This window comes from Musa acuminata, chromosome BXJ2-8, assembly GCF_036884655.1.
Source record: "Musa acuminata AAA Group cultivar baxijiao chromosome BXJ2-8, Cavendish_Baxijiao_AAA, whole genome shotgun sequence".
In the NCBI taxonomy this organism is placed as follows: domain Eukaryota; kingdom Viridiplantae; phylum Streptophyta; class Magnoliopsida; order Zingiberales; family Musaceae; genus Musa; species Musa acuminata.
The window spans coordinates 31,608,319-31,680,407 of NC_088345.1; the positions used below are offsets into that span (position 1 = coordinate 31,608,319).

Here is a 72,089-nt window from a genome sequence, read left to right on the forward strand (position 1 = left end):
CTATCAGACCCATACGGTTTCTACTCAAGTCTCGCTCTAATCGGATTCTCCCGGAGAACTCTTTCTCTCTCAACCCGAATGACCCTAGCCAGGGATTTGTCTGAGCAAGAACACATGGGATATTCCTCTCATGACGCCGAGATTGGATGATCCTCTATCGACACTCAATAGCCCTTGTAAGGTTGACTACCACTCCCAATGACCAACTGTACTAGATCTAGGACAGCCAAACCTATAAGTCTGGTATCAAAGAGTGGAGCACTCATACAGGACATCCTTGGTGTCTCAAGTCTAAGGACCAGATACACCACTAGGACTACGGAATCGCTGTCTGACAATAAGGCATCATCAACCATCTAGCATTCCGTAAGCGGATCAATCAGTGAACTCATTCTCCAATGAGCACCTGTACTGTATCCCTAGTGTCCCTACACGAGCAGCTATGAGACCAGCTGCATCCATCATATGGACGGGTATACAGCACACCAGTCTATCCGGTTATCACGATGTCCCTCTCGAGTAACCTATGACCGGGATTATTTAGGATATGTGTTTAAAGGTGAATCGATCTCATTATCGTGATCTCATCACGATCCGATTCCCATTGCACAAATCCAAGGACATCACAATATATATATATATATATATATATGCATTTATGCAATAGTTATAAAGTGATATACGCCAAAATATAATAAGCAAAAAGATTCTGTATCAAGTCACACGTGCCATCACTCACGTGATTGGCTTGCTGGGCACCTATGACTAGCAACCATCTCCTAAGCGGTGCCACCGCCGACCCTGGCGGTGCCTCCGCCTAGCAGGAATTCTAGTCCGAATGGGTTGATCCATTCGGCCCAATTTGAGTCTATCAAGGGCCCAATTGCTCCCAGATTAAGTTAATGGGATCACCTCCCATTCTTAACTTAATTTACATGCTAACTATGATATTTCTTAAGACATTTACTATAACTTGCTCCGGTGAGTCAATCGCTTCTTCCAACGAGCTTCCGGTGAACTTCCGGCGAACATCTGATGAACCTTCAGCGATGCTCCGATAGACTTCCAGAAAACTTCTGGACTTGCGATGGGCTTCTTTGGCAAGCTCCTGGACTTCTCAGATTTGTTCCCGCAGAACCTCCGACGACCGTCTGGACTTCCGTCGAACTCTCGAACCCCCAATATGATCATATTCTTGACTCTAGCGCAACTCCTACTGCATGTCTTACTTCCATCGTAGTTAATCCTGTACATATAAAACAAAACTTCGATCAAGACAATTAATCCTAAGCAATTAACCAAGTTGTTTGACATGTCATCGGTCCCTCGACGCTTCGTCCGATTCTTCGACGCTTCGTCCGATTCTTCGACGCATCGTCCTCTCCTACGGCCTATTACCTAATCGGCTAGTTGACTCCGCAACTCTGATATCCTTGGCACAATGCCCGAGTCCATGACCCGAAGCCTTCTGTCGATACGTCGACCGATCCACCGGCCCGATGTCCAATCTTCTGACATGTTCCTCTGGTACAACATGATTTTTCCTACTTTAATTGTCTCATCCTGATCGAAGCATCCCGCGTCACTCAAAACGTAGATTAAATCATAAACATATATCAAATGATTTCATCATTAAATACGAGATTCAAAACAGGCTAGTAATAGCAAGTTTTACATTAAGCAAGTTAACAAATTTTGCACCATGCAAGCTAGCAAATTTCACATAATTTTAGAACATGCATAGCTAGTTCTTTCTCCCCCTTTATCATTGTCAAAAAGATGGGAATAAATTAATTTTATAATTCTTTTTTCCTTTACAATAATTTTCAAATCATGACAAAGATAAAGTATCAATCTTATTTCAATAAATTAGTATCATAACTTCTCTCCCTTTGTCATCAACAAAAAGGAGAAGTGCATTTACCGAGTTTCAAATCATTGCATTACAAATATAATCTCAAGTTTTATCATCATGCAAGCAAGTAATTTTCTTTCTTCTCTTTTGAGAAGTGCAATGTTTTATATCATTTTATATGCAAGCTAGCAATAATTTTGAGTTTTGCAAGTTTATAAATTTTGCTAGATTAGCATATTTCGCTTCTTGAGATATGCAAGATAGCAATTTTTGGTGACGTTCAAGATAGCAAATTCTTTTTTTCTCTTTTGAGAAGTAAAAATTTTTTGCTTCCTTTGCAACGCACAAGCTAGCAATTTGGTAAGTGTTACTTCTCTTTGAAGTATGAAGGCTAGCAAGTTTTTTAAAAAGAATACAAGATAGCAAGATAGCAATGCATCATTTTAGAAAATGTAAACTAACAATATTTGAGATGTTCAAGAAAGCAGCTTTGGCTTCTTGAAATATGCAAGCCAGCTAACAACTTTATCTCCCTCTTTGTCATTGTCAAAAAGAAGAGAAAAATATAATTTTATAATTCTTTTTTCCTGTACAATAATTTTCAAAGCATGACAAAGATAAATAACAAATTTACATCAATATTCCAATCATTATTTCAATCATTAAAAATAAAAAATCAAGTCATGATTTTTGACATATCTCTTCTTTTGTATATAGAAGGAATGATAGGGAAATAATCTTGATTCAAAAAGAAGATTCAAGTCTAAAATTTGAGAAATCAAGATTATGATTTGAAAAATGTATAGGAAGAATTTATGCATTTGAGAGCTTTAACATGTCTAAGTTTATCATTCAAGCTAGCAAATTTGGTTCTTTTGAGATGCTAGCTATTTTCTTTCCCCCTTTTGTCATTGTAAACAAGAAAGAAGAAGGGAAGAACATAATGGTGTGAATGTTCAAGTCATCACAAAAATACAAAGGTATCATATGAAAATCATTATATGAAAGATATTAATATCAAATCATAAATGCCACAAGACATGATTTATTTCAACAAATCTCTTCTGTTATAAATAGCACAAAGAAACATAGGAGATCAAATAATATAATATCTTAATTCATGCATAAGAAATCTCAAGTTATAAATCTTGAAAGATCAAGATAAAGCTCAATCAAATTTAAATCATCAAATTATCAAAATCATTTTCATAGTCCAAGAGATTCATAAAAATGATACAAATAGATTTATCAATCTCCCCTTTTGAAAACTTGATAAGGTAGGGATTTAGAAATTTTAAAGAAAAATATATTTTCCTTTTTTTATTTCACACAAGCATGCCTTTGTCATTTATGCCAAATCAAAATGTGCATCATCACTTAAAACCAAAAGATAGACAAGATTAATCACAAAAATCTTCATGACAAAAAATATAAAACATTAAACATAAGGCTTCTTTAAATAAAATATTTGATTTATTATTTTAATTCCAATGACAATATATTTTCTTTGTTATGTGTTTCATGTGATTGATTTCATATAAGTATACTCAAGTTTTTCATATGAAAACCATACATCATGTTTAAAATCGAAAAGCAACTTTCATTACGATAAAGATCAATCATCATGCATAATTTCAAAATATAAAATCATCATTACATGAATGATCATCATACATAATTTCAAATCATCATTTTTTTATTACATCATTAAATCATCAAGCATGGTTTCATTGAACATAAAGCATCTTGAATTAAAATCAAAAGGCAATACGGAAATCATCAAGATACACATAATTTCTTCTTAAAAACATATATAGGATTATCATTAGATTTAAATCTAATATTTTGTTCCTTTATCATAAAACATGTAATTTTTAAGATCATTTTTAAAATAAAAAAGAAGGATGATATATTTTTTATATTTTATATTTTTTTATTTTTTACTAACTAATTTAAAAATAAATCATGAAAAAGTATCAAGTAATTTCAAAATAAAGTAAAAGAGTTTTGTTTGAATTGTTTACTTTATTATCGAGAGTCACCAAAGCGAAGTTCACCACTTCGTATTCATCGGTTTGCTCCTCGTCTTCGAAGGTACTCGATTTGTCCCAAGTCGTCTTCTTCTTCTTTGAAAACATTTTTTTTTTAAGTTCATTTTTATTCTTTAATTCTTGTTTCATGAACTTTCTATATTTTATAGTGAGAAGTTCAAAGTCATCATCATCACCACTTAAATTATCACTCAAGCAGTATTCTAGTGTTCGAAGTATCAAATCCTTTCTGTTCTTTAGAAGATTGTTCTTATGTTCGTTTTGTTCATCATGTTCATCATGTGCATTGTACGTCATTTCATATGTTATCAATGAACTAAAAAGTTCTTCAAGTGGAAAATTAATGAGATCTTTTGCCTCTTGTATTGTAGTTACTTTTGGATCCCAACTCTTTGGAGGGATCTTAATATATTGTTAACAAATTCAAAATTTAAAAAATATTTACCAAGAGCTTTTAAACTATTGACGACATCCGTAAAGCAGATGTACATGTCAACAATAGTTTCACTCGACTTCATTCGAAACAACTCGAAATCATGCATCAAAAGATTAATCTTCGAATCTTTTACTTTATTAGTTCCTTCGTGTGTGGTTTCAAGAGTGTGACAAATATCGAAAGCCATTTCGTAAATAGAAACTCAATTAAATTTATTTTTACTCAAGGCACAAAATATAGCGTTCATAGCTCTAGCATTCAAAGAAAAAGTTTTCTTCTCCAAATCATTCCATTCGTTCATTAGAGTAGAAGATTTTTAAAAATTATTTTCAATAATATTCCATAAATCTAAATCAATAGAAAGCAAGAAAACTCTCATTTAAGTTTTTCAATAAGTACAGTCCGTCCCATTGAACATAGGAGGACAAACGATAGAAAAGCCCTCTTGAAAGCCGAAAAGAGCCATTTCTCTTGGGTGTTAAACCAAATGAGAAATAATGTGGCTCTGATACTAACTGTTAGGAATGAGTCGGCACTAAGAGGGGGGGTGTGAATTAGTGTAGTAATAAAAACATTAATTCTAAAATCTATCATTTTGATTAAACTCGTTTCGGAAAGATATTAACTTGAAAAAAAAAGGGAGCATAGTGAAAGCAATAAGAATGTAAAGCAGTTTCCAATAAAGGTAAATTGCTCAAAAGAAAATGCAAACTTATTTTATAGTGGTTCGATCATCGTGACCTACATCCACTCCTGATTCCTCTTCACTCGAGACCACAGACTTACACTACTGATCTTCTTTCAATAGGCAAAGATCAACTACCCTTTTATACCCCTCTTCTCCTTTTCACAGGTTTAGGAGATGACCTTTTACAAGCACTCACTCCTCTCTAAACATAATTCTAAATTTAAAATTAGAGGAGGAGATCTCTCAAGTGTGTACTATAGTATTTTCCCACTTTTAAATTCTATGTACTTGTGTATATTAACTAGGGATGAGAGGGATATTTATAGGCCTCAAGTGGATTTAAACTTGGAGCCTAAAAGGGTCTTATCCCTGATTTTCGGGGTCCTAGCGGTACCACCGCCTATATTGGGCAGTACCACCACCTGCAACATTGACATTGGGTAGTACCATCGCCCAGTCTGGTGATACCACCACCTAACACAGTCTCGGAGACTATGCCACAATGGTGCCCCCTGTTGGGTCACTGTTTAGACCTTCCACTTGACCCAACACAGCCCAAACTTGGGCTCAATTGGCTCCTAATTGAGTTAGCACAATTCTAACCTAATTATGTACTAACTATGAATTTTAAGACATTTACTAAGCTGAATAAGTCTGTAAGTCTAGGTTTCTTCCAGTGAGCTTCCAGCAAACTTCCGACAATCTCTCGGCAATATTCTAACAGAATCCCAGCAAGCTCTTGGACTTCATGACAATCTTCTTGATGAGTTCCGATAAGCTTCTTTGACAAGCTCCTGGACTTCTTGGTCAATTCTAGCAGAACTTCTAACGAACGTCCGACGAACTCTTGAACTCCCAACGAAATCTAATTCTTGACTCTAGGACTTTATTTTGCTTTATGTCTTACTATCGTAGTTAATCCTGCACACTTAAAACCTACTTCAATCTAGATAATTATTACAAAGCTTGAATCAAGTGTTGTCCGACATGTCATTAGTTTATTAATGCTTCATTTGATTATTTGGCACATCATCCTCTCTTGCGGCCTATTGCCCAATCAGTCAGTTGACCTCCATAACTCTGATTTCCTTAGTGCAATCTTTACTCTTCTTTGCCCGATGCTCGAACCCATGGCCCGAAGCCTTCTATCGATACGTCGATCGATCCTTCGACTCGACGTCCAATCTTCTGACATGTTTTTCTCCGGCCCAACATGATTCTTCCTGCTTTAGGGGTTGGCTGGCACTGAGAGTTGTCCAGCATGGCCCTTCCAATACTTAAGTTTGTGAAGGGGAAAAGATAGTAATATAAGTTGTATGACTGAGTTAGTGTGTAGAGTGCCCCCCAGCGTGAGCTGATGAGTTTCTTTTTATACTTGATTCTTATGCTTTCTTATTAGCTGGTTTAGGATTAGCCACTTGATCATTCTGATCTCTGATCTAGGTAAGGGTGATTATGCCAATTATTGATGTGGGGCACATTGGGACACACTGCGACACCATTTTGAGGCTGATAACTTGGAGCCCTACTTAGGTGTTGACCTTTGTGGCAGATGAACTAGCATGGGATAAAATCATCCCTATCAGTCATTAAGATATATAAACCACAAGTCTATGAAGCATATAGGGATTAATACTGTACTGTATATAGGTCATATAATTATGCATAGTACAGTGAAATGTTCAATTATGTAGTAAAACATTTTTACATTATGACAGTATGAAGATATAAAGATCTGATTTCATATTATTGTAGGAGAAGCCATCAATTCTGTAGAAAAACAAAGCAGAGTTTTTTCATCTTCAATTTTAGATTGAACAAGAGTTGAGTCGTCAGGGAGCCATGATCAAAGATTATCGACTCAGCTCAAGTCCACTCGGCTAATACAAAGTCCAAGTTGAAGTCCAAGATGGGGTGAATTCAAATTCAATTCCAAGATCGATCGAATTTAACTACAAGTCGAAGTCCATTTGAGTTAAACTCAAATTCAGAAGACTTGATTTGGTTACGAGTCTGGGAGCCGGTAGTCATAGAAACCATAAAAGAGTCGGTAGTCCTAGAAAGCAAAGAAGAGAGAGAGAGAGAGAGAGAGAGAAAGAGAGAGGGGGGGGGGGGGGGGGGGGGGGGCGGGCAGCAATAGCCTAAAGAGAGAGGCGACAACCCTACAGAGAAGAGACGGGAGGTAATGGCTAGAGGGAAGCCTTATAAAGTATGAGCTATTGCTCAAAAAGTCTTTTTACAATTGCATGACTATATTTTTTTTTTTAAATAATAATCTTGATAGAGAAAATGATAATAATGCCAACTCACCTCATCACTTAGGCTGTGGAAGCCGCTTAAGCACAGGCATAGGTGACTTACACTAATCCTCTGTAGCTGTTGGCCCTGCCTATCTTGATATCTAAGAAAAGGTAAAAAGGGTCCATTGACATCTTTAACTGTAGTTAGGTGAAGGCTTGTACACATGTATTAAAACCAGACGGTATGGCACAACTTCCCCAGCTCTATCTTTCATATGAACGGTACAGAGGTTCATCCCCTGCTTGTCCTAGGCCAAGAGCCTTAGCAAAGCAAATCATCATGGTCGTCCTATTCTAACATTATCCTTCGGAGGATGAACTCATCAGCTACTACCATCAATGATACTCAAGTAGGGTAAGAGATACCTTAACCCATCAATGGCCTCACACCACTAATTGTTCATTTATAAATCCTAAGCCCCCGGGTTAAATAGAGGCAAGCGAGCTCTATCTAAACTTTTCTGAGCTCTATTAAACCTCCTCCACCTACTCTACTAATTAAGCATCGGAAGGGTCGGGTTGGGACATCCCCCGATACTGACTACTTGTGCAAGACCCCGATGCATCTAGGGAGCACCTCAGGGCGATGCTAAGCACTTCCAAGCAAGACCAAGGTGCACCTCGGGACAACCTCGAGCTTCCTTTAATAAACAAACTGCTCCTCGAGATGATCGCAAGTCAGTCGCTAAGAGCCTATAACACTTTGGGAGTCCACTTGCTATCTCAGTTGTCTACTCGAGTCGCACTCCCACCTTGGCATGAGTCCCTAGGATGGATCTACACTTTCGGGATCGGATTAGACCATGTTGATTCTCCAATCAATGGTACTAAGGCAACAATATTTTGACACTAGAAGAAGGGCCCAAATGTCGTAAGAACGTCCATCCATGACTCCTCCCAACGAGCGCTCCAGTGAGGAGGCACCCCCTCTTGGCACCCAACTCATTTGAGCAAGAAGGACAACTCCCACCTTCTAAAAGGTAGACGCCTCCACCTCAATGTAAAGCCTCGGGACTTTATTGGTGTCTACTCAACGACCCTGGTCTTTCCCCTTCGGGGCTAAACGCGGGGCATCTACTTGTCCCATCCAACACCTTTTTGTCTCACCCATCAAGTGTAGACACTCATCAGCATGATGTAGGTGATCGCCCCTCTCCTGCACTAGCTGGCGCAATAGGTAGCTCTGGCACTACGACCAACAATCCAACACTCGCTCGCCCTGTGTCCTCCAAGATCACCCCCTGCGAGCTCCCTGTCGATGCCCCAAGAATACCCTCGACAAGCTAAGATGGCTCCCGAAGGACCAATACCCCTTATAGTGGAGTTCAGCATCCCGCCGTGCCACGAGGCAACCATACTCAAGTCGAAGACATAGTCCGCTGACGGATTCACTCAAAGTACAACTCCAAACTATAAATGTGCCCGGACACCTTGAAGTCTCTCGAAAGCACTTGAACCCAAAAAAAAAAAACTGTTGCTTTCGGATCAAGCAACAGTTTCTGGATCAATTAGTACTGTTACCTTCCGGGATTAAGCAAAACTCCAACTTTTAGAAACCCATGGACTTTTTGTATGTTTGCTGGATTCCTTTTTAATCTTTATTCATGAATGAATGTGCTTGTTCTTCGCTTTTTCATCTTCTGTTCGGAGGAAATAAAGGGAAAATTGAGTGCTGATTGTTCTTCACTTCTAGTGATTTTGATGGAATCAAAAATTTAAAAAATGTTGTTCCTTGTTAGATTTGTTTTCTTATTATATTATATGCCTTATGAGTCATTGGGTGTCCGTTGAGATCTAACTTGTTTCTTCCATCAGTCTACACGGCCAAAATCAAAGACGGAGTCCAAAGGGAATCCTGCCTATCAAGATCTTGTCGTATCACTCTGGCCGCCCCTGTCGTACCGTCTCCTCGCACCTTGAGAGAGGTGTGAGCTGGGGTCCTCCCTCCTCACTCCACGCTCCTCTTTGTTTGGCTTCTTCGTTGTATGGTAAAAGGATACCAGATCGACAATGGCTGACCACCGAATCTATTGTAAGAGACATCTACTAGGCATAGTTCTCTAGTCCTTTGCTTACTAGGATTTGTTAGCTACACAATATTGTTTGGGAATCTACAGAGGAAGATCTTGTGTTGTTTGCGAATTTATTGACGCCCCAGAGGATGGTTCGGTTCAGTTGCGAAGAAGAAATCTGAAGTCAGTGCTGGATTTTTGTTGTAAACCATAAGTCTATGAAGCATATAGGGATTGCAAAATCATACTGTATATAGATCATATAATTATGCATAGTACAGTGAAATGTTCAATTCTATTGTAAAACATTTTTACATTAGAAAGTACGAAGAAATAAAGATCTGATTTCATATTATTGTAGGAGAAAATTATTTCATGATAGTTTATATTTATAAAATATAATGATTTATAATTAATGCATGATTTAAAAAACCATAAGTCTGAAGACAGTGCTGGATTTTTGTTGTAAACCATAAGTCTATGAAGCATATAGGGATTGCAAAATCGTACTGTATATAGATCATATAATTATGCATAGTACAGTGAAATGTTCAATTCTGTTGTAAAACATTTTTACATTAGGACAGTACGAAGAAATAAAGATCTGATTTCATATTATTGTAGGAGAAAATTATTTCATGATAGTTTATATTTATAAAATATAATGATTTATAATTAATGCATGATTTAAAAAACCATAAGTCTGAAGTCAGTGCTGGATTTTTGTTGTAAACCATAAGTCTATGAAGCATATAGGGATTGCAAAATCGTACTGTATATAGATCATATAATTATGCATAGTACAGTGAAATGTTCAATTCTATTGTAAAACATTTTTACATTAGGACAGTACGAAGAAATAAAGATCTGATTTGATATTATTGTAGGAGAAAATTATTTCATGATAGTTTATATTTATAAAATACAATGATTTATAATTAATGCATGATTTAAAAAACTATGGGGTGAGAGAGGCTCGAACTCTCGACCTCAGGATCACTCTTTTCTGCTATGAGACCTACGCGCTAACCAACTGCGCCACCACCCCCGTCGTTTTATGGGTGTCAGGATGAAAATAATTATATGAATAAAATCTACTATATTTGTTATACGTCAAATGCACTAATGAATTCTTATGTAAACGTTATGAAACTGACAACACAAATGACGACATGTTGTTCATACCTAAAAATAATGTAAAATAGTACTACAGCTCCAGCCTGTCTTTTGTGTTCATCTGAGATTGACAGCTTTAGTGTGCAAAGCCAAGGCGGCCACGGGAAGAAGATAGAGCACAAAGCCTAAAGAAATGGCTGCCTTCACGGAGATTAGACCCCACGCGGTGGTCGTCCCGTTCCCGGCGCAAGGCCACATCAATCCGCACCTGAAGGTGGCCAAGCTACTCCACGCCAGGGGCTTCCACATCACCTTCGTCAACACCGAGTACAACCACCGCCGCCTCACCCTGTCCCGAGGCCCCGACTGGGCCACCTCAGGCCTCGACGGCTTCCGCTTCGAGACCATCCCCGACGGCCTGCCGCCGCCGTCGGACGAGAACAACACGCAGGATATTCCGGCGCTGTGCGCTTCCACCAGGGCCACCTGCCTGGCCCCATTCAGAGACCTCATGGCGAGGCTGAGCCGCGCGGCCGACGTGCCCCCCGTCACATGCATCGTGTCCGATGGGTCTATGTGCTTCACCGTGGATGAGGACTTCGGGGTTCCTGTCTTGCTCTTCTTCACACATAGTGCATGTGGCTGTTGGAGCTACTTTCACTTTGGTGAGCTCGTCAGGAGAGGCTACACGCCTCTCAAAGGTAAGATTTCGAGCCAAATGATCGATCTGCATCACCCAAAGAATCATATTTGATGATATGCCTTCACGCAGATGAAAGCTTCTTGACGAACGGGTATCTCGATACTCCGATCGACTGGATCGTCGGCCTCGAGAACATCCGCTTCCGGGACCTGCCGTCCTTCGTCCGGACCACCAACCCCGACGACGTAATGCTGAGCATTATGGCGAGGCGTGCCGCGCATGACGCTCCCCAAGCCGCCGGTATCATCCTCAACACCTTCGACGACCTCGAGGGCCCCGTGCTGTCCGGGATCCGCTCCAAGTTCCCCAACCTCTACTCCGTCGGCCCCGTCTCGTCCATCGCCACCACCGCCTTCACCTCGATCTCCGGTAACCTGTGGAAGGAAGATACCGAGTGCATCAAATGGCTGGACGACCAGGCTGATGGCTCCGTCCTGTACGTCAACTTCGGGAGCATCACGGTAGTGACGGCGGAGCAGCTGCTCGAGTTCGCGTGGGGCTTGGCGCGCAGCGGGTACCCGTTCCTGTGGGTGGTGAGGCCCGACATGGTGCGAGGCGAGGCGGCGGTGCTGCCGGAGGAGTTTGCCACGGAAGTAGAAGGGAGGGGGCTGTTGGTGGGGTGGTGCAACCAAGAGGAGGTCTTACGCCACCCCGCGACGGCTGTCTTCCTGTCGCACTGCGGGTGGAACTCGACGCTGGAGAGCATCAGCGAGGGCGTGCCGATGATATGCTGGCCATTCTTCGCCGAGCAGCAAACCAACTGCAGGTACTTGTGCACCAAATGGGGGATGGGTACGGAGATCGGCAGCAACGCGAGGAGGGGGGAGGTGGAGGGGTGCATAAGGGAGGTGATGACAGGGGACAAAGGGAGAGAGATGACAAAGAGAGCATTGGAATGGAAAGAGAGGGCAAGAAAAGCCATTGGCCCGGGGGGCTCTTCCTCGGTCAACCTTGAAAGGCTGGTGGAGGAGTTGATAAGGAGACAGTGAGACAAGCTCCTGTTTGATATGTTGTTCCTATAGCATGATGATTCACTCACTGCTCTGCAAAGTGTAGTTGTCTGGCAAATTGCGATACATAACAACATTGTAGCTGACACTAATATGTACAAGATAACTCAACCCAAACACAAATCCAATCAAACCATAGGCAAACAAGAGTTGCTAATCGGGTCCAACAAAGCCGGCACCAAATACTTCCTCCCCTTCTCTCCTTCCACGTTATAGCTCGCCTTCGTCTTCACGTCCACCCTCAGTTTCCCAGCATAGCCAGGGTATGCGCCCTCGCCATAGACGCTTGGGCACCCAGCAGCCACCTCCACCGGCGCGTCCCGATCGCCCTGAAAGTATCTGCCGCCGTACTGTCACGGACAAACTTCTAAACAAGATGTTTGATATAATGTTTATGTATGTCCGTGTCTTTTGGCATGTTCATGCCTTATACAGCATGTAGAGGGGTGGTCGAAGGATTAATAGTCTCATTTTAGTTGGGTTGGTGGCCTCTTTAGGCTTGTAAATAAAGGTTGTATCATGTGGACACGTGTGAGAGATTTTTGATCTATAATGGACCATTTTACCCTTTTGTTGTGCAACTGTTCAGAGCTTGTAAAGTCTGTTTGTAATTTGCATTGTCTATGAAGTGTTTTTCGGAGATGTTTGCTTGTGGATCCGAATTGAGGCGTTCTCTCTAACCCGTTCTCTCTTTTGTTGGTCCTAAGGGACAATGGGAGGCTGACCATTGCGGACGGATACGCAAGGGTGTGCCGCACGACTTAGGCAAAACCAGCTAAGTCCATGACAGATGGTATCAGAGCGGGACAAGCACTCATAGAAACACTTAGCATGCAAACGTGGGGGACCTAGCGGGGCTGCGTTGAGGGCAGTCAACATGCGCGCGACCGTTTGGGGGAAAACGGGCATGGAGATGTAGGGGAAAAGGAGTCGCTCGGAGAAGCGGGCATCTAACATTGGCATTCAGAGGAATGGCCAACCCTTCGCGCAAGAGGCACCACGAGAACAGGCAAGCTTGGAAGAATGCGGAGCGCACAAAGGTTGGGGTGGTTGAGTTTGAGCTATGGCTCAACGTTGACAACTATACTTGATGGTGCTCAAAGCAAGCGAGACGCTTGGTAAAGGATGAGACCATGCAAGGTGGAATGAGTTGCTCAGCGATCGAAAGAGTTGTGCAAAGCTCACAGAGGTGAGGGGAATTGCTAACTCAAAGAATTTGGTACTCATGCATGGGCTTGTATGCGGACGATGGAATGTTCACGGCCATCCCAAGGCGACCGAAACTCGGCGCCATGGAGCATTGAAACTTTCTCTTCGGCATGTGAAGGATACGATTGTAGGAGGCTGAAGTGTGCAACGAGTTCAGCATGTTGCTAGGCCTTGAGTGGTGCAGCGGGGGCTGTATTGACGTGGAATCGTAATCTAGCAAATGCGTTTGCAGGAGGCAGAACAATGCATAGTTTGTTCAGCAGATTAGAGTAGTCCAAGGGGATGGTGGTCTCCGAAACGAAGAGAGATGTTGCTCCAATGGGACAGTTATCCAAGAGGGATAAGTCCTGACTCTCTAGAGAGAGAATCATGTGAGACGGACCTCACACGTTGAGGAGGAGTACCTCAACAAACAACGACTCCACGAAGCTCAATGGACTGAGCAAGCAGCGAGGAGTCGTCGCATGATCTCGCTTGAGAGAATGCATTGGTGGATGCATTGCGAGATCAAGTGGGGGAGCGACCCAAAGCAACTTAAATGAAGGCACACTTGAAGTCGATGTGGAGATCGGACTCAAGGGAGGGCTGACCCGTGGAATGGTGGGCGCGAGGGCCACCATCAACTCAATGCAAAAATGAGGAGCGGAGCAACTTGGGTGCAACTTGGCGAAGTACCCAAGCCACATGAAGGGAGCCAGCATAGAAGTTGGAACATGGAGCGGAGGCACAGTGCTTTCCTTAGACAGAAGTCAAGGACATGAACTCTTGTAGAGGCAAGAGTAGAATCATGTTGTTCCATGGGTTCTTCATTCTGACGGAGCGAACTCATCTTGCATGGTGCTAAAGACGAAAGGAGCTTCTGGGCACATGCATCTTATCTCGGAGAAGCATTTGATGAAGGAACTAAGGCGACTCAATTTGCGGAGGCGAAATTGGGTTCAGAAGGCCTTAGCACGGGGCAAGAGGACTCAAAGGTGGGTACTCTTAAAGAATATGCCACAGTGTTGCCATTCAAGTTGCCATGAAGGAAGCGGTGCGCAGCGGAGATTGTGCTGGTAGGGGCAGAGGCCTAGGATCCAGACAATGGTGCACAAATTACAGTGAAGTCGGTGGACTTTGGGAGCTACTAGGCGATAGACTATCCTAGAGTGGTGCTTCATCTACGTGTGACCCAAGAGTGGGTGGATGAAGGTCGATTGCCAAAGGAGCGAACAAAATCGAAGGTGGAAGAGACCCTACGATGTATTGGCAAAGGCCACACATGGAGGGTTCACAATTCGAGTTTATTCCACAAGGATCGGAATGCAATGGAGATGTCACCAGGAGGCGACATGGTGCAGCGGATCGTGGTAGAACAGTTCGTGGCAATGCGATACACACGACATAGTCCCGTGAGGGACTAGATCATACAGAGGTATGATCGGGAGCTACTGGAAGCTCTAGTTCGGTGAACAACATGACGGCAAGAAGGGCTATGGATTCAAGGAGTGAAGGCCATGGTACCGTAGAGGCGGGTCTTCCGTGCGTGCATCGAATTTTACATCGGATGAAAGCCTTGGTCATCAGCATATGGGGGCTATATTCCACCAAGGGAAAAGTTCGAATGCAAGTACCAATGAGTTCCATGGGAGGGACTTGATCTTGCAGAGGTATGATCGAAGCAGCTGGAGAGTTGGGCTGCTCCAGAGCTCATATTCGCTTAAGGGAGCCCGGTAAGTCAGAGGACAAGGACGAGTAAGCGAACATTGCTACCAAGGAAACTAAGGAGAACAGAATCGGTGCAAACCCTACAACGTGATGGCAGAGGCCATGCATGGGAGTTGCAGTCTGTCTTTCCATCGACCAAACGGACTGCTTGGAGAACATAGAGGTGTTGAAGTAGGGGGTCGAAAGGGGCGAGGAAGCGACGATGAGTCTAGAGGGACTTAGCTACCCAAAATTAAGCAATCAGTTAGAATGGAGGTCGACTTGGAGGAGTGTCACGGAGGTATATCTACTGATTGTGAAGAAAAGGGATGTAGATGCGAGGCGACGGATAGTAGTGTCATGGGTATGGCAGCACCATGGTACCGCAGAGGTGGGACTTCCGTGAAGGTCATTGATCCCTTGCTCTCATGGAGGGAGAGCGCTTGGTCGTGAAAGGGGCCGAGGAGGTAGAGCATGCAGAGGCAATCTCCAAGTACCAGGACAAGGCTGAAGGGCAGAGGCCGAGGAACTTCGTAAGATTGGTATTAATGAGCTTCTCATCAAGATAGCCGAAAGTGAAGGACTTCGGGTTATGCAAGAGTGCATAACCAAGGAACGAAGCAGGCTGTACGTGGTGCTGTACCTTTGCTACTCAATGGAGTAGGCGGCAGGGTTGATGGAGAAGACGGTACAATCCTAGAGGCGACCAAACCTATGAGAGAATTACTCCAAGTTGGGGTGAAAACTTCCTGCATTCCAGAAGTTCGATGGCATTGAGAAGGTGAATCACAGTAACTAACTCAACGCAAGGAGTGCAAATACTTCAAGTGCTTAAGAAGTTTGAGCAAAGAGCAGGCGAAGGCCAGTAACCAGCTCGATACATGGAGTACAACCTCGGGGAGGCGGGCAAAGTCAAGTAACCTTTGCCTTCTCAACTCTTAAGAGAATGGGCGAAACCGAGTACCCCAATTCTCTTATCTATCCAGCAGAGGAGCTCTACACAAGTTCAAAGACCCTTCGAAGATAATGGAAGATAATAGTTGTCAAATCCTCACCAACGGTGATCAGTGCTACTGAGAGTAGATTGTCCGCTTCATTTCCCAACGAAATGCCAATCGAAAGCGGAAGTGATGCGAACCTACTTGGATATGACAACTAAGTGAAAGAAGAGTCAATGAGTAAATTTTGTGGAGGAAGGACCCAAAACTTCAGAAGTTTGCGAGACGATGCTCGTTAAAGCTCCAACAAGCATCCACCCAATTCAAGCAGCACGAGAAATTTGAGAGACTGGCGCAATAAGGATGGTCTTTTCCTTCATCTGGGTGATCCACAGGAATTAACAAGGATCAACACAACTTAGCCAACCCCACACCAGAGTCAGAGTCATTGGTGAGTTGAAGCAGCATGGTGGATCAAAGGTTCGACTACTCAAAAACAGCAGCGGAGAGCAGCTAGGAGCCAAGAGGCGCATTGTAGCTGGAGCAGAAGATTGAAGACTCAGCAAAGGCGAGGAGTTGCAGTGTCGACAAAGGCTTCAACGAGGACGACAAAGGCTTCAACGAGGACGTCGAAGGAATAAGTGGGGGAGAATGTCACGGACAAACTTCTAAACAAGATGTTTGATGTAATGCTTATGTATGTCCATGTCTTTTGGCATGTTAATGCCTTGTACAACGTGTAGAGGGGTGGTCGAAGGCTTAATAGTCCCATTTTAGTTGGGTTGGTGGCTTCTTTAGGCTTGTAAATAAAGGTTATGTCATGTGGACATGTGTGAGAGATTTTCGATCTATAATGGAATATTTTACCCTTTTGTTGTGCAACTGTTCAGAGCTTGTAAAGTATATTTGTAATTTGCATTGTTTATGAAGTATTTTTCGGAGATGTTTGCTTGTGAATCCCGATTGAGGCGTTCTCTCTAACCCATTCTCTCTTTTGTTGGTCCTAAGGGATAATGAGGGGCTTCGGGGAGGTTGACCTTTGTGGACGGACACGCAAGGGTGCCACGTGACTTAGGCAAAACCAGCTAAGTCCGTGGCAGTACGGGTTCGTGACGGAGCCGGCCAACAGCGTCGCCAAGTTGATCACCATGCCGTCGAGCCCCACGTCTCCGTTAGGCGCGCCGAGGGGCCGTCCCTGCTGCCCGTAGGCTGGCTTGTGGAACGGCCATGCGCACTGGCTCACGGAGTCACCCACCCATATGTACGCGGACCGAGCAGAGCCCGCGGCGACGGATCTGTGCATCCCGCAGGCAGCGGAGCAGAACCCCTCCACGGCCACGTCCGCGGCCGTGAGCACGAGGGCGACCCCGCCCGCCATGACGCCCAGTCTGCGCGCCAGCTCCGAGACGTCGGACCTCCTCAGAAGCCTCCCCATGGAGTACCCCTCGTCTAACACTTGGTTGGTGAGCAACACATGGGTCTTCCTCTTCCCGGCCTTTTGGACGTAGTAGTCGACTGTTCTCCACCATTTGGAGACAGTGGGTGTTATGATGGCGAAGGTGGTGGGGCGGTGTGGGGGAGTCAGGGAGAGGAGGAAGTCGGTGATAATTGATCTCTGTGATGGTGAGAATTTCCCATACCACAGGACGGAGATTGGGATGTTTCCCTCCAACAAGGTGATAGAAATTAAGCGAAGAAGATAGAAAGATAGAAATTGTAGAAGAAACTATGAAATGTATAAGATATAATTGCCTAATACATTTTGATAGTGAGTTCTTGACAGCCATTTATACACACTCAGTAGGGAGGTTATACACATTCAGCATGGAGGATTTTTCTCAACTGCTGAGAGATTTCCTCAACTGCCTTGAGGAAATCTTATCTGCTTATCATGCCCCCGCAAGATTGAGCTTCCATCAAGGATGCCGATCTTGGACCGATGAGATGAAAATAGTTTACGGGCGAGAGGCTTTGTGAGTGAGTCGGCTAGTTGATCTGCTGTATGTACATGAGAAACTCGGAGTTGATGTCTGGCAACTTGATCTCGCACAAAATGGAAGTCGATGGCTATGTGTTTCATGCGGGAATGGAACACTGGATTGGCACATAAATAAGTAGCTCCAATATTATCACAATATATTGTAGGAATAACCGTGGAGTTGACGTTGAGTTCCTTGAGCAAATTTGTGACCCAATTGAGTTCAGCAGCGGCGGTGGCGACGACACGGTATTCAGCTTCAGTTGTAGATCGTGCAACCGTCTTTTGTTTTTTAGAACTCCAACTGATTGGAGTAGCTCCAAGAAAGACAATGTATCCGGACGTAGATGTTCTATCATCAAAGTTCCCTGCCCAATCAGCATCAGCAAAGGCATGGAGATGGAGTGAAGTATTTTTGCGAAAAAAAATGCCATAATTAAGAGTCCCTTTAAGATACCGCAAAATTCGTTTGACCGCAGACCAATGCGTAGTAGATGGTCGATGCATGAATTGCGATAACTTATTGACGGCAAATGAAATATCTGGACGGGTGAGAGCCAAGTACTGTAAGGAGCCAAGGACTTGTCGATACTGAGTCGAATCTGTAGCAGGACTTCCATCACATAATTTAAGTGATTCACTGGTAGAGAGAGGAGTTGTAACCTCTTTCGCATCCTGCATGTTTGCCTTTGATAATAAATCTTGAATATACTTTCTTTGTGATAGGAAGAGACCTGAAGATGTAAATGTTGCTTCCACTCCCAGAAAGTAGCTTAAAGTTCCTAGATCTTTGAGGGAGAATCGATCGGCCAAGTGCTTTAGAAATGCCTGAGTCTTCAAAGGATCATTTCCTGTGACAATAATATCATCCACATATACTAAAAGATATATTATGCTTCCATTGTGCTGGCAAATGAATAACGAGGTATCAGACTTTGAATTGATGAAGCCAATTGAAGTCAAAAACGAGCCAAGCTCGTTATACCAAGCCCTTGGAGCTTGACGAAGTCCATAAATAGCTTTTTGAAGTTTGCAGACATGCCTCGGATATTGAGGATGAACAAAACCAGGAGGTTGTTGCATAAAGACATCTTCAGTAAGTGACCCCTGTAAAAAGGCATTGTTAACATCCAATTGTCGTATGTGCCAGCCCTTTGAGATAGCCAAACTCAGGATAAGACGGATTGTTGTGGGTTTAACAACGGGACTAAATGTCTCTGTGAAGTCGACACCAGGTCGTTGATGAAACCCTTTGGCGACTAGACGTGCTTTGTATCTGGCAATGGATCCGTCTGGGTTCCGCTTAATTCGAAAGACCCATTTACACCCGATGATATTTTGTGTGTGATGAAAGGGTACTAAGGTCCATGTAGAGTTATGGAGGAGAGCATCATATTCGTCACACATGGCTTTACGCCAGTGAGAAGATTTTTGAGCTTGAGTGATTGTAGTGGGTTCACTGGCCTCAGTGGAGGAATTTGTTATAGCATGTAAGTCAAGGACTTGACGTGGTTTGAAAATACCACTTTTGGAGCGTGTTGTCATTGGATGTCTAGGGGGGGTGGAAGTGGTAGATTGTGTTGGTGGTATAGCCAAGGGCGAGTCACTGTCATGGACCGAGTCAACCGTCGGCACAACAATGTCACTAGATCTAGGAGAAGGTAAAGCCAGTGGCAAAGTTGCCGAGGGTATGACTTCATTAATAGGAGAAACTTGTGAGGAAGGGAGTGGAGGAATAGAGGGAGTGAGAAGCTGTTGAACTGGAGTAATAGTAGTATGTGAATCTTGAGAGTAAGGACTGGACGGTGTCATTGGAGGTTCGTGTGATGAGATAGGAGGGATATTCCAGTGATGTATGTTTATCGGAGTAGTTTGCATGGTAGGATTATTTTGAAAAGGAAAGACAGACTCCTCAAAGATAACATGACGTGATATAAAGACCTTTTTAGTTTGGGGTTCATAGCATCGAAAAGCATTATGTTCAAGAGAGTAGCCTAAGCATTATGTTCAAGAGAGTAGCCTATAAAAGTGCAAGGCTTAGATCGTGGTGTTAGCTTATGTGACGCATAGGGACGGAGCCATGGATAACATAAACAGCCAAAAACTCTAAGTTTATGAAGGTTTGGAAGTTTGTGGAATAATTTTTCAAATGGTGACTGGTATTGTAAGACTGGAGTGAGCATACGATTAATGAGATAAACTGCAGTTTGAAAAGCTACTGACCAAAAAGATGGTGGCATGGATGCTTGATGTAGAAGGGAGAGACCAGTTTCAACGATATGCCGATGTTTGCGTTCGACAGAACCAACCAATTGGGGAGTATATGGGGGTGACTTGAGGTGTTGTATACCACAAGCAGAGAGACAGGATGTGAGGGCTTGATATTCGCCTCCACCATCAGAGTAAACTATTTTAATGGAAGATTGAAAAAAATTCTCGACCAACTTTCGAAAGTTGGTAAATACAGTAGAAACATCAGACTTATGATGGAGAGGATATAACCATGTGTACTTAGTAAAATAATCTACAAAAATGACATAAAAACGAAACTTGTCAAAAGAAGGAATTGGGGCAGGGCCCCACACGTCGGTATAAATGATTTCAAACGGTTTAGAGCAAGAAATGGAGGTTGTCCCAAAAGACAGTTTATGACTTTTATTGCAAAGACAAGCATCACAATGATTAATAGTGCTATTGATTTTCAAGGTAGGAAGAGAATAACGAGAAAGTAATTTTTGCTGAATAAAAGGGGAGGGATGACCAAGACGACGATGCCATACATCAACCGGAGCTGCGATTGAGGAGTGAGCAGTAGGAAGGGTAATTTGTGAAGTGGATGGCCACTCATAAATGTTGTCTTTGTTCTGGCCCTGGACCAAGGATGCCCCCGTGCTCAAATCCTTGACAATAAAAAAGTTAGGAAAGAATTCAATTGATGTATTATTTTGTTTACAGAATTGAGAAACGGAAATGAGGTTTCTTTTAATGTTAGGTGCACACAAAACATCATCGAGTGTAAAGGTTGTGGTAAGTGAACTAAGCGTTGAGGAACCAGAATGAGTAATAGGAATTCTTTTACCGTCACCGATGATGATATCTTCATTTCCGTCATAGTTGTTGTGGATGGACAAGTTTTGAAGATCAGAGGTGATGTGATGAGAGGCGCCCGAATCCACAATCCAATTAGGTTGAGTAGGAGTTGGAGTAGCCATGAAATTCGCCTGAGGCCACTGTGATGGAGTAGGGAGTCTGGGACGAGACCGACAGACTTTCGCGGAGTGTCCAACTTTATCACATAGTTGGCAAACAACTCGTTGGCGGCCTGTGAAGTCAGGACGCGACGGCTGAGTATTATGAAAGTTACCACCTTGATATGGGTAAGGAGGGTTTGGTCTGGGCCCCATAAGGCTAGGAGGCAGCTTAGCCAAATCGTTGTTGACGTGCTTATTGTACTGGTTGCTCTTCCTCTTGGATTTTTGATTGACCTGAGCTGTAATAGGTGGTTCGGGCAACTTATCATCACGCTTCAAGTACGTCTCATAGTCGATCAACTTATCATAAAGTTCTTCGAATGATATTGGTGAGTCACGTGCCCGAAGTGCTGCTGTCAGTTCTTTGTACTCGCCTCCTAAGCCATTGAGGGTATGGATTAGGACTTCTTCATCGCTGAGAGAATGACCTATCAAAGCTAAATCATCGATAATAACTTTGATATTTTGTAGATAATCAGCAATAGTACTTCCCTCTTGTTTCATTTTCATCAGATTGGAGAGAAGTCCGAGCATGCGAGTACGCGAGCGATTTGCCAAAGTTGTTTGTAATTTGCACCATGCTTCTGCAGCAGTCGTACATGAGGATATCAGCGGGGCAATGGATCCAGCAACGGAAGCTTGAATAGCTTGGAGGACGAGGCGATCTTGACGTAACCATAGTTGGTGGGCTGGATTTGGCACTGGATTGGGTTCGCTTGGGATGTTGATCATTTCAGGTGGACACTGGAGAGAGCCATCAACGTAACCTAAGAGATCATAGCCAAATAAAAGATTAGAAAGTTGTGCCCGCCAAGATGCATAATTGCCGCCTTTGGATAATTTGAAGGGAATGAGTGCTGCAGCATTGATGGTGATAAGACTTTGAGAAGTGCTCAGAGTCCCTGCAGAAATAGGGACAGGAATATCGGAAGAGGTAAATGAAGACATCTCAGATATTTTGTGGCGGGTCAAGTGATCTTTATAGAAGATGTAAAGATATAGGAGGAAGGGAGGAGGAGAAAAGCAGATCGATGCGCTGCAGAGTAGGCTGCAGCGCGATGAACTGCAGAGAAGGCTGCAGCGTGATGAACTGCAGTGATGGGCGAGCAATCTGCAGCAAGAAAGGCAGCGATGTGGAAGAAATCTCTGCAGCTTGCAGCGATTTCTGCAGCGATGCTGGAGAAATCTGCAAGGTTGGAGATAGTTGCAGTAATGCAGTATTGGAGTTTGGTGGCCGGAAGAGCAGCGGAGTTTTCAGCGGAAGACTTCGGTTGGCAAGGGAGTAGCAGCCGACGGTAGAAACAAAGGCCGTGACTGTGCTTCCTTTAGGATCTGATATTAGTAGCCGCAAGTGCTGCAGTAGGCTGCAGCGAATGGCTACGGCTGAGGGGCGGAGGCGTCGCCACGAGAGGGATGGTTGGACTCCGGAGAAGAGGGCTTGCTCTAGGCAAACTGCTCTGATACCATGATAGAAATTAAGCGAAGAAGATAGAAAGATAGAAATTGTAGAAGAAACTATGAAATGTATAAGATATAATTGCCTAATACATTTTGATAGTGAGTTCTTGACAGCCATTTATACACACTCAGTAGGGAGGTTATACACATTCAGCATGGAGGATTTTTCTCAACTGCTGAGAGATTTCCTCAACTGCCTTGAGGAAATCTTATCTGCTTATCACAAGGCTCCTCTGTGGTAGGTGAGGATGGTAGGGGGAGGTTGGTAGAGAGAGGATAGCTTCCTTGATGCAATACATAGGTCTGTAAAGCTCAGAAGGAGAAGAAAGAGAAGGAATGTGGTCGATTCTTTGGGTTGATGGATGGAAGCCATGAAATGTGGAGGGTGAGCAGGATGGGAGGGGTGGGGGGGTGGGATGAGAGGAGCAAGGGAAGATATTCATAGTGGGGAAGGGGAACCATTGTTGTGTCAACAAGGAAGGAAGTATTGTCCTTTGCCTTGATCATTGATCAAGGGATTCCTTAGCACATATCCCTTGTGTGTTTGGGTTTGATGGATTGCAGGTGGATTTACTCCATGCTACTCCTTCAATTCTTTCATGTACATAAAACAATTGCTTGAATTTAATGATCCGATGATGACATAATGCATACTAATCCTACCAATTATACAATCAAGTTTATAAAGCAAACAGTTGCTTTAATCTCAATACTCTGGAAAAGGAAATATAAGTTTGAATCTGCATTTTTAAGCTTTCTTGATGACTGAAATGAAAGATAAGTTTACTACTAAAAAAATTAGGACTTGACCTTCTTTGGAGCCTAAAAGATAATAGTGGATGTTTAGGGTTATCTTTTTTATTAGTATAATGTCTTAGGAAGACTTGGAGGAAAGGAGAAGGAACCCACTATTTCTACAAAGTTTAAGGTACAGTTTGACCAAACGAAGAAAGGGATAAAAAAATTTCAATAAGTCAGTATTTATTACTAGCTAAGCTTTTCTCAAAAGGAATACACTCATTACTCATCCCTATTATTTTAGTCAAGTACACTCAAAACACATTCTGCACGCACTATTTTACACAGAATAATATTCATATATGTAGAATTTGATGATGGATATTGAAGTCCAAAACACCGAGGATATTGATATTCCAAAAGAAAATCTTATTTGAAACATGAAATAGAGATTTAAAATCCAGTGGCTCGGCATTAGTTCAAATTATTTCTAGCTTTGTGGATTCTCTTGGGATAATAGTTAATTTGCATAGCTTGGTTGTTGCTACATAAGAAAAGATATATTAATTTGTGACCACTCTGAAATGCCCTGATTCATCTGCACTCATACATGATCATATTAATCTTCAATCAAAATCAGGGGAAAATAGCAACAGTACAATGTTTCTGCAATGAGAGTCTTCGCTAGAAAAGTAAGCACAGTTCCCATCCCCCATTAGAACTAAAAAGGAATCTCTAATTTCATACATCAGTTCAGGGACAACATCCGACTTATTTAGATTAAATCATTTCATAATAACTTAAGTCTTCTCGTAATTTATGATAATCCAATCAAAATCTTTGTGATGATACAAAAACACATCATGTGTTCGATGTCTGTATCTATCTCTCTCTCTCTCTTTTTTTTTTTTTTGGTCGAGTATACAATCACTATTTATGCAATGCTCTCCACAGGAGCCTTGCACCATATATTTCGTTTTAATTTTATTGTGTCAAGTCTAATCCGAGTTAGATGAATATCAAAACTTTATAAATGTACCTAGATGGTCATTTTAACTTGTGAAATTTATAATTGTTAGGATCGAGAGCACTAAGAGGGGGGGGGGGTGAATTACTGCAGCGGAAATCTTTCAGCGATTAAAAACGAAAGCTGCGTTCGTTCGATAAAAACTATTTTGATGCAAAAGCCGATTCTAAGATTACTTATGATTAAGTGCAGTTTACGTTTAAACACAGTTAGCGTCTAAACGCAGTTTGCGTCTAAGTGCAGATTGCGTCAAAACTCAGATTGCGTCTAAGCGCAGTTTAAGCAGAAGTATAAAGACAATGTGCTACTATTGTACAGCTCAAAAAGTAATCTGCAAAAAGCAGATTTACGTCTTAAACGCAGATTTACGTCTGAACGTTGAAACTCGTTTGTATACTCGCAGAAAGTAGTATGCAGTTGAAATCAAGATGTAAACGTAAACTGAAATCTGATGATTGTGCGAGGAAAGCCGATTTACGTCTAAATGCAGTTTTACGTCTAAACACAGATTTACGTCTAAACGCAGATTTACGTCTTAACTTTGAAACTCGTTTGTATACTCGCAGAAAGCAGTATGCAGTTGAAATCAAGATGTAAACGTAAATTGAAATCTGATGATTGTGCGAGGAAAGCCGATTTACGTCTAAATGCAGTTTTACGTCTAAATGCAGATTTACGTCTAAACGCAGATTTGGAAAGATTAGAGCTTAGAAACTTGTTCGTAAAAGCGCAAAGAGCAGTAGTTATGTAGGAGGTTTGCAGTAATGATAAAGTGCTCAAAATAAACGCAAACCAGAGATTTAGAGTGGTTCGGTCAGTCTTGACCTACTCCACTTTTGGCTTCCTCCACCGACGAGGTCACCGACGTCAACTAGGGGCCTTCCTTCAATAGGCGAAGGCCAACTACCCTTTACAGTTTCTCTCCTTTTGACGGGCTCAAGAGACAACCCTTACAGATCCTTTCTCTCCTCTCTTTACAACTCAAGACTTGAAGAACAGAAAAGAGGAGAACTTTTGGACTTTACACAAATTTGAGCTCTTAGAATCACTGAAAAGATCAAGAATTCGGTGTGGATCTTATTCACTTCAGTGCTGAATGGGTGGGGTATTTATAGGCCCCAACCCAATTCAAATTTGGAGCTCAAAACGATCAAATCCCGGAATTTCGGGATCAGGCGGTTGCACCTCTTGACTGGAGAGGTTGCACCGCCTGGCAGAGCTCGAAGACCAAGCTCAGGCGGTGCCACCTCTCTGTCAGGGAGGTTGCACCACCCAGTCTTGCTCGAAGACTGAGCTCAGGCGGTGCCACCTCTCTGTCAGGGAGGTTGCACCGCCCAGTCTAGCTCGAAGACTGAGCTCAGGCGGTGCCACCTCCTGGCTGGGGAGGTTGCACCGCCCAGTCTCGCTGGGAGGCTTAGCCCAGGCGGTGCCACCTCCTGGGCTAGGCGGTTGCACCACCTGGTGCAATCTGGGTCCAAATGGTTAGCTCCATTTGGCCCAATTTCAGTCTTTCAGGGGCCCAATTGCCCCAAGATTAAGCTAATGGGATCACCTCCCATTTTCCAACTTAATCAATGTGCTAACTACGATTAGATCTAAGACAATTTCTGCAGCTTTGCTTCGGTGCGTCAATCGCTTCTTCCGGCGAGTTTCCGGCGAACTTCCGTCGATCATCCGATGAACCCTCGGTGATGCTCCTGCGGACTTCCGGCAAACTCCTGGACTTTGCGACGATCCACTTGGCAAGTTCCGACGAGCTTCGCTTGGCAAGCTTCTGGACTTCTCGGATCTGTTCTCGCAGAACCTCCGACGACCGTCCGAACTTCCGTCGAACTCTCGAACTCCCAACGTGATCATGAACTTGACTCCGGCGTAACTCCTGCTACTTGTCTAACTTTCATCGTAGTTAATCCTGCACACTTATCTCAACACATAGATTAGACAACAAATGACAATTGACTTCATCATCAAAATCCGAGATTCAACAATCTCCCCCTTTTTGATGATGACAATCAATTGATAATGGAGTTATCCTTAACTCCCCCTGTCTATATGCCATAGTTGAGATAAGTCAACCTTGAATTCAAGACCTAAGAATTCAAGTGACGTATTGATAAGTTAGATCAGTTAAACTTATCAATACTCCCATCATGATACTCATCATGATGTATCTCTTCAAAGATGATGTCAAGGCTTGACATACATCATCAAGTTTGTATGATTGTGTTTGTAACTATTCATCATGTAGTTTGAACATTATCATATAAAGCTGTGAAGCACTATTACATGATGCACACATTTGAAATATTCTAGCAAGTTTTGCATTTTCTTCACATGATAAGATATCAACTCAGGGTATAATGTAAACTTTAGCACATGTTCATATATCTCTTGGTGATGCAAGGATGGCATAATCATAGTAGCATCACTCATAGTTTCACATGATAAGATATTAACTCAGGGCATAATGCAAACTTTAGCACATGTTCATATATCTCTTGGTGATGCAAGGATGGCATAATCATAGCAGCATCACTCATAGTATTTCTAATCATGGCAGTGTTTATCAATTCATATATCTCCCCCTTTGTCATCAACAAAAAAAAACATAGTAATTATGATACCAGGAAAATAATAATAGCAAAGTTATAGAGGAATTTTACATAGATTGCTTTAATACTTTTTCCCCTTTTTGTTATAATCCATTGTCTATGTAAAGATTTAGCAGGATGGAATACATACACATGAATCACTTCATCAAATCTATTTCAGAAACTTATTTTTCATGAAAGTGTACGAGAAAATTTGTTTTATAGCATTCGGACAAGATTTTGTTGCAGATTTTCACATAGAAACATGGCAATCAAGTGATTTGATCATTCACTATAGTCCGAAAAATAATTTTAACAAATTTATCTATTCGGACATCTCATCATTCCTAATTCTCTTCGAATGAAATCAAATTGTTCTTCACTTAGAGGTTTTGTAAAAATGTCAGCTAGTTGATGTTTAGTATCAATGAACTCTATGGTTACGTCATGATTAGTGACATGATCTCGTATAAAGTGATGTCTAATATCAATATGTTTTGTTCTTGAGTGTTGTATAGAATTCTTAGTTAAGCATATTGCACTCGTGTTATCACATTTAATGGGAATATCTTTAAGATTAACCTTGTAATCTTCTAAAGTGTTTTTCATCCATACAACTTGTGCACAGCATGCACTTGCTGCAATATATTCAGCTTCGGTTGTTGATAGAGCAATCGAGCTTTGTTTCTTTGATGACCAGGAAACAAGGGCATGTCCTAAAAATTGACATGATCCTGATGTGCTTTTTCTATCTAGTCTATAGCCAGCGAAGTCCGCATAAGCATAAGCTGTTAACTCAAAATTTTCTGATTTTGGGTACCATAATCCTAGATTTGTGGTTCCATTAAGATATCTAAGTATTTTTTTAACTGCTTTAAGATGAGATATCTTAGGGTTTGATTGAAATCTAGCACAAAGTCCTACACTGAACATGATGTCTGGTCTGGTGGCAGTGAGGTAAAGTAAACTTCCTATCATACCCCTATAAGTTTTTTTATCAAAGCTTTCTCCACTTTCATCAATTTCTAACTTAGTGGAGGTGCTCATAGGAATGTTACTAGCCTTTGAGTTGTTCATATTAAACCTTTTTAATAAATTCATGGCATATTTAGTTTGACTAATAAAGATGCCATTGCTTAGTTGTTTGATTTGTAAACCTAAGAAGAATGTTAATTCTCCCATTAAGCCTATTTCGAATTCAAGGCTCATAGTTTTAGCAAAAGATTCACAAAGAGATTCATTTGTAGAGTCAAAGATGATATCATCAACATAAATCTGAACAATGAGAAAATTATTTTCAAAATTCTTGATAAACAATGTAGTATCAACCTTGCCTTTTGTAAAGTTATTTTTGATAAGAAAAGAACTAAGTCTCTCATACCAAGCCCTTGGGGCTTGTTTTAAGCCATAGAGAGCTTTAGTTAATCTAAACACATGATTAGGGAGTCTATTATTTTCAAATCCAGGAGGTTGTTCAACATAAACTTCTTCGGAAATAAAGCCATTTAGAAAAGCGCTTTTAATATCCATTTGAAATAACTTAAAATTATTACAACTAGCGTAGGCAAGGAGCATCCTTATGGCTTCCAATCGAGCCACAGGTGCGAAGGTTTCTTCGTAATCGATACCTTCTTCTTGGTTGAAACATTTGGCCACTAATCTAGCCTTGTTTCTAACCACGATACCATTTTCATCTTGCTTGTTTCTAAAGACCCATTTAGTACCAATAACTAAATGGTCATTTGGCCTAGGAACAAGCGTCCACACCTCATTTCTCTCAAATTGATTCAATTCATCTTGCATTGCGATAATCCATGAATCATCTTTCATGGCTTCATCAACACATTTGGGTTCAATTTGTGAGAGAAAAGCGGCGTTGCCACAAAAATTCTTAAAAGAGGATCGTGTTTGAACCCCCTTTGATGTGTCTCCTAAGATTAGCTCCTTAGGATGAGCATCTACATACTTCCAATCCTTGGGTAAGGAAGTGGATGCATCCAAGTTCTTAGTTGGAGACGGGGTTTCATTTAAATTCAAAGAATCAAAGTTAACATCATCATCAAGATCATTTTTCTTAATTTCGGAAATCTCATTGAAAACAACATGGATGGATTCTTCAATAATTAAGGTTCTTTTATTGAAAATACGAAAAGTTTTAGAAACCGAAGAATAACCAAGAAAGATTTCTTCATCAGATTTAGCATCGAATTTTCCTAAGTTATCCTTTTCATTCAAGATAAAACACTTACACCCAAAGACTTTAATATGAGACATTGGGTTTTTTGTTATTCCATAACTCATAAGGAGTTTTGGTGAGTAAGGGTCTTACTAGAACTCTATTCAAAATATAGCATGCAGTGTTTACAGCTTCGGCCCAAAAATATTTGGGTAGGCCATGTTCATTCAACATGGTTCTTGCCATTTCTTGTAAATTTTGATTTTTTCTTTCTACTACCCCATTTTGTTGAGGATTTCTTGGAGTAGAGAAATTATGGTTGTATCCATTGAGTTCACAGAATTCTTTGAAATCATGGTTTTGAAATTCTCCACCATGATCACTTCTAATTGACGAAATCATAGATTCCTTCTCATTTTGAACAAGTTTACAAAACTTGGTAAAATATCTAAAGCATTCATTTTTCTGTTTTAAGAAGTAGGTCCATGTATATCTGCTGTAGTCATCAACAATGACAAAGGCGTATTTGCTACCTCCTAGACTCGATGTAGAGATTGGTCCGAACAAGTCCATATGGATCAATTGTAAGGGCCTAGAGGTGCTTATTTGATTCTTAACTTTGAAACTACCCTTAATTTGTTTACCTAATTGGCAAGCATCACATACATTGTCTTTGATGAACTTGATATGAGGAATTCCTCTTACAAGTTCTCTAGATGATACTTGAGTGATTAGTTTCATGCTAGCATGACCTAATCTTCTATGCCATAGCCAAGCATCCTCATTCATAACCGCAAAACACATTTCATCACATAAGTCATTGATGTCAATAGTGTATACGTTATTTTGTTTTAATGCAATCATAGACATATTTTTATGTGGTTTTTCAATGATGCAAGCATTAGATTCGAATTTGACAGTATATCCTTTATCACATAATTGATTAATACTCAAGAGGTTATGTTTTAAACCATCAACTAACAGAACATCTTCAATAAAAAGGTTGGATTTGTTACCTATGGTTCCTTTGCCAATGATTTTACCCTTGTTGTTGTCTCCGAAGGTGACATAGCCTTCGTCTATGCTAGTGAGCTTAGATAATTGAGATGGATCTCCGGTCATATGCCTTGAGCATCCACTATCAAGGTACCATCTCTTGCTCCTAGCTTGCGATGGTGTGGGTTTCTACAAGAAAGGATGATTTTTAGGTACCCATTTACTTTTGGGTGCCTCACAAATATATCTACATTTCTTATCATGTTGCATAGAATTTTTCATGGTTCCTTTAGGAACCCAAATCAATTTGTTTGGACTTATTTTCTTGAATGGACAACAATGTGTCTTGTGTCCAAATTTACAACAGAAGTTACATTTGTCTTGATGTCGAATATGTAAGATGGAGCCTTTTATGAAGGTGGTTGGATTTTGGTGAGGACTTCTCACGAATCCAATTCCACTTCTTTTGGGAACGTGACCCTTGTTTGTAAGGATCATGTTCAATGACTTGCTACCAACCTCGAATTTCTTCAAGGTGTCCTTAAGTAGCAAGTTTTCTTTTTGGAGAGTTTCTAGATCATGGCATTTTATGCATGGGCTTAAACTATCATGATGTTCAGCATTTAACTTATCGAAATTACAAATAAGACTATCATGCTCCTTTTTTAGCAATTTGTATTTACTACTGATAGTCTTACACTCATCAAACAATTCATGGAAAGCATTTAATAATTCATCGAATGATAAATCTGCATCTAATGAATTTGTTACCTCATCTTCGATGGCCATTAAGGCGTAATGAGCAACTTGCTCGGTGTTGGACTCCTCTTCTTCGGATGCGCTTGAGTCATCCCATGTTGCTTGAAGCGCCTTTTTCTTTGACGTTCTCCTTTTGACTTGGGGACAATCACTCTTGTAGTGTCCCGGCTTTTTGCATTCATAGCAGATTACTTGGTCCTTCTTGGGTTCAAGTTTATTTTTTGCATCATTCTTAAACTTGTTTCTTTTAAAGAACTTTTTAAACTTTTTTGTTAGAAGTGCTAAGTCATCATCACAGTCCTCATCACTTGAGTTTTCTCTCAAGTGGCATTCAGAAGTTTTGAGTGCCATATCCTTCCTGTTCTTTGGAAGGATGTCTTCTTGCTCTTTATGAGCTTTACAAGTCATTTCGTAGGTCATTAATGACCCGATTAGTTCTTCAAGAGGGAAATTTCGCAAATCTTTTGTCTCTTGAATAGCAGTGACTTTAGGATCCCAACTCTTAGGAAGGGATCTTAGTATCTTATTAACAAGCTCAAAATCCGAAAAGCTCTTTCCGAGTCCTTTTAGACCGTTGACGACATCCGTGAAACGGGTAAACATGTCGCCAATGGTTTCACTCGGTTTCATCCGAAAAAGTTCGAAAGAATGTAACAGCAAATTGATTTTTGACTCTTTTACTCTACTTGTGCCCTCATGGCTCACTTCGAGTGTGTGCCATATATCAAATGCAGTTTCACAAGTTGAAACATGGTTAAACTCGTTTTTATCAAGTGCACAAAATAAGACATTCATAGCCTTTGCATTAAGAGCGAAAGCCTTCTTCTCCAAATCATTCCAATCGATCATTGGAAGAGAAGACTTTGAAAATCCGTTTTCGATAAGATTCCACAGTTCAAAATCCATAGAAATAAGAAAGATCCTCATTCGGGTCTTCCAGTAGGTGTAGTCCGTCCCACTGAACATGGGTGGATGCGTAATAGAATGCCCCTCTTGGTTTTCGGCGTATGCCATTTCTCTTTGGGTTTTAATCTGTTAGAGAGTTAACCTAGCTCTGATACCAATTGTTAGGTTCGAGAGCACTAAGAGGGGGGGGGGGGTGAATTAGTGCAGCGGAAATCTTTCAACGATTAAAAACGAAAGCTGCGTTCGTTTGATAAAAACTATTTTGATGCAAAAGCCGATTCTAAGATTACTTATGATTAAGTGCAGTTTACGTTTAAACACAGTTAGCGTCTAAACGCAGTTTGCGTCTAAGTGCAGATTGCGTCCAAACTCAGATTGCGTCTAAGCGCAGTTTGTGTCTAAGCGCAGTTTAAGCAGAAGTATAAAGACAATGTGCTGCTATTGTACAGCTCAAAAAGTAATCCGCAAAAAGCAGATTTACGTCTAAACGCAGATTTACGTCTAAACGCATATTTACGTCTTAAACGTAGATTTACGTCTGAACGTTGAAACTCGTTTGTATACTCGCAGAAAGCAGTATGCAGTTGAAATCAAGATGTAAACGTAAACTGAAATCTGATGATTGTGCGAGGAAAGCCGATTTATGTCTAAATGCAGTTTTACGTCTAAACGTAGATTTACGTCTAAACGCAGATTTACGTCTTAACTTTGAAACTCGTTTGTATACTCGCAGAAAGCAGTATGCAGTTGAAATCAAGATATAAACGTAAACTGAAATCTGATGATTGTGCGAGGAAAGCCGATTTACGTCTAAATGCAGTTTTACGTCTAAATGCAGATTTACGTCTAAACGCAGATTTGGAAAGATTAGAGCTTAGAAACTTGTTCGTAAAAGCGCAGAGAGCAGTAGTTATGTAGGAGGTTTGCAGTAATGATAAAGTGCTCAAAATAAATGCAAACCAGAGATTTAGAGTGGTTCGGTCAGTCTTGACCTACTCCACTTTTGGCTTCCTCCACCGGCGAGGTCACCGACGTCAACTAGGGGCCTTCCTTCAATAGGCGAAGGCCAACTACCCTTTTACAGTTTCTCTCCTTTTGACGGGCTCAGGAGACAACCCTTACAGATCCTTTCTCTCCTCTCTTTACAACTCAAGACTTGAATAACAGAAAAGAGGAGAACTTTTGGACTTTACACAAATTTGAGCTCTTAGAATCACTGAAAAGATCAAGAATTCGGTGTGGATCTTATTCACTTCAGTGCTGAATGGGTGGGGTATTTATAGGCCCCAACCCAATTCAAATTTGGAGCTCAAAACGATCAAATCCCGGAATTTCGGGATCAGGCGGTTGCACCTCTTGACTGGAGAGGTTGCACCGCCTGGCAGAGCTCGAAGACCAAGCTCAGGCGGTGCCACCTCTCTGTCAGGGAGGTTGCACCACCCAGTCTTGCTCGAAGACTGAGCTCAGGCGGTGCCACCTCTCTGTCAGGGAGGTTGCACCGCCCAGTCTAGCTCGAAGACTGAGCTCAGGTGGTGCCACCTCCTGGCTGGGGAGGTTGCACCGCCCAGTCTCGCTGGGAGGCTTAGCCCAGGCGGTGCCACCTCCTGGGCTAGGCGGTTGCACCACCTGGTGCAATCTGGGTCCAAATGGTTAGCTCCATTTGGCCCAATTTCAGTCTTTCAGGGGCCCAATTGCCCCAAGATTAAGCTAATGGGATCACCTCCCATTTTCCAACTTAATCAATGTGCTAACTACGATTAGATCTAAGACAATTTCTGCAGCTTTGCTTCGGTGCGTCAATCGCTTCTTCCGGCGAGTTTCCGGCGAACTTCCGTCGATCATCCGATGAACCCTCGGTGATGCTCCTGCGGACTTCCGGCAAACTCCTGGACTTTGCGACGATCCACTTGGCAAGTTCCGACGAGCTTCGCTTGGCAAGCTTCTGGACTTCTCGGATCTGTTCTCGCAGAACCTCCGACGACCGTCCGAACTTCCGTCGAACTCTCGAACTCCCAACGTGATCATGAACTTGACTCCGGCTCAACTCTTGCTGCTTGTCTAACTTTCATCGTAGTTAATCCTGCACACTTATCTCAACACATAGATTAGACAACAAATGACAATTGACTTCATCATCAAAATCCGAGATTCAACAATAATAATCAAATTAAATATTAATTTATTTTGTGATATTTTACATAATAAAAAATATATTATTGTCGTGATTGATCCGTATAGAGTTTAGATGCAATGATTAGTTGACTCGATGAAATAAAAAGTAAATAACATCTATTATTTATAAAATCAAGATACTAATTATAATATTTGAAATAATAGAATAAAATAATCAAATAAGATGTGTGAGAATATTTATTGTCTTTGGATAGCACTTTAGTGCTCTTGGTAGTTTGCGTATCATTGTCCATTTGGATCTTCTTCTCTCTCACTATTTCTCTCTCGCTATTGAAACCTCCTCTTAATGTTTAAATAATAGGTAGTAGACCTTGAGGACTTCTCGTAACAACTAGAGAAGCTTTGATATGGAGCTTTGACTACTTGAACTCAAGGAAGAAGGCTATGGTAGGAAGGATGGACTACAATGTGCAAAATTCTTCCATACTCTTTTCTCTTTTCTTTTCTTCTAAATTCTAAGAATAGAATAGCCAAGGCCAGTTAGGCTCTTGTTGAAGATTTTTTTTGTTACCTTTAGATGGGGGCAAATCCCTTACTTTATAGGGTAAGGGGTGTCCTAAATCCTCTTTAAGGACTTTCCTGGTAGGGCCCCGTTGCTTAATAGAGATGAGTGGGCTACTAGAATTTGGGCTTCGCTTAGTTAAATAAGACTGAATGGTGTTGAGATTGTCTTTGATCATGGCTCTTCCAATTAGACAATTCACATCATATTTATTAAATCTCAGATTTTGATGATGAAATCAATTGATGAGTTTACGATCTAATCTATGTTTTGAGAAAAGTAATATAGGACTAATTTTGATCACGAAAAGGCAAAACGATTAAAGTAGAAGATGTAGGAAAAACTAGGGGACGATATTATAGGGAAAACAAAAATCCTAGATTTTCACAAAAAGGTTTTATCATTGTGCGAAGATTGGTGCACAAAAACCTACAAAATTAAAAATCACGTGTGAGATAGTTATTGTACCTAAGGAGATCGTATATCCTGGAATTCCTACAGATCTGTGGGAGATGATGAAGGAGGTCAACTGTCCTCCTCTTTAATGGTGATTCACATAGAAAGGGCTACAAAGATGCTCCTCGAATCGCTATCCAAATCTCTTCTTTATGTGCACCACGTAATTAAGAAGGGGCTACCTCTTCTTGCAATCTACATGCCCCAAATAAGGGCTGCAGGGTGAGGAGAAGAAGGGAAGAGGAGAATAGGAGGTGGCAACCAAAAAATCTCAGCCTATGGCCTTTTGGTTCTCTCTTATTTATAGAGTCATTTGTCAACTTAACCCTAATGGATCGTACCATATTGGATATTAGATCTCTATCCAACTATCCAAGCCTCTTAGATTAGTGAGTCTTTACCCAATTAACTTTCATTGGCTCTTATTGAATCTCATCCATAGGATCTAATAATTAAAGGGCTTATTTGATATCCAATAAGATAGGAGCTCCAATGGATATCTCATATTCGAACCTTTACTCATTGCAACACTTATCATATGTGTGTAACACTCTAGGCCCAATATCGAGCTAGCCATGAGTTATACCTATCAGAACTCCTTCTAGCTCAATGAATTATTATCTCCAAAATAATTCACTCAACTCATCAACTACGGATGTACTAGGTCACTACGCCATAGTCCCCAAACGATACAAGGGAATCTAATCTATTGGACCTATCTATCCTTAGTTACCATATACCTATAGTCCCTCATCTATCTAAAATCTCAGAAACCATATATTGGGCATAGTGTTATCAGGCCCATATGGTTTCTACTCGAATCTCGCTCTAATCAAATTCTCCCGGAGAACTCTTTCTCTCTCAATCCGAATGACCCTGGCTAGGGTTTTGTTTGAGCAAGAACACATGATATATTCTTTTCATAATACTAGGAGCAGATGATCCTCTATCAACACTCAATAGCCCTCGGTTGGTTAATACTTTCGATAACCGGATGTACTTGATCTGGAACTTCCAGATCTATCAGTCCGATTTTAAATAGTGGAGTACTCAAATAGGGCATCATTGGTGTCTCAAGTCAAGGACCATATTTACCATTGGGATGACGAAATCATTGTTTGATAATGAGGTATCATCAATCATTCAGCATTCCGTGAGCAGATCAATTAGTGAACTTATTCTCCAATTAGCACTTGCAATGTATCCCTAGTGTCCCTATACGAGTAGCTATGAGACCAACCACCTCTATCATACGAATAGGTATATAGTACACCAATCTATTTGGTTATCTCGATGTCCCTCTCAAATAACCTATGACCAACCGCCTTTCGTTTTCAATGTGTCTATTGTTGGCATTCAAAATTTTGCGCATAACATGAGCCTTTTTGATTTGGGTTTCTATGGTCCTTATTTTTCTTTGAGTAACAACAGTCTGGGTGGTACTACCGCCTAACATCACTCGGAGACCGAGCTCAAGCGCACCACTGCTAGCAGTAATAACTATTGGCGGTACCACCGCCTAGAACTCCTAGGAGACCGAGTCTCCTAGGCGGTGCCACCGCCGGCACCACTGAATGGGCTAATCCATTCGGCCCAATTTGGGTCTACCAAGGGCCCAATTGGCTCCCAGATTAAGTTAATGGGATCACCTCTTAATCCTAATTTAATCTACATGCTAACTATGACAATTAAGACATCAATATTACAAATCGTATTTCGGTGCGTCAATCGCTTCTTCCAACGAGCTTCCGGTGAACATCTAACGAACCCTTGGCGATGCTCCGGTGGACTCCCAGCAAACTCCTGGACTTACAACGATCCTCATGGCGAGTTCCGACAAGCTTCTTTGGCAAGCTCCTAGACTTCTCATATTGTTCCCGTAGAACCTCCGATGACCGTCCAGACTTCCGACGAACTCTCGAACCCCCAATGTGATCTTGGTCTTGACTTCGATTTAACATCTGCTGTATTTCTTACTTTCATCGTAGTTAATCCTGCACACTTATCTTAACATACGGATTAGATAACCAAATGACAATTGACTTCATCATCAAAATCCGAGATTCAATAGGGCTTGGTATGGGAGACTTAGTTCATTTTTTATTAAAAATAATTTCTCTAAAGGCAAGGTCGATACTATATTGTTTATCAAAAATTTTGAAAATAATTTTTTTATTGTTCAAATTTATGTTGATGATATTATTTTCAGTTCCACGAATGAATCTCTTTGTGAATTATTTGCTAAAAGTATGAGTCTTGAATTTGAAATGAGTTTGATGGGAGAATTAACCTTCCTTTTAGGCTTACAAATCAAATAACTAAGTAATGGTATCTTTCTTAGTCAAACAAAATATGCTTTAGATTTGCTAAAAGGGTTCAATATGGATAGCTCAAAAGCTATCAACACTCTTATGAGCACCTCTACTAAGTTAGAAATTGATGAAAGTGGAGAAAGCTTTGATCAAAAAGCTTATAGGGGTATGATAGGAAGTTTACTTTACCTTGTTAGGATCGAGAGCACTAAGAGGGGGGGGGGTGAATTAGAGCAGCGGAAATCTTACAGCGATAAAAAACCAAAAGCTGCGTTCGTTAAAAAACTATTATGATGCAAAAGCAAATTCTCAGTTTGTATCTAAGTGCAGTTTGCGTCTAAGCGCAGATTGCGTCTAAGCGCAGTTTTGCGTCTAAGCGCAGTTTACGTCTAAACTCAGATTTACGTCTAAATGCAGTTTTACGTCTAAACGCAGATTTACGTCTAAACGCAGATTTACGTCTAAACGCAGATTTACGTCTAAACGCAGTTTTACGTCTAAACGCAGATTTACGTCTAAACTCAGATTTACGTCTTAAACTCAAATTTACGTCTAAACGCAGATTTACGTCTAAACGCAGTTTTACGTCTAGACGCAGATTTACGTCTAAACTTTGAAACTTGTTTGTATACTCGCAGAAGGCAGTATGCAGTTGAAATCAAGACGTAAACGTGAACTGAGATCTGATGATTGAGCGAGGAAAGCCGATTTACGTCTGAATGCAGTTTTACGTCTAAATGTTGAAAACTTGTTTGTAAAACAGTTTGCAGTTATCAATAGGATCAAAATGTAAGTGTAAACTGCAAAGAAGCTCGTTCGTAAAAGCACGGAAGACAGTTCTGCAGAATCAAACGTAAACGTAAACTGTAATGTATGAAAATACGAATTTACGTCTGAATGCAGATTCGGAAGAACAGCACTTAGAACTTGTTCGTGAAAGCGCAGAGAGCAGTAGTGATGAAGGAGGTTTGCAGTAATGATAAAGTGCTCGAAAATAAATGCAAACCAGAGATTTAGAGTGGTTCGGTCAGCCTTGACCTACTCCACTTTTGGCTTCCTCCACCGACGAGGTTGCCGACGTCAACTAGGGGCCTTCCTTCAATAGGCGAAGGCCAAACTGCCCTTTTACAACTTCTCTCCTTTTGACAGGCTTAGGAGACAACCTTTACAGACCTTTCTCTCCTCACTTTACAACTGAAAACTTGAAGAACAGAAGGAGGAGACTTAAAGGCTTTACAACACTTTTGAGCTCTTAGAATCACAGAAAAGATCAAGATTTCGGTGTAGGTCTGTATCTTTTCAGTGCTGAATGGGTGGGGTATTTATAGGCCCCAACCCAATTCAAAATTCGAGCTCAAAACGATCAAATCGATCAAATCCCAGAATTCTGGGATCAGGCGGTTGCACCTCTTGACTGGAGAGGTGGCACCGCCTGGCAGAGCTCGAGGACTGAGCTCAGGTGATTGCTCCTCTCTGCCAGAGCTCGACGACTGAGCTCGATGGTTGCATCACCTGGCAGAGCTTGAAGACTGAGCTTGGTGGTTGCATCACCTGGCAGAGCTCGAAATCTGAGCTCAGTGGTTGCATCACCTGCCAGAGCTCGAAACTGAGCTCAGGCTGATGCACCTCTCTGCCAGAGCTCGAAGACTGAGCTCGGTGATTGCATCACCTGGCAGAGCTCGAGACTGAGCTCAGGCTGATGCACCTCTCTGCCTGAGCTCGAAGACTGAGCTCGGTGGTTGCATCGCCTGGCAGAGCTCGGAACTTGAGCTCTGGCGGTGCAACCTCTTGACAGAGGAGGTTGCACCGCCCAGTCTAGCTCGAAGACTGAGCTCTGGGCGGTTGCACCTCTTGGCTGGGGCGGTTGCACCTCCCAGCCTCGCAGCCCTGGCGGTTGCACCTCTTGGCTGGGGCGGTTGCACCTCCCAACCTCACAGCCCAGGCGGTTGCACCTCCTGGCTGGGGCGGTTGCACCTCCTAGTGCAATCAGGGTCCGAATGGTTCACTCCATTCGGCCCAATTTGAATCTTTTCAGGGGCCCAATTGCCCCAAGATTAAGCTAATGGGATCACCTCCCATTTTCATGCTTAATCATCATGCTAACTACGATTAACTCTAAGACAACTTCTGCAGCTTTGCTCCGATGCGTCAATCGCTTCTTCCGGCGAGTTTCCGGCCAACTTCCGTCGATCATCCGATAAACCCTCGGTGATCCTTCTGCGGACATCCGGCATACTCCTGGACTTTGCGACGATCCACCTGGCGAGTTCCGACGAGCTTCGCTTGGCAAGCTTCTGGACTTCTCGGATCTGTTCTCGCTGACCCTCCGACGACCGTCCGAACTTCCGTCGAACTCTCGAACTCCCAACGTGATCATGATCTTGACTCCGGCGTAACACCTGCTGCTTGTCTTACTCTCATCGTAGTTAATCCTGCACACTTATCTCAACACATAGATTAGATAACAAATGACAATTGACTTCATCATCAAAATCCGAGATTCAACAATCTCCCCCTTTTTGATGATGACAATCAATTGATAAAGGAGTTGTCCTTAACTCCCCCTATCTATATGCCATAGTTGAGATAAGTCAACCTTGAATTCAAGACCAAAGAATTCAAGTGACGTATTGATAAGTTAGATCAGTTAAACTTATCAATGCTCTCATCATGATGCCCATGATGATGTATCTCTTCAAGAATGATGTCAAAGCATGACATACATCATCAAGTTTGTATGATAGTAACAATTCATCATGTAATAATATAAAGCTACGAAGGACTTTTTACATGATGCACACATTTGAGATTTTCTAGCAAGTTTGCATTTTCTTCACAATATCAAATCAAGATATGATGCAAACTATAGCACATGTTCACATATCTCTTGGTGATGCAAGGATGGCATAACATTGTTTATAGCATCACTCAAGTATTTGCAACTATGACATAGATATGATTATGGCAGTTCAGCTATGACATAGTGTTTATCAATTCATATGTTTCTCCCCCTTTGTCATCAACAAAAAGCATGATAGCATTATCAAGCATATAAAGGAAGTCATGACACATATATCTCTTTATTGTTTTTGCTTGACGGAGGAAAGTCATTTTTCAAAGAGTTTTCATAAGAGTGTACAGGAACATCCATTTTTAGCATACAAACCGAAAAATGAACTTCTTACATGCATTTGGTTAAAAATATTTGTCACATAATTTGCAACATGTTATTTGATCAAGCGTTGTCAAGGCATGTAATAGTAATAACATCCGAAAAATAATTTTAACTAGTTAAAGTATTCGGATAATTCAACATTCCTAATTCTCTTCTTATGTAATCAAATTGTTCTTCACATAGGGGTTTTGTGAAGATATCAGCCAGTTGATGTTTGGTATCAATAAACTCTATGGTTACATCATGATTAGAGACATGATCTCGTATAAAGTGATGTCTAATATCAATGTGTTTGATTCTTGAGTGTTAAGCTTTTGATGTAGTAACACAATTATTTCAAGTGCAGCATTCTATCATATTACATAGCAAGATATTTATTTCAGCAAGTGTAGCATTGTATCATATTGCATAGCAAGATTTTTATTTCAGCAAGTGTAGCATTGTATCATATTGCATAGCAAGATTTTTATTTCAGCAAGTGTAGCATTGCATCACATGGTAAGATATCAGCTCGTACGATGCAAATTTTTGTTTGATATCTTGATACATGGCATGATAGCAATCATATTAGTAATAGCAACCATATCAATGTCATACTGCTGACTTATCAACTTACATTGGTATGTTGCTTCATATTTTTCAAGGCATAGGCTTTTAAACCTCTTTAGTTTCAGTGCAAAAACCGAGATAAACAACAAGAGATGTTTGCAAATATGCTTACACAAACAAAGATAACCATATCAGGGTAACATATGTACAGCATATCAGGTAACCATACAGACAAAGACCTTCATGAATAACATAAGGAGTTTACAACATGTCATATCAAAAACAGCAGATGTTCATACAAGCTTATTCATGAGGTGGAAGATTAAAGTGCCTAAATAAAGAGTCAAATTGTCGATGGATTTGCTGCAGCTCGGTTAGGATTTGATCTTGTCGAAGTTCAAGCCGTTCTTGTCTTTGTTCAAATCGGTCCATCCGAATCCCGATATCTTCGATGGATGATGTGTGAGTTTGCTCAACCGGATGCGTTTCCTCAAAGGGACAGATCGGAGGAGATTGGATACTCCTAAAGACTGGGGTTTCCGGCTCTGGTTCAGGTTCAGGTTCAGGCTGAGGGGGATCAGTTCTTCTAGGCATTCTAACCCAGTTACCGTTTCTATAGTGACATCTTAGTCGGTGAAGTAAATTTTTGTTTATTACGCTGAATCTATCTGCTTTCATTACTTCTTCTTCTAGTGGTATTTGAATGTCGTAAGCTTTCATTATTCTAGTAATTATTCCACCATATGGGAGCATCATATCTTTCGTAGATAATTCTAACATGTTTTGTTGGATCAGATAGCCAAGACAAATATCACGTCCTTTCATGATTAGGTACATAATTCCTAATTCCAATTGACTCACTTCATCATGATGGTATTGTTTAGGAAGAATTATACTAGTCATGATATGATGAAGTATCTTAGTGTTAAAGGGCAATAGATGTTCACAACTTTTAGGAACAGATTCTATGTTAGGATTGGCAAGGATTGTTCCTAAGGCTTCAACGTAGGATGTTTCAATGGTTTTTTCATCCCATGATCCTTTAAAGTAAAGTCCTATGCTTTTCATGGGAATACCTATCATATCACAAATGAACTATCAGTGATTGAGATGTGTTGTCCTAAGAGATAGGTTGACATCCTTTCTTCATCATCTATTTGCATGTTGTTGTAAAACAATCTAACTAGTCTAGGATAAATGGGTTCGTTGATCTGCAAAATTGGAAGTAGATTTAGGTTTGCAAACCAATGGATAGTCTCTACATCTCTTAGTTCATTCAGATCTACGTATTTTCCCTTATTGATGCTTCTTAGTTCGAAGGAGAGAAATTTTTCAGCATGGTTTTTGGAATAAAAAAGAGTGAGATCAAACTCTTCTACTACTCTCCTCTTTCCCTTGTCCCTTGAGGATCTTCTAGATCCCATTACTACTACTGTTTAGAGGGATGATGATGAGCTAAAGTAAATGAAGAACAAAACAGAATTTAAGAGCTTCTTAGAGAGTACCTTTGTGAAATCTTCAAGAGAAGGAAGGATTCTTGATGTTTTGCTCCGAAATGGGAGGTATTTGGAAGGCTTAGAGGAGTGAAATGGGAATGGAGGAGACTTGGAAGAGTAGAGGAGGAAATGGGGGTGAGTTGGGGTCGGTTCCTTAGCCGGCCCTAGTGTGGGTTTAAAGGGTAGAGTTGCTGGCGGTTGCACCTCTGGCTGGAGCGGTGCAACCTCTGGCAACCCGTGATAGCTGGAGGTGCCACCGCCAGCTGGAGAGGTGCCACCGCCTGCAGCCAGTGAGCACCTAAGATGATTTGATTAGGGAGCCTTTGCCTTGAGGAGAGTTTCAGAGCAATTAATGTTTGTTACATGATTTCGTATGAGTTTTTATTTAAGGAAGAAGCTCTTTGTACGATCAAGATAGATCTTTTAACGTGCATACGTATGTTTGTTTGGTATCCCTTCTAAGATCATGACATATTTAGTTTCTACAAGAATTAATTCGTAGATGAACGGGTTTTGAAGATCAGGGGGGTATGTGAATTTGGATATCATATGTTTCTAATAAGGTTGTATCGTATTTGTGATTTCACAACTTCCACTTGTTACTTAAGCGTTGCAAGTTCTTTTTGATTCTTGGTTTATGACCATTGAGAGTCAAGGAGCAGAATATTATTTCTTGCTCCGGCCTAGACTTTTAATTTTTATAGGAAGGGATGATCTTTAGGAACCCATTTGCTTTTGGGTGCCTCATAAATAGATCTACATTTTCTATCATGTTGCATAGAGTTTATCATGGTTCCTTTAGGAACCCAAATTAATTTGTTTGGACTCAATTTCCTGAATGGACAATAATGTGTCTTGTGACCAAACTTGCAACAAAAGTTGCATTTGCTTCTAGCATGTAAGATGGGACCTTTTACAAAGGTAGTTGGATTTCGGTGAGGACTCCTCACAAATCCAATCCCACTTCTTTTAGAAGTATGACCCTTGTTTGTAAGGATCATGTTTAATGACTTGCTACCAACCTCGAATTTCTTCAAGGTGTCCTTAAGTAGCAAGTTTTCTTTTTGCATAGATTCTAAATCATGACATTTGATACATGAATTTAAACTATCATGGTGTTCGACTTTTAACTTATCAAACTCACAAGTAAGATTATCATGTACCTTTTTTAGCAACTTGTATTTTCTATTTATAACTTTGCATTCATCAAATAAATCATGGAAGGCATTTAATAATTCATCGAAAGATAAATCAGCATCTAATAAATCCGTTACCTCCTCTTCGATGGCCATAAAGGCATAATGAGCAACTTGCTCGGTGTTGGACTCTTCTTCTTCAGATGCGCTTGCGTCATCCCATGTTGCTTGAAGAGCCTTCTTCTTTGATGTTCTTCTTTTGACTTAGGGACAATCACTCTTGTAGTGTCCCGGCTTTTTACATTCGTAGCAGATCACTTGGTCCTTCTTGGGTTCAAGTTTATTTTTCACATCGTTTTTAAACTTGTTTCTTTTGAAGAATTTCTTAAACTTTCTTGTCAAAAGTGCCAAGTCATCATCACAATCCTCATCACTTGAGTTTTCTCTCAAGTGGCATTCAGAAGTTTTAAGTGCCATATCCTTCCTGTTCTTTGGAAGGATGTCTTCTTGCTCTTCATGAGCTTTGCAAGTCATTTCGTAGGTTATTAATGACCCGATTAGTTCTTCAAGAGGGAAGTTGCGCAGATCCTTTGCCTCTTGAATGGCAGTGACTTTAGGATCCCAACTTTTAGGAAGGGATCTTAGTATTTTATTTACGAGTTCAAAATCCGAAAAACTTTTTCCGAGTCCTTTTAGACCGTTGACGACATCCGTGAAACGGGTAAACATGTCGCCAATGGTTTCACTCGGTTTCATTCGGAAAAGTTCAAAAGAATGCAGCAACAGATTGATTTTTGACTCTTTCACTCTACTTGTGCCCTCGTGGGTCACTTCAAGTGTGTGCCAAATATCAAAAGCAGTTTCGCAAGTTGAAACACGATTAAACTCGTTTTTATCAAGTGCGCAAAATAAGGCATTCATAGCCTTTGCATTAAGAGCGAAAGCCTTCTTTTCCAACTCATTCCAATCGATCATTGGAAGAGAAGACTTTGAAAATCCGTTTTCAACAAGGTTCCACAGTTCAAAATCCATAGAAATAAGAAAGATCCTCATTCGGGTCTTCCAGTAAGTGTAGTCCGTTCCACTGAACATGGGTGGACGTGTAATCGAATGCCCCTCTTGGTTTCCGGCGTATGCCATCTCTCTTGGGTTTTAATCCTTTAGAGAGTTAACCTTGCTCTGATACCAATTGTTAGGATCGAGAGCACTAAGAGGGGGGGGGGTGAATTAGTGCAGCGGAAATCTTACAGCGATTAAAAACCAAAAGCTGCGTTCGTTCAAAAACTATTATGATGCAAAAGCAAATTCTCAGTTTGTATCTAAGTGCAGTTTGCATCTAAGCGCAGATTGCGTCTAAGCGCAGTTTTGCGTCTAAGCGCAGTTTACGTCTAAACTCAGATTTACGTCTAAATGCAGTTTTACGTCTAAACGCAGATTTACGTCTAAACGCAGATTTACGTCTAAACGCAGTTTTACGTCTAAACGTAGATTTACGTCTAAACTCAGATTTACGTCTTAAACTCAAATTTATGTCTAAACGCAGATTTACGTCTAAACGCAGTTTTACGTCTAGACGCAGATTTACGTCTAAACTTTGAAACTTGTTTGTATACTCGCAGAAGGCAGTATGCCGTTGAAATCAAGACGTAAACGTGAACTGAGATCTGATGATTGAGCGAGGAAAGCCGATTTACGTCTGAATGCAGTTTTACGTCTAAATGTTGAAAACTTGTTTGTAAAACAGTTTGCAGTTATCAATAGGATCAAAATGTAAGTGTAAACTGCAAAGAAGCTCGTTCGTAAAAGCACGGAAGACAGTTCTGCAGAATCAAACGTAAACGTAAACTGTAATGTATGAAAATACGAATTTACGTCTGAATGCAGATTCGGAAGAACAGCACTTAGAACTTGTTCGTGAAAGCGCAGAGAGCAGTAGTGATGAAGGAGGTTTGCAGTAATGATAAAGTGCTCGAAAATAAATGCAAACCAGAGATTTAGAGTGGTTCGGTCAGCCTTGACCTACTCCACTTTTGGCTTCCTCCACCGACGAGGTTGCCGACGTCAACTAGGGGCCTTCCTTCAATAGGCGAAGGCCAAACTGCCCTTTTACAACTTCTCTCCTTTTGACAGGCTTAGGAGACAACCTTTACAGACCTTTCTCTCCTCACTTTACAACTGAAAACTTGAAGAACAGAAGGAGGAGACTTAAAGGCTTTACAACACTTTTGAGCTCTTAGAATCACAGAAAAGATCAAGATTTCGGTGTAGGTCTGTATCTTTTCAGTGCTGAATGGGTGGGGTATTTATAGGCCCCAACCCAATTCAAAATTCGAGCTCAAAACGATCAAATCGATCAAATCCCAGAATTCTGGGATCAGGCGGTTGCACCTCTTGACTGGAGAGGTGGCACCGCCTGGCAGAGCTCGAGGACTGAGCTCAGGCGATTGCTCCTCTCTGCCAGAGCTCGACGACTGAGCTCGATGGTTGCATCACCTAGCAGAGCTCGAAGACTGAGCTTGGTGGTTGCATCACCTGGCAGAGCTCGAAATCTGAGCTCGGTGGTTGCATCACCTGCCAGAGCTCGAAACTGAGCTCAGGCTGATGCACCTCTCTGCCAGAGCTCGAAGACTGAGCTCGGTGATTGCATCACCTGGCAGAGCTCGAGACTGAGCTCAGGCTGATGCACCTCTCTGCCTGAGCTCGAAGACTGAGCTCGGTGGTTGCATCGCCTGGCAGAGCTCGGAACTTGAGCTCTGGTGGTGCAACCTCTTGACAGAGGAGGTTGCACCGCCCAGTCTAGCTCGAAGACTGAGCTCTGGGCGGTTGCACCTCTTGGCTGGGGCGGTTGCACCTCCCAGCCTCGCAGCCCTGGCGGTTGCACCTCCTGGCTGGGGCGGTTGCACCTCCCAACCTCACAGCCCAGGCGGTTGCACCTCCTGGCTGGGGCGGTTGCACCTCCTGGTGCAATCAGGGTCCGAATGGTTCACTCCATTCGGCCCAATTTGAATCTTTTCAGGGGCCCAATTGCCCCAAGATTAAGCTAATGGGATCACGTCCCATTTTCATGCTTAATCATCATGCTAACTACGATTAACTCTAAGACAACTTCTGCAGCTTTGCTCCGATGCGTCAATCGCTTCTTCCGGCGAGTTTCCGGCCAACTTCCGTCGATCATCCGATAAACCCTCGGTGATCCTTCTGCGGACATCCGGCATACTCCTGGACTTTGCGACGATCCACCTGGCGAGTTCCGACGAGCTTCGCTTGGCAAGCTTCTGGACTTCTCGGATCTGTTCTCGCTGAACCTCCGACGACCGTCCGAACTTCCGTCGAACTCTCGAACTCCCAACGTGATCATGATCTTGACTCCGGCGCAACACCTGCTGCTTGTCTTACTCTCATCGTAGTTAATCCTGCACACTTATCTCAACACATAGATTAGATAACAAATGACAATTGACTTCATCATCAAAATCCGAGATTCAACATACCTCACCGCAACTAAATCAGATATCATGTTTAGTGTAAGATTTTGTACTAGGTTTCAATCTAATCCTAAGATATCCTATATTAAAGCAGTTAAGAGAATACTTAGATATCTTAAAGGAACCACAAATCTAGGATTATGGTATCCAAAATCTGAAAACTTTGAGCTAATTGCTTATGCTGATACGAATTTTGCTGGATGTAGACTAGATAGAAAAAACACTTCATGAAAATATTAATTTTTAGGACATGCACTTGTTTCTTGGACTTCCAATAAATAAAATTCGGTTGCACTATCTACAACCGAAGCAGAGTACATTGCAGCTAGTGCATGTTGTGCATAAGTTATGTGGAAGAAAAACACTTTAGAGGATTATAAGATTCATCTTAAAAATATCCCCATAAAATGTGATAATACAAGCGCAATATGTTTAACAAAGAATCCCATTCAACACTCTAGAACAAAACATATTGATATTAGGCATCACTTTATATGAGATCATGTTGTTAGGATCGAGAGCACTAAGAGGGGGGGGGTGAATTAGTGCAGCGGAAATCTTACAGCGATTAAAAACCAAAAGCTGCGTTCGTTCAAAAACTATTATGATGCAAAAGCAAATTCTCAGTTTGTATCTAAGTGCAGTTTGCGTCTAAGCGCAGATTGCGTCTAAGCGCAGTTTTGCGTCTAAGCGCAGTTTACGTCTAAACGCAGATTTACGTCTAAACGCAGATTTACGTCTAAACGCAGATTTACGTCTAAACGCAGTTTTACGTCTAAACGCAGATTTACGTCTAAACTCAGATTTACGTCTTAAACTCAAATTTACGTCTAAACGCAGATTTACGTCTAAACGCAGTTTTACGTCTAGACGCAGATTTACGTCTAAACTTTGAAACTTGTTTGTATACTTGTAGAAGGCAGTATGCAGTTGAAATCAAGACGTAAACGTGAACTGAGATCTGATGATTGAGCGAGGAAAGCCGATTTACGTCTGAATGCAGTTTTACGTCTAAATGTTGAAACTCGTTCGTAAAATCGTAGAGGACAGATTGCAGTTATCAATAGGATTAAAATGTAAGTGTAAACTGCAAAGAAGCTCGTTTGTAAAAGCACGGAAAACAGTTCTGCAGAATCAAACGTAAACGTAAACTGTGATGTATGAAAATACGAATTTACGTCTGAATGCAGATTCGGAAGAACAGCACTTAGAACTTGTTCGTGAAAGCGCAGAGAGCAGTAGTAATGAGGGAGGTTTGCAGTAATGATAAAGTGCTCGAAAATAAACGCAAACCAGAGATTTAGAGTGGTTCGGTCAGCCTTGACCTACTCCACTTTTGGCTTCCTCCACCGATGAGGTTGCCGACGTCAACTAGGTGCCTTCCTTCAATGGGCGAAGGCCAAACTGCCCTTTTACAATTTCTCTCCTTTTGACAGGCTCAGGAGACAACCTTTACAGACCTTTCTCTACTCACTTTACAACTGAAAACTTGAAGAACAGAAGGAGGAGACTTAAAGGCTTTACAACACTTTTGAGCTCTTAGAATCCAAGAAAAGATCAAGATTTCGGTGTAGGTCTGTATCTTTTCAGTGCTGAATGGGTGGGGTATTTATAGGCCCCAACCCAATTCAAAATTCGAGCTCAAAACGATCAAATCGATCAAATCCCAGAATTCTGGGATCAGGCGGTTGCACCTCTTGACTGGAGAGGTGGCACCGCCTGGCAGAGCTCGAAGACTGAGCTCAGGCGATTGCTCCTCTCTGCTAGAGCTCGAAGACTGAGCTCGATGGTTGCCTCACCTAGCAGAGCTCGAAGACTGAGCTTGGTGATTGCATCACCTGGCAGAGCTCGAAACTGAGCTCGGTGGTTGCATCACCTGGCAGAGCTCCAAACTGAGCTCAGGCTGATGCACCTCTCTGCCAGAGCTCGAAGACTGAGCTCGGTGATTGCATCACCTGGCAGAGCTCGAGACTGAGCTCAGGCTGATGCACCTCTCTGCCAGAGCTCGAAGACTGAGCTCGGTGGTTGCATCGCCTGGCAGAGCTCGAAACTTGAGCTCTGGCGGTGCTACCTCTTGGCAGAGGAGGTTGCACCGCCCAGTCTAGCTCGAAGACTGAGCTCTGGGCGGTTGCACCTCTCGGCTGGGGCGGTTACACCTCCCAGCCTCGCAGCCCTGGCGGTTGCACCTCCTGGCTGGGGCGGTTGCACCTCCCAACCCCACAGCCCAGGCGGTTGCACCTCCTGGCTGGGGCTGTTGCACCTCCTGGTGCAATCAGGGTCCGAATGGTTCACTCCATTCGGCCCACTTTGAATCTTTTCAGGGGCCCAATTGCCCCAAGATTAAGCTAATGGGATCACCTCCCATTTTCATGCTTAATCATCATGCTAACTACGATTCTCTAAGACAACTTCTGCAGCTTTGCTCCGATGCGTCAATCGCTTCTTCCGGCGAGTTTCCGGCCAACTTCCGTCGATCAACCGATAACCCTCGGTGATCCTTCTGCGGACATCCGGCATACTCCTGGACTTTGCGACGATCCACTTGGCGAGTTCCGACGAGCTTCGCTTGGCAAGCTTCTGGACTTCTCGGATCTGTTCTCGCTGAACCTCCGACGACCGTCCGAACTTCCGTCGAACTCTCGAACTCCCAACGTGATCATGATCTTGACTCCGGCGCAACACCTGCTGCTTGTCTTACTCTTATCGTAGTTAATCCTGCACACTTATCTCAACACATAGATTAGATAACAAATGACAATTGACTTCATCATCAAAATCCGAGATTCAACAATCTCCCCCTTTTTGATGATGACAATCAATTGATAAAGGAGTTGTCCTTAACTCCCCCTATCTATATGCCATAGTTGAGATAAGTCAACCTTGAATTCAAGACCAAAGAATTCAAGTGACGTATTGATAAGTTAGATCAGTTAAACTTATCAATACTCTCATCATGATGCCCATCATGATGTATCTCTTCAAGAATGATGTCAAAGCATGACATACATCATCAAGTTTGTATGATGGTGTTTGTAACAATTCATCATGTAATAATATAAAGCTTCGAAGGACTTTTTACATGATGCACACATTTGAGATTTTCTAGCAAGTTTGCATTTTCTATAGAATATCAAATCAAGATATGATGCAAACTATAGCACATGTTCACATATCTCTTGGTGATGCAAGGATGGCATAACATTGTTTATAGCATCACTCAAGTATTTGCAACTATGACATAGATATGATTATGGCAGTTCAGCTATGACATAGTGTTTATCAATTCATATGTTTCTCCCCCTTTGTCATCAACAAAAAGCATGATAGCATTATCAAGCATATAAAGGAAGTCATGACACATATATCTCTTTATTGTGTTTGCTTGACGGAGGAAAGTCATTTTTCAAGGAGTTTTTATAAGAGTGTACAGGAACATCCCATTTTTAGCATACAAAATGAACTTCTTACATGCATTTGGTTAAAAATATTTGTCACATAATTTGCAACATGTTATTTGATCAAGCGTTGTCAAGGCATGTAATAGTAATAACATCCGAAAGATAATTTTAACTAGTTTAAGTATTCGGACACATCAACATTCCTAATTCTCTTCTTATGTAATCAAATTGTTCTTTACATAGGGGTTTTGTGAAGATATCAGCCAGTTGATGTTTGGTATCAATAAACTCTATGGTTACGTCATGATTAGTGACATGATCTCGTATAGAGTGAGGTCTAATATCAATGTGTTTGATTTTTGAGTGTTAAGCTTTTGATATAGTAACACAATCATTTCAAGTGCAGTATTCTATCATATTGCATAACAAGATTTTTATTTCAGCAAGTGTAGCATTGTATCATATTGCATAGCAAGATTTTTATTTCAGCAAGTGTAGCATTGTATCATATTGCATAGCAAGATTTTTATTTCAGCAAGTGTAGCATTGTATCACATAGCAAGATTTTTGTAGCATTGCATCACATGGTGAGATATCAGCTCGTACGATGCAAATTTTTGTTTGATATCTTGATACATAGCAATCATATTAGTAATAGCAACCATATCAATGTCATACTGCTGACTTATCAACTTACATTGGTATGTTGCTTCATATTTTTCAAGGCATAGGCTTTTTAAACCTTTTTAGTTTCAGTGCAAAAACCGAGATAAACAACAAGAGATGTTTGCAAATATGCTTACACAAACAAAGATAACCATATCAGGGTAACATATGTATAGCATATCAGGTAACCATAAAGACAAAGTCCTTCATGAATAACATAAAGAGTTTACAACATGTCATATTAAAAACATCAGATGTTTATACAAGCTTATTCATGAGGTGGAAGATTAAAGTGCCTAAGTAAAGAGTCAAATTGTCGATGGATTTGCTGCAGCTCGGTTAGGATTTGATCTTGTCGAAGTTCAAGCCGTTCTTGTCTTTGTTCAAATCGGTCCATCCGAATCCCGATATCTTCGATGGATGATGTGTGAGTTTGCTCAACCGGATGTGTTTCCTCAAAGGGACAGATCGGAGGAGAGTGGGTACTCCTAAAGACTGGGGTTTCCGGCTCTGGTTCAGGTTCAGGTTCAGGCTGAGGGGGATCAGTTCTTCTAGGCATTCTAACCCAGTTACCGTTTCTATAGTGACATCTTAGTCGGTGAAGTAGATTTTTGTTTATTATGCTGAATCTATCTGATTTCATTACTTCTTCTTCTAGTGGTATTTGAATGTCGTAAGCTTTCATTATTCTAGTAATTATTCCACCATATGGGAGCATCATATCTTTCGTAGATAATTCCAACATGTTTTGTTGGATCAGATAGCCAAGACAAATGTCACGTTCTTTCATGATTAGGTACATAATTCCTAATTCCAATTGACTCACTTCATCATGATGGTATTGCTTAGGAAGAATTATACTAGTCATGATATGATGAAGTATCTTAGTGTTAAAGGGCATTAGATGTTCACAACTTTTAGGAATAGATTCTATGTTAGGATTGGCAAGGATTGTTCCTAAGGCTTCAACGTAGGATGTTTCAATAGTTTTTTCATCCCATGATCCTTTAAAGTAAAGTCCTATGCTTTTCATGGGAATACCTATCATATCACAAATGAATCTATCAGTGATTGAGATGTGTTGTCCTAAGAGATAGGTTGATATCCTTTCTTCATCATCTATTTGCATGTTGTTGTAAAACAATCTAACTAGTCTAGGATAAATGGGTTCGTTGATCTGCAAAATGGGAAGTAGATTTAGGTTTGCAAACCAATGGATAGTCTCTACATCTCTTAGTTCATTCAGATCTACGTATTTTCCCTTATTGATGCTTCTTAGTTCGAAGGAGAGAAATTTTTCAGCATGGTTTTTGGAATAAAAAAGAGTGAGATCAAACTCTTCTACAACTCTCCTCTTTCCCTTGTCCCTTGAGGATCTTCTAGATCCCATTACTACTGCTGTTTAGAGGGATGATGATGAGCTAAAGTAAATGAAGAACAAAACAGAATTTAAGAGCTTCTTAGAGAGTACCTTTGTGAAATCTTCAAGAGAAGGAAGGATTCTTGATGTTTTGCTCCGAAATGGGAGGTATTTGGAAAGCTTAGAGGAGTGAAATGGGAATGGAGGAGACTTGGAAGAGTAGAGGAGGAAATGGGGGTGAGTTGTGGTCGGTTCCTTAGCCGGCCCTAGCGTGATTTTAAAGGGCAGAGCTGCTGGCGGTTGCACCTCTGGCTGGAGCGGTGCAACCTCTGGCAACCCGTGATAGCTGGAGGTGCCACCGCCAGCTGGAGAGGTGCCACCGCCTGCAGCAGGTGAGCACTTAAGATGATTTGATTAGGGAGCCTTTGCCTTGAGGAGAGTTTCAGAGCAATTAATGTTTGTTACATGATTTCGTATGAGTTTTTATTTAAGGAAGAAGCTCTTTGTAAGATAGATCTTTTAACGTGCATACGTATGTTTGTTTGGTATCCCTTTTAAGATCATGACATATTTAGTTTCTACAAGAATTAATTCGTAGATGAACGGGTTTTGAAGATCAGGGGGGTATGTGAATTTGGATATCATATGTTTCTGATTGTATCGTATTTGTGATTTCATAACTTCCACTTGTTACTTAAGCGTTGCGAGTTCCTTTTTGATTCTTGGTTTATGACCATTGAGAGTCAAGGAGCAGAATATTATTTCTTGCTCCGGCCTAGACTTTTAATGTTTTTATAGGAAGGGATGATCTTTAGGAACCCATTTGCTTTTGGGTGCCTCATAAATAGATCTACATTTTCTATCATGTTGCATAGAGTTTATCATGGTTCCCTTAGGAACCCAAATTAATTTGTTTGGACTTATTTTCTTGAATGGACAACAATGTGTCATGTGTCCAGATTTGCAACAAAAGTTGCACTTGGTTTGGTGTTGAACATGTAAGATGGGGCCTTTTACAAAGGTAGTTGGATTTCGGTGAGGACTCCTCACAAATCCAATCCCACTTCTTTTGGGAGCATGACCCTTGTTTGTAAGGATCATGTTTAATGACTTGCTACCAACCTCGAATTTCTTCAAGGTGTCCTTAAGTAGCAAGTTTTCTTTTTGTATAGTTTCTAAATCATGACATTTGATACATGAATTTAAACTATCATGATGTTCGACTTTTAACTTATCAAACTCACAAGTAAGATTATCATGTACCTTTTTTAGCAACTTGTATTTTCTATTTATAACTTTGCATTCATCAAATAAATCATGGAAGGCATTTAATAATTCATCGAAAGATAAATCAGCATCTAATAAATCCGTTACCTCCTCTTCGATGGCCATAAAGGCGTAATGAGCAACTTGCTCGGTGTTGGACTCCTCTTCCTCAGATGCGCTCGAATCATCCCATGTTGCTTGGAGCGCCTTCTTCTTTGTTGTTCTTTTCTTGACTTGGGGACAATCACTTTTGTAGTGTCCCGGCTTTTTACATTCGTAGCAGATCACTTGGTCCTTCTTTGGTTCAGGTTTATTTTTCACATCGTTTTTAAACTTGTTTCTTTTGAAGAATTTCTTAAACTTTCTTGTCAAAAGTGCCAAGTCATCATCACAGTCCTCATCACTTGAGTTTTCTCTCAAGTGGCATTCAGAAGTTTTAAGTGCCATATCCTTCCTGTTCTTTGGAAGGATGTCTTCTTGCTCTTCATGAGCTTTGCAAGTCATTTCGTAGGTCATTAATGACCCGATTAGTTCTTCAAGAGGGAAGTTGCGCAGATCCTTTGCCTCTTGAATGGCAGTGACTTTAGGATCCCAACTTTTAGGAAGGGATCTTAGTATTTTATTTACGAGTTCAAAATCCGAAAAACTTTTTCCGAGTCCTTTTAGACCGTTGACGACATCCGTGAAACGGGTAAACATGTCGCCAATGGTTTCACTCGGTTTCATTCGGAAAAGTTCAAAAGAATGCAGCAACAGATTGATTTTTGACTCTTTCACTCTACTTGTGCCCTCGTGGGTCACTTCAAGTGTGTGCCAAATATCAAAAGCAATTTCGCAAGTTGAAACACGATTAAACTCGTTTTTGTCAAGTGCGCAAAATAAGGCATTCATAGCCTTTGCATTAAGAGCGAAAGCCTTCTTCTCCAAATCGTTCCAATCGATCATTGGAAGAGAAGATTTTGAAAATCCATTTTCAACAAGGTTCCACATTTCAAAATCCATAGAAATAAGAAAGATCCTCATTCGGGTCTTCCAGTAAGTGTAGTCCGTTCCACTGAACATGGGTGGACGTGTAATCGAATGCCCCTCTTGGTTTCCGGCGTATGCCATCTCTCTTGGGTTTTAATCATTTAGAGAGTTAACCTTGCTCTGATACCAATTGTTAGGATCGAGAGCACTAAGAGGGGGGGGGTGAATTAGTGCAGTGGAAATCTTACAGCGATTAAAAACCAAAAGCTGCGTTCGTTCAAAAACTATTATGATGCAAAAGCAAATTCTCAGTTTGTATCTAAGTGCAGTTTGCGTCTAAGCGCAGATTGCGTCTAAGCGCAGTTTTGCGTCTAAGCGCAGTTTACGTCTAAACGCAGATTTACGTCTAAACACAGATTTACGTCTAAACGCAGATTTACGTCTAAACGCAGTTTTACGTCTAAATGCAGATTTACGTCTAAACTCAGATTTACGTCTTAAACTCAAATTTACGTCTAAACGTAGATTTACGCCTAAACGCAGTTTTACGTCTAGACGCAGATTTACGTCTAAACTTTGAAACTTGTTTGTATACTTGTAGAAGGCAGTATGCAGTTGAAATCAAGACGTAAACATGAACTGAGATCTGATGATTGAGCGAGGAAAGCCGATTTACGTCTGAATGCAGTTTTACGTCTAAATGTTGAAACTCGTTCGTAAAATTGTAGAGGACAGATTGCAGTTATCAATAGGATTAAAATGTTAGTGTAAACTGCAAAGAAGCTCGTTTGTAAAAGCACGGAAAATAGTTCTGCAGAATCAAACGTAAACGTAAACTGTGATGTATGAAAATACGAATTTACGTCTGAATGCAGATTCGGAAGAACAGCACTTAGAACTTGTTCGTGAAAGCGCAGAGAGCAGTAGTAATGAGGGAGGTTTGCAGTAATGATAAAGTGCTCGAAAATAAACGCAAACCAGAGATTTAGAGTGGTTCGGTCAGCCTTGACCTACTCCACTTTTGGCTTCCTCCACCGATGAGGTTGCCGACGTCAACTAGGTGCCTTCCTTCAATGGGCGAAGGCCAAACTGCCCTTTTACAATTTCTCTCCTTTTGACAGGCTCAGGAGACAACCTTTACAGACCTTTCTCTTCTCACTTTACAACTGAAAACTTGAAGAACAGAAGGAGGAGACTTAAAGGCTTTACAACACTTTTGAGCTCTTAGAATCACAGAAAAGATCAAGATTTCGGTGTAGGTCTGTATCTTTTCAGTGCTGAATGGGTGGGGTATTTATAGGCCCCAACCCAATTCAAAATTCGAGCTCAAAACGATCAAATCGATCAAATCCCAGAATTCTGGGATCAGGCGGTTGCACCTCTTGACTGGAGAGGTGGCACCGCCTGGCAGAGCTCGAAGACTGAGCTCAGGCGATTGCTCCTCTCTGCCAGAGCTCGAAGACTGAGCTCGATGGTTGCCTCACCTGGCAGAGCTCGAAGACTGAGCTTGGTGATTGCATCACCTGGCAGAGCTCGAAACTGAGCTCGGTGGTTGCATCACCTGGCAGAGCTCCAAACTGAGCTCAGGCTGATGCACCTCTCTGCCAGAGCTCGAAGACTGAGCTCGGTGATTGCATCACCTGGCAGAGCTCGAGACTGAGCTCAGGCTGATGCACCTCTCTGCCAGAGCTCGAAGACTGAGCTCGGTGGTTGCATCGCCTGGCAGAGCTCGAAACTTGAGCTCTGGCGGTGCTACCTCTTGGCAGAGGAGGTTGCACCGCCCAGTCTAGCTCGAAGACTGAGCTCTGGGCGGTTGCACCTCTCGGCTGGGGCGGTTGCACCTCCCAGCCTCGCAGCCCTGGCGGTTGCACCTCCTGGCTGGGGCGGTTGCACCTCCCAACCCCACAGCCCAGGCGGTTGCACCTCCTGGCTGGGGCAGTTGCACCTCCTGGTGCAATCAGGGTCCGAATGGTTCACTCCATTCGGCCCACTTTGAATCTTTTCAGGGGCCCAATTGCCCCAAGATTAAGCTAATGGGATCACCTCCCATTTTCATGCTTAATCATCATGCTAACTACGATTAACTCTAAGACAACTTCTGCAGCTTTGCTCCGATGCGTCAATCGCTTCTTCCGGCGAGTTTCCGGCCAACTTCCGTCGATCAACCGATAACCCTCGGTGATCCTTCTGCGGACATCCGGCATACTCCTGGACTTTGCGACGATCCACTTGGCGAGTTCCGACGAGCTTCGCTTGGCAAGCTTCTGGACTTCTCGGATCTGTTCTCGCTGAACCTCCGACGACCGTCCGAACTTCCGTCGAACTCTCGAACTCCCAACGTGATCATGATCTTGACTCCGGCGCAACACCTGCTGCTTGTCTTACTCTTATCGTAGTTAATCCTGCACACTTATCTCAACACATAGATTAGATAACAAATGACAATTGACTTCATCATCAAAATCCGAGATTCAACACATGTCACTAATCATGATATAATCCTAGAGTTTATTAATACAAAATATCAATTAGTCGATATTTTTACGAAGTCTTTAAGTGAAGAATAATTTGATTTTATTAGAAGAGAGTTAGGAATGTTAATATGTTCGAATGCATGAATTTGTTAAATTTCGTTTTCGAACTTTCTTGATTTTTTGATCACTCATTTAAATTCTGTGCTAATAATTTTATAATACGAATTTTATATAATGATAAGATTGTGTGCCTCAATATCATATTTACTTTCATGATTATGATTGAATATTAAAAAGTTTTAATCATACATCGGATTCTTTATCTTTGAGTACTACAAAGCACTAATGATTTTGCCTCATGCAAGTACTGATGAAAAGTTATGACAAAACACTTTATAAATGCATAAATTTGATGTATATTTTCTTTCCAAACTATCTTTCACTTAATGTATTTCTTGAATGGAGCTTTCATGAGTCTATGTTATATCAAGTTTATTTTATAATTTTTGATACATAGAAGTCATTGACAAATGCATCTCTCATGGATTTATCTCTTATGAATTTTAAATTAAGAAATGGATTTGATATGATAATTCTTTCACATGAATTCTTTCTTAACGAAGGAAGATTTTTTTTTTGATGAACACTTACAAGGATTTAATTTCACATAAATATCTTGATCCTTGTGAAAAATGAAGCATGATTTAATGAAACTCTTTTATCGTTAGCTTTATTCAAAGTTGGTTCTCAATGGTTTTTTCTCATTACTTTTCTTCTTCATGTGAAGTTTTAATGAAAAATAAAAAGGGAGAAGATGATGGAAGACATCTCGTTAAATATTTATAACCTTTAATGTGAGAACTTTTGAATGATATCATGTCATGAATGCTTGAAATATGATTTGTATGAATTTTTTTACAATTTGAAATATGACATGAATTTTTACCACACTTGCATTTATTGTTGAATCGTTCTCCTTTTTGTTGATGACAAAGGGGGAGAAAAAAAACCAAAATATGATAAATTAATAATAAATGTATGCAATTTTACACTTGAAATGTTTGCATGTTAACTTTTTGTCATTATGATAAGATATCTAGAGCTTAACTTATAATTTTACAAATTGATATATTGCCATAGAATGAATTGCTATGTTTGTTATCCTTAAATATTTAAAATATTAGACTTGAAAATAGATCTTAAGCCTTGACATCATTTTGAAAAAGTTAGATCATGATAGGAATCATGATGTGAGTATTGATAAGTTTAAATGAACTTAACTTATCAATATGTCTCTTGAATTTCAAAGGTCTTTAATTCAAAAATGACTTTTCTCAAGTATGGCATATAGATAGGGGGAGTTAAGGTTAAATCCGTCATCAATTGATTATCATCATAAAAAAGGGAGAGATGATTGAATCTCGGATTTTGATGATGAAGTCAATTGTAATTTGTTTGATCTAATCTGTATATTAAGAAAAGTGTGCAGGATTAACTACGATAGTAGTAAGACTTGAAGCAGGTGTTACGCCGGAGTCAAGATCAAGATCACGTTGGGAGTTCGAGAGTTCATTGGAAGTCCGGACGTTCTGTCACGGACAAACTTCTAAACAAGATGTTCAATGTAATGCTTATGTATGTCCGTGTCTTTTGGTATCTTCATTCTTTGCCTAGCATGTAGAGGGATAATCGAAGGCTTAATAGTCCCATTTTAGTTGGGTTTGGTGGTCGCTTTAGGCTTGTAAATAAAGGTTGTGTCATGTGGACACTTGTGAGAGATTTTCGGTCTATAGTGAACCATTTTGACCCTTTGTTGTGCAACTGTTCAGAGCTTATAAAGTCTGTTTGTAATTTGCATTGTCTATGAAGTGTTTCCTAGAATGTTTGCTTGTGGATCCCGAGTGAGGCATTTTCTCTAACCCGTTTTCTCTTTTGTGGGTCCTAAGGGACCATGGGAGGCTTCAGGGAGGCTGACCTTTGCGGACTGATACGCAAGGGTGCCACATAACTTAGGCAAAACTAGCTAAGTCCATGACAGATGGTATCAAAGCGGGACAAGCACTCATAAAAACACTTAGCATACAAATGTAGGGGACCTAGCGGGGTTAAGTTGAGGGCAGTCAGCACACGCGCGACCATTTCGGGTAAAACGGGCATGGAGATGTAGGGAAAAGGAGTCGCTCGGAGGAGTGGACATCTGAGATTGGCATTCAGAGGAATGGCTAACCCTTCGCGCAAGAGGCACCACGAGAACAAGCAAGTTTGGAAGAATGCGGAGGGCATAAAGGTTGGGATGGTTGAGTTTGAGCTACGGCTCAACGTTGACAACTATACTTGATGGTGCTCAAGGCAAGCGAGGTGCTTGGTAAAGGATAAGACCATGCAAGGTGGAATGAGTTACTTAGTGACCGTAAGAGTTTTACAAAGCTCACAAAGGTGAGGAAAATTGCTAACTCAAAAAATTCGGTACTCATACATGGGCTTGTATGCGAACGATGGAATGTTCGCGGGCCATCCTAAGGCAACCGAAACTCAGCATCATGGAGCATTGAAACTTTCTCTTCGGCATGTGAAGGATACGTCTGTAGGTGGCTGAAGTTGTCATGCCCCTCGAATTATCACATTCAGGAGGTGTGACCTTATCTAAAATCAATAATATTATAATTCATCATCAATTCAATCCAGGATCTAATCTAACAATTTAAGGATACTAAGAATCATTCAAAATCGATATTCACAATTCATAAACCTGTACGTTACATAAATCATAATCCACTTCACTCAGAGATTCACAAAATCCAAAATCAACTCAACTAAATATCAACCACAACACAAATCCATAATCATAGAAGTATATACAATCACAAAAAGATAATTATTTACCATGAGTTCTTATCCTTATACAACTTAAACTTATCATTCCATAAACATGAGCGGTCCTTTAAACTTTTACAACACATAAGTATCAACATATCCTTAACATTACATCAGAAGTAAAGTATACTATACAACAAAAACCTATCATCCAACAAAGATTAGCTCAAAAATCTTCTAGCCTTTCACTGCTTTAACCCAATTCTAGCTTTTCAGTGCGTGACAAGCTACCCTGAAAATTTTATATAGCAATGGGGTGAGCATAAAGAGCTCAGCAAGCGACTAACATATCCATGGCGATAGGAGAAGTTCAAGCAAGCTTAGTATCAAGATACAAAAGTGGAAATACAAGTGTTCATTTGAAATCATCTCATTTGATATAAAATCATAAAGGTTTACCTCATTCAAAAATAGGCATTAGACATAACAATCGGAGAAAGGAAATTGGAGCATTTCATTGGCAAAAGAAGCATTTAGGCATGTATCAAATGACACATGAAGCATTTAGGCACATATCAAAGGCCTAAGAGTGTTTGGGGGCATAATAATGATAAACGAAACACTTCAAAGTATAACAAGTGAACCGAATAATAAACACAAGCTTGTATGTCATTTTTGATGTAGCATGTATTCCATTTTTATCCAAAGAATAATATGTGTTGAATCTCGTATTTTGATGATGAAACTACTTGATATATGTTTATGATTTAATCTGCATTTTGAGTGACGCAGGATGCTTTGATCAGGATGAGACAATTAAAGCAGGAAAATCATGTTGTGCCGAAGGAACATGTCAGAAGATTGGACGTCGGGCCGGTGGATCGGTCGACATATCGACAGAAGGCTTCGGGCCGTGGACTCGGGCATCGGGCCAAGAAGAGCGGGTATTGTGCCAAGGATATCGGAGTTGCGGAGTCAACTGGCCGATTGGGCAATAGGCTGCAGAAGAGGACGATGCGTCGAAGAATCGGACGAAGCGTCGAGGGACCAATGACATGTCGGACAACTTGGTTAATTGCTTAGGATTAATTGTCTCGATCGAAGTTTTGTTTTGTTGTGCAGGATTAACTACGATGAGAGTAAGACAAGCAGCAGGTGTTGCGCCGGAGTCAAGATCATGATCACGTTGGGAGTTCGAGAGTTCGACGGAAGTTCGGACGGTCGTCGGAGGTTCAGCGAGAACAGATCCGAGAAGTCCAGAAGCTTGCCAAGCGAAGCTCGTCGGAACTCGCCAAGTGGATCGTCGCAAAGTCCAGGAGTATGCCGGATGTCCGCAGAAGGATCACCGAGGGTTTATCGGATGATCGACGGAAGTTCGCCGGAAACTCGCCGGAAGAAGCGATTGACGCATCGGAGCATAGCTGCAGAAGTTGTCTTAGAGTTAATCGTAGTTAGCACGATAATTAAGCTTGAAAATGGGAGGTGATCCCATTAGCTTAATCTTGGGGCAATTGGGCCCCTGAAAAGATTCAAATTGGGCCGAATGGAGCGAACCATTCGGACCCTGATTGCACCAGGCGGTGCAACCGCCTAGGCCAGGAGGTGCAACCGCCTGGGCTGCGGGACTGGGCGGTGCAACTGCCCAGGCCATGTCTTCCAGCGGGACTGGGCGGTGCAACTGCCCCAGCCAAGAGGTGCAACCGCCCAGGGCTCAGTCTCCAAGCGAGACTGGGCGGTGCAACCTCCTCTGTCAAGAGGTAGCACCGCCAAAGCTCAAGTTTCGAGCTCTGCCAAGAGGTGCAACCACCGAGCTCGGTCTTCGAGCTTTGGCAGAGAGGTGCAAACTCTTTGGACAGGAGATGCATCGCCTGAGCTCGGTCTTCGAGCTCTGGCAGAGAGGTGCAACCACCTCTGGCAGAGAGGTGCATCAGCCTGAGCTCAGTTTCGAGCTCTGCCAGGTGATGCAACCACCGAGCTCAGACTTCGAGCTCTGCCAGGCGATGCAACCACTGAGCTCAGTCTTCGAGCTCTGGCAGAGAGGTGCAATCGCCTGAGCTCAGTCTTCGAGCTCTACCAGGCGGTGCCACCTCTCCAGTCAAGAGGTGCAACCGCCTGATCCCGGAATTCCGGGATTTGATCGTTTTGAGCTCCAAATTTGAATTGGGTTGGGGCCTATAAATACCCCACCCATTCAACACTGAAAAGACACAGATCCACACCGAATTCTTGATCTTTTCAGTGATTCTAAGAGCTCAAATTTGTGTAAAGTCCTAAAGTTCTCCTCCTTCTGTTCTTCAAGTCTTGAGTTGTAAAGAGAGGAGAGAAAGGATCTGTAAAGGTTGTCTCCTGAGCCTGTCAAAATGAGAGAAACTGTAAAAGGGCAGTTAGCCTTCGCCCATTGAAGGAAGGCAGCTAGTTGACGTCGGTGACCTCATCGGAGGAGGAAGCCAAAAGTGGAGTAGGTCAAGACTGACCGAACCACTCTAAATCTCTGGTTTGCTTTTACCTTGAGCACTTTATCATTACTGCAAACCTCCTACATTGCTACTGCCCTCTGCGCCTTTACGAACGAGTTTCTAAGCTCTGATCTTTCAGAATCTGCATTCAAACGTAAATCGTGTTTTCGTACGATCTTCACACTGCAGTTTACGCTTACATTCGGATTCCATTTATAACTGCAAATTTCTTTCTACGTAAAACGCTTTTCAAGGTTCAAAACTGCTTTTAGACGCAAAACTACATTTAGACGTAAAATTACGTTTAGACGTAAAACTACGTTTAGACGCAAAATTGCGTTTAGACGTAAAACTGCGTTTAGACGTAAAACTGCGTTTAGACGCAAAACTGCGTTTAGACGCAAAACTGCGTTTAGACGCAAAACTGCGTTTAGACGCAAAACTGCGTTTAGACGTAAAACTGCGTTTAGACGTAAAACTGCGTTTGGACGTAAAACTGAGTTTAGACGCAAACTGCGCTTAGACGCAAACTGTGCTTAGACGCAAACTGTGTTTAGACGCAAACTGCGCTCAGACGCAAAACTACGCTTAGACGCAAACTGCACTATGATTCTGCTTTTATATCGAAATCGTTTTTTATCGGACGAACGCAGCTTTCGTTTTTAAATTACTATAAGATTTCCGCTGCACTAATTCACCCCCCCCCTCTTAGTGCTCTCGATCCTAACAATTGGTATCAGAGCGGGGTATTTCTCATTTCGGATTTACACTTGAGAGAAATGGCTCTTCAAGAGGGCTTTTCGGTCTTTCGTCCACCGTTGTTTAACGGATTGGACTACACTTATTGGAAAACTCGAATGAGAGTTTTCTTGATTTCTACGAATTTAGACTTATGGAGTATCATTGAAAACGGTTTTCAACTTCCCTCCAAACCGATGAACGAATGGTCGGTTTTGGAGAAAAAGAATTTTTCTTTAAACGCAAAGGCTATGAATGCCTTATTTTGCGCATTGGACAAAAATGAGTTCAATCGGATTTCTACGTGTGAAACGGCTTTTGACATTTGGCGAATTCTTGAAATCACGCACGAGGGAACTAGTAGAGTCAAACACTCGAAAGTTAACTTTTTATTGCATGATTTTGAGTTTTTTCAAATGCAACCAAGCGAGACTATAGGCGACATGTACACCCGTTTCACGGATGTCGTCAATAGTTTAAGAGCTCTTGGAAAATGTTTTTCGGATTTTGAACTCGTAAACAAGATTTTGCGTTCTCTTTCTAAAAAGTGGGATTCAAAAGTAACTGCAATACAAGAAGCTAAAAATCTAAACAACTTACCACTTGAAGAACTAATTGGTTCATTGATGACATATGAAATGGTGCATAATGCACATGATGAACATGTTGAACACAATCACCTTCCAAAGAACAGGAAGGATTTGGAACTCTGGACAAATGAATGCCACTTGAGCGATGACTCAAGTGATGAGGACAATGATGAACAAACCAACCTTCCAAAGAACAGGAAGGATTTGGGACATAGAACATTTGAAGACCACTCGAGCGTAAGCTCAAGTGATGGTGAACTTAAACTACAAATGAAACGAAAATTAAAAAGCAAAAAGAATGGAACTACTTGCTTTAAACGCAAGAAGAAGAACAAAAATTGGGATGAATCGAGCTCATCTGAAGACGAGAAAGTCAACAAAAGCGAGGCGACAAAATACGCCTTACCAGCCTACGACGTTGAGGTAATTAAAATGCCTTTGGTTTATTTTGAAATTACTTGATGCTTTCATGATATATTTTCTTTTTTAGTTTAGAATTAATTTTCTTGAAAATTACATGTTTAAAAATAAAAATACAAAAATTATGATCATGCTGATAATTTCGAAAATAATATTACATATTTTATGATAAACAAACAAAATGATTTTGATCATGGTTAAGAAGTAATAATGTGTATCATGTTTGATTAACATTGTTGAATGAAATCACGTTTGATTTAAAGTAATGCATAAAGATGTAATATGAAATGGTTATTAACAATTTTATGCATGTGATTTTAAGTTATCCATGATCATGAGCTTGTTTGATCTTCTTGACTTAATTTTAAGATCTATAGCAAAAATCATGTCTGAATATATGAAAGTGTTAATTTCATTTTTTGGATTCACTTAACAATTGGTATCCTAACAATCAGATTCTCTCATACACTTATGAAAAATATTTTTCTAAAATGGATTTGATGAAATGATTCCTGCTTATAAATTCCATCTTGAAATATGAATGATAGTGTTTTTGCTTGCAAAGATTTGTTTCACGTTCATATCTCCTATGATTCATGTGCAGAAAAAGAATTTATAAATCATAATACAATGAGATTTCTTATGCAAAAATAAAGTGCTTTTGTGATTCTTTGCTAAAGAGAATAATTATTAAAATCATGATCTTGGTAATTATAACATGGAGCTCTTTATAAATCAAGATCGTTCATTATGCTCCCTACATTTATCAAAAAGGAGTTCTTCAAATGAAATGCAATTCAATGAAGTGTCATATTGATATCTTGAAACTTGAAATATTTTAAAATGTGATCTTGATAAGAATGTTTCAAGTTGCTCTTTGTACTATATCTTTTCGAATGAATCATGAGCCTTGATATCGTATATTTCATAATACAAGATTTATTTGCCTTATGTCTTGAACTTTCATGCTTATCTTAATTTGGCATATAAAGACTAAGGCATGCTTAGATGAAAAGGAATCTCTTAAAAAATGCTTTTCCCATTTGATCGAGATTAATGATTTCATGATATTTTATGAATCTCGAAATTAATTTTAATGACTTGATTATGAACTTCAAGTTAATGATTTAATTTGAATAAGTTTTATCTAAATCATAATCTTGATCTTGCAAAATTGAAGTCACAAATAATATCTTATGGTATTCATGAATTGATACTCACAATATGAAAGCATTGATATTCATGACTTGAATTGGATTGAAACATTGTACGCTTAAATTAATCATTCTCCTATGTTTCAAAAATTCCTTAAAAGCCTTATGTGATGATTGAAAACTAACTTGCTTTATGATGAATCACGAATCATGACTTGATCTATGATGTAAATGCCTTGAAATGATTGAAATATTTAACACTTTTATGCTCTTCCCCCTACTTTCTTCTTGTTTTCAATGATAAAATGGGGAGAAGTTTTGATCATGCATGGTAGGATATAATTTGACAAAATTGATACCATCATGATATGAAACATTAATGTAATTATGAATGGTGATATGATATCATGCATGTAATACTTCAACTTATGATAATGATGCATGCAATGATAAAATATTCATGATGAAAAATTGTCTTGACATTCATAACTTGATTATTCATCATTTGTCATGATTTTGAAATCGTTGTAAAAGGAAAAGAGAACTACAAAACTGTATTCTCTCTTTTTTTTACAATGACAAAGGGGGAGATAGCTAGCTTGTACAAGTCAAGAAGATGCAAAAACTTGATTGCTAGCTTGCCTATTTTAAGAAGCAAAGATTGCTAACTTGCTTATTTCAAGAAGAAAAATTGTCTTCTTGAACATCACTATCTTGAATATCTCAAGAAGCAAAACTTGCAATTTGCACATTGCAATAGGAAGCAAGAATCATGAGCTTACACAAGAAATTTATCTTGCATTTGCTTTCGAAATTTTTGCTAGCTTATATATTGTGAAACTTGTATATCATAAAAATTGCTAGCTTGTTGGTCTAAAGAGAAGCAAAAAGTTGCTATCTCAAAAGAAGAAAATGTGCTAACTTGCCTATCTCAAGAGGCAAAAATGCTAACTTGCGCATCTAGCAAAGTGAGCAAAATTTTCAAGAAGCAAGAGTTGCCTTCTTGAACATCTCTAATTTGCTAGCTTGCATGATATAGAACTTGATATCTTGAACATTACCAAAAGTGCTATCTTATATGTTATAAAACTTGAATATCTAAAACTTGATAGCATGAATGTTCTAAGCATGATATAACACTTGCTAAATCTTCTAGCTCCAAGATTGCATGATGATAAAACTTGATACTATGTTTTTCATGCAATGAGTTGAATCAATATCACAAACACTTGATTGTGATACTTCTCCTTTTTGTTGATGACAAAGGGGGAGAAGTATGTTGATGAAAGTATGTTGATGACATGACATGTGATGCATAAGTTTATGCATATGTTCATGTTGACGTGTTGCAAGTATTCATGATGAATATTGCAATGACTTGAATTCAGTTTGAATTCAAGGTTCTATCAATATGGCATATTGATAGGGGGAGTTTGTTTAAACTCCGGGAGTTAAGTTTAACTCTGTCATCAAGTGGTTGTCATCATCAAAAAGGGGGAGATTGTTGAATCTCGTATTTTGATGATGAAACTACTTGATATATGTTTATGATTTAATCTGCGTTTTGAGTGACGCAGGATGCTTTGATCAGGATGAGACAATTAAAGCAGGAAAATCATGTTGTGCCGAAGGAACATGTCAGAAGATTGGACGTCGGGCCGGTGGATCGGTCGACATATCGACAGAAGGCTTCGGGCCGTGGACTCGGGCATCGGGCCAAGAAGAGCGGGTATTGTGCCAAGGATATCGGAGTTGCGGAGTCAACTGGCCGATTGGGCAATAGGCTGCAGAAGAGGACGATGCGTCGAAGAATCGGACGAAGCGTCGAGGGACCAATGACATGTCGGACAACTTGGTTAATTGCTTAGGATTAATTGTCTCGATCGAAGTTTTGTTTTGTTGTGCAGGATTAACTACGATGAGAGTAAGACAACCAGCAGGTGTTGCGCCGGAGTCAAGATCATGATCACGTTGGGAGTTCGAGAGTTCGACGGAAGTTCGGACGGTCGTCGGAGGTTCAGCGAGAACAGATCCGAGAAGTCCAGAAGCTTGCCAAGCGAAGCTCATCGGAACTCGCCAAGTGGATCGTCGCAAAGTCCAGGAGTATGCCGGATGTCCGCAGAAGGATCACCGAGGGTTTATCGGATGATCGACGGAAGTTCGCCGGAAACTCGCCGGAAGAAGCGATTGACGCATCGGAGCATAGCTGTAGAAGTTGTCTTAGAGTTAATCGTAGTTAGCACGATAATTAAGCTTGAAAATGGGAGGTGATCCCATTAGCTTAATCTTGGGGCAATTGGGCCCCTGAAAAGATTCAAATTGGGCCGAATGGAGCGAACCATTCGGACCCTGATTGCACCAGGCGGTGCAACCGCCTAGGCCAGGAGGTGCAACCGCCTGGGCTGCGGGACTGGGCGGTGCAACCGCCCCAGCCAGGCGGTGCAACCGCCCAGGCCATGTCTTCCAGCGGGACTGGGCGGTGCAACCGCCCCAGCCAAGAGGTGCAACCGCCTAGGGCTCAGTCTCCAAGCGAGACTGGGCGGTGCAACCTCCTCTGTCAAGAGGTAGCACCGCCAGAGCTCAAGTTTCGAGCTCTGCCAAGAGGTGCAACCACCGAGCTCGGTCTTCGAGCTCTGGCAGAGAGGTGCAACCTCTTTGGACAGGAGATGCATCGCCTGAGCTCGGTCTTCGAGCTCTGGCAGAGAGGTGCAACCACCTCTGGCAGAGAGGTGCATCAGCCTAAGCTCAGTTTCGAGCTCTGCCAGGTGATGCAACCACCGAGCTCAGACTTCAAGCTCTGCCAAGCGATGCAACCACTGAGCTCAGTCTTCGAGCTCTGGCAGAGAGGTGCAATCGCCTGAGCTCAGTCTTCGAGCTCTGCCAGGCGGTGCCACCTCTCCAGTCAAGAGGTGCAACCGCCTGATCCCGGAATTCCGGGATTTGATCGTTTTGAGCTCCAAATTTGAATTGGGTTGGGGCCTATAAATACCCCACCCATTCAACACTGAAAAGACACAGATCCACACCGAATTCTTGATCTTTTCAGTGATTCTAAGAGCTCAAATTTGTGTAAAGTCCTAAAGTTCTCCTCCTTCTGTTCTTCAAGTCTTGAGTTGTAAAGAGAGGAGAGAAAGGATCTGTAAAGGTTGTCTCCTGAGCCTGTCAAAAGGAGAGAAACTGTAAAAGGGCAGTTAGCCTTCGCCCATTGAAGGAAGGCAGCTAGTTGACGTCGGTGACCTCGTCGGAGGAGGAAGCCAAAAGTGGAGTAGGTCAAGACTGACCGAACCACTCTAAATCTCTGGTTTGCTTTTACCTTGAGCACTTTATCATTACTGCAAACCTCCTACATTGCTACTGCCCTCTGCGCCTTTACGAACGAGTTTCTAAGCTCTGATCTTTCAGAATCTGCATTCAAACGTAAATCGTGTTTTCGTACGATCTTCACACTGCAGTTTACGCTTACATTCGGATTCCATTTATAACTGCAAATTGCTTTCTACGTAAAATGCTTTTCAAGGTTCAAAACTGCTTTTAGACGCAAAACTACATTTAGACGTAAAATTACGTTTAGACGTAAAACTGCGTTTAGACGCAAAACTGCGTTTAGACGTAAAACTGCGTTTAGACGTAAAACTGCGTTTAGACGCAAAACTGCGTTTAGACGTAAAACTACGTTTAGACGTAAAACTGCGTTTAGACGTAAAACTACGTTTGGACGTAAAACTGAGTTTAGATGCAAACTGCGCTTAGACGTAAACTGTGCTTAGACGCAAACTGTGTTTAGACGCAAACTGCGCTCAGACGCAAAACTATGCTTAGACGCAAACTGCACTGTGATTCTGCTTTTATATCGAAATCGTTTTTTATCGGACGAACGCAGCTTTCGTTTTTAAATTACTATAAGATTTCCGCTGCACTAATTCACCCCCCCCCTCTTAGTGCTCTCGATCCTAACAATATGAACTCATAAACAAAGCTTTGGATATCATATCAATAAACATAGCGGGCACTGTGGGATCACATACATAATGTGATTCATCCATTTCTGGATGACCACCAAGCATAAGTCTCCCACGTGTGGGAGCTCCATCCACCCACGTCTGAGTGAAGTCAATGGGGCCGGTAGAGCAATCGCGGGCTCTAAGCATAACTCCCTTTACCATTTCTATCAAAGGTTTACAATATCCGACAAGATACCAGAGTACAAAAGGGTAGTATGAACAATAACATTGACACATATCGGAAGCACATGCGGAACAATGAAGATATCCATGTGCCTTTATCAAACAAGAAAATGCAAACAAAGCATTACATAATAAATTTCAGATATACAATAATTTTAGGGTGAACAATACAAGAACTTCAAAGGACTAATATAAAGCTCAATTGAAGAAGAATTTAGTAGAAATCAAATTTCCAATAGGGTGAAAATTGAACAGGCAAAACCTAATAAAGTTTTCAATTATGACAGAATTTGAATGGTATATTTTCTGAATTGTTTGAGTGACTAAGCATCCTCTAAATCACTAAAAGTAGGTGTCATTGGAAAGCTGTATCAATCTATTTTCAGATGAACTCAGATTTATAATTTTTTGAGTTCTTAACAGGAAGTTACAACAAATAGAGTAAAGGAAGGTCAGAATTGATTATCCCTGTTTTGCAGACTTGATAGAATCAATTTAAATAGATGTTTCAGAAGGTAAACATACTTCAAAATTTCTAACTAGGTGTCAAAAGAAACATATACGAATCTAGTTTCCAAAAAACTAAGTTTTGCAAATTTTCACTAGAGCATTATGAGCAATTTAGTAATAGAAGGTCAGAATTGATCATCTCTATTTTGCAGAATTGATAGAATCAATTTAAATAGATGTTTCAGAAGGCAAACATACTTTAAATTTTCTAAATTATGTGTCAAAAGAAAGATAAGTAAATCCAGTTTCCAAAAAAATAAGCTTTATATAATTCAGAATTTTCTCTAGAGAGTTATGAGCAATTTAGTAACAAAATGTCAGAAATTTCAGTCCCTATTTTGTAGAATCTGTATGGTTAATTGAAATAGAAGTCTTAGTAGGAATTTAAACTCCAAATCATTCAATCTTAGTATCAAAATAAAGATATTTGAGTCTACTTTTAAATGGATTAGGCTTTGCCTAAATCATAGTTTGGTGCTAAAAGTTAGATCCAAAACAATGTATAGAAGTTAGATTACCGAAAAATTTCATATTCATGGCTTTGTATCAAAAGGAAAGAAAGGTTTGGTACTAAGCTGAAATCTTTTGAATTATGAAGAATTAAAAGGAAAACATAGATTTGGAATTCTGTAGGAAGAGGTTAGAACATTTGCCTTAGATGAGTTTGATTCCCAAATATAGGGAGTTGATGCAAAACCTCAAACAAAGTTTCCTCTTCTTCTTCTTCTCCTTCTTCTTCTTCTTCTTCTTCTCTTCTTCTTCTTCTCCTCAAACTAACGTTGGCTGCAAAGTTTCTTTTTAATGGTGCCTTAAATTACTTAGGTTTGGCTCATGCTAAAATAGTGAGGTAGCAAGCATGCATGGGGGGTTTAGGTGTCAACTTTAGAATAAATGCAAGTGGCTCATCCTTGTTAATGACACATGTCCTCCATTTTATTTTTTTTTATTTTTATTTACTCAATTCTGAATATTCTATAAATCATATCAAAATTTTAATATTTACTCTTAGGTCCTTAGCCATAAACTTTAATATAATATTATTTAATAAAAAATTATTAAATAATCCTCATATTTATAAGCAAGCATTTACTAATTTTTTTTTAAATGGGGGATGTTACACTCTCCCCTCCTTAAAAGAAAATTTAGTCATGATGCTTCCAAATTACTTTATCCAGAGTAATGATTCTATTTCTTAAGATCTTCTTTTTTTTATCAATAATCCAAATGGGCTCTTCCTTGTAAAATAAGTCTTTCTCAATCACAATCGGCTCGTACTCAATGACATGAGAGGGATCAAATATATACTTTCTAAGCATTGACACATGAAATATATCATGAATATGACACATCGATGGTGGTAAGGCAATCTTGTAAGCGACAAAGCCAATTCTTTCAAGGATCTCAAAAGGTCCAACGAACCTTGGGTTTAACTTTCCTTTCTTTCCAAATCTTACAACGCCTTTGAAGGGGAGACCTTTAGGAATACAAAATCCCCTACTTGGAACTTGATATCTCATCTTCTGTTGTCAGCATAGCTCTTTTGCCGACTTTGAGCAGCCTTTAGCCTTTTTATGATAACCTGAATCTTTTCAGTAGTCTCTTGTACTTTATCTGGTGCTAACAATTTTCTATCACCAAATTTCTCCCAACATATAGGCGTTTTGCATTTTCGCCCATAAAATGCTTCATAAGGAGCCATCTGAATGCTCGAATGGTAACTATTATTGTAAGTGAACTCAATAAGAGAAATATCTTTATCCCATTCACCTCTCCAATCCATAACATAGACTCTTAAGCAAATCCTCAAGTACTTGAATTGTTCTTTCAGATTGACCATCGGTCTGAGGGTGATAGGCAAAACTTTACTTTGGTGCCCATAGAATCTTGTAATCTCCTCCATAA

General features: G+C 40.9%; 1 protein-coding gene, 1 non-coding gene and 1 pseudogene across 2 annotated transcripts; 1 reads left to right on the forward strand and 2 right to left on the reverse strand.

Moving 5' to 3' along the window:
• Positions 1-10,303: 10,303 nt before the first annotated feature.
• TRNAM-CAU (transfer RNA methionine (anticodon CAU)) lies at positions 10,304-10,390 on the reverse strand. The gene is given in 2 exon segments: positions 10,304-10,339; positions 10,353-10,390. It is a non-coding gene; the product is annotated as a tRNA-Met (tRNA).
• A 235-nt stretch (positions 10,391-10,625) lies between these two features.
• On the forward strand, positions 10,626-12,199 carry LOC135619367 (7-deoxyloganetin glucosyltransferase-like). Its single transcript, XM_065121307.1, has 2 exons — positions 10,626-11,159; positions 11,231-12,199. Exons 1-2 carry the CDS (start codon positions 10,652-10,654, stop codon positions 12,148-12,150), a joined length of 1,428 nt encoding a protein of 475 aa, XP_064977379.1. The 5' UTR covers positions 10,626-10,651; the 3' UTR covers positions 12,151-12,199.
• A 58-nt stretch (positions 12,200-12,257) lies between these two features.
• LOC135619368 (protein PHOSPHATE-INDUCED 1-like) lies at positions 12,258-23,085 on the reverse strand (annotated as a pseudogene).
• Between the last annotated feature and the right edge of the window lie 49,004 nt (positions 23,086-72,089).

Bases quoted from the DNA above. Each gene is read 5' to 3' on its own strand.
- LOC135619367 (XM_065121307.1), top strand. From the start codon at position 10,652: ATGGCTGCCTTCACGGAGATTAGACCCCACGCGGTGGTCGTCCCGTTC. The intron at 11,160-11,230 runs GTAAGATTTCGA...GCCTTCACGCAG, and splicing joins AGGCTACACGCCTCTCAAAG to ATGAAAGCTTCTTGACGAAC.